General features: G+C 43.9%; 3 protein-coding genes, 1 long non-coding RNA gene and 1 other non-coding gene across 7 annotated transcripts; 2 read left to right on the forward strand and 3 right to left on the reverse strand.

Annotated features, from left to right (window-relative positions):
- Window positions 1-3077: 3077 nt before the first annotated feature.
- Window positions 3078-9233, reverse strand: LOC103631678 (uncharacterized). Of its 3 annotated transcripts, XR_555312.4 has the most exons (4): window positions 8958-9233; window positions 8612-8844; window positions 7319-7511; window positions 3078-7184 (listed from the first exon to the last, which is right to left on the reverse strand). It is a non-coding gene; the product is annotated as an uncharacterized lncRNA (long non-coding RNA). The 3 variants fall into 3 exon arrangements; XR_555311.4 differs by having other exon boundaries at window positions 3078-7511; XR_004852641.1 differs by lacking the exons at window positions 3078-7184; window positions 7319-7511 and having other exon boundaries at window positions 8435-8844.
- A 5195-nt stretch (window positions 9234-14428) lies between these two features.
- Window positions 14429-16178, forward strand: LOC100192647 (sterol methyl transferase 2). The gene has a single exon (NM_001137859.2). The coding sequence runs from the start codon at window positions 14753-14755 to the stop codon at window positions 15866-15868; it is 1116 nt and encodes a 371-aa protein (NP_001131331.2). The 5' UTR covers window positions 14429-14752; the 3' UTR covers window positions 15869-16178.
- Window positions 16179-21821: 5643 nt separating this feature from the next.
- Window positions 21822-23769, reverse strand: pht10 (phosphate transporter protein10). The gene has a single exon (NM_001157730.2). It carries the CDS (start codon window positions 23742-23744, stop codon window positions 21981-21983), a length of 1764 nt encoding a protein of 587 aa, NP_001151202.2. The 5' UTR covers window positions 23745-23769; the 3' UTR covers window positions 21822-21980.
- Window positions 23770-24026: 257 nt separating this feature from the next.
- On the forward strand, window positions 24027-24835 carry LOC100276150 (uncharacterized). Its single transcript, NM_001150006.2, has one exon. It carries the CDS (start codon window positions 24195-24197, stop codon window positions 24609-24611), a length of 417 nt encoding a protein of 138 aa, NP_001143478.2. The 5' UTR covers window positions 24027-24194; the 3' UTR covers window positions 24612-24835.
- Window positions 24836-28600: 3765 nt separating this feature from the next.
- On the reverse strand, window positions 28601-32100 carry LOC103644405 (uncharacterized). Its single transcript, XR_004852643.1, has 4 exons — window positions 29441-32100; window positions 29202-29300; window positions 29026-29104; window positions 28601-28862 (listed from the first exon to the last, which is right to left on the reverse strand). It is a non-coding gene; the product is annotated as an uncharacterized protein (transcript).
- Window positions 32101-61058: the final 28958 nt, after the last annotated feature.

Consider the following 61058-nt stretch of genomic DNA (forward strand, 5'->3'; position numbering starts at 1 on the left):
GATTTTGCTGCGATGGCGGTCAGCCAGGAACCCTGCATTGGAACTTCCTATAAACTGTAGCGGGTAGTCTGAAGCTAGTGGAACTTTGTAAAGGCCTCGTAGTGTTACCCTGCCTCGCTTCCTTGGTAGAGGTGTATGGAATTCATGACCCCTTGGCAGATGGGTAACACGGCTTGTGGGTAAAGATGCGCAACCTCTGCAGAGTGTAAAACTAGTATACTAGCCGTGCTCACGGTCAAGAGCGGCTCGGACCCTCACATGATTAATTATGGAACTTAAATTTAATTTGACATTTGCATCGCATTTGGGATTATTTTACTATTATTTTCTTTATTATTATTAAGGTTTGGTATTTACTTACACTTAGTAATTGCTAATAAAATTTTGACCAACTTATAAAAGCAATGCTCAGCCTCAGCCTTTATTTCCTTGATCAGCCTTACACTTCATGAACTCCCACCTTTGGTGAGTTCATGCCACATTATTCCCCACGACTTGTTGAGCTATGAACGTATGTGAGCTCACTCTTGCTGTCTCACACCCCCCCCCCACAGGAGAAGAACAGGTGTTTCAGGAGGAGCCTCAAAGCGAGGAGTTTGATCTGATCTAGGTGGCGTTTCTCAGTCGACATTGGCGCCGACGATCCTTAGTTCGTTTTATATTCATTATTTTATTTTGTAATAAGTCTTCCGCTATGTAATAAATACTCTGATGTTTTATGACATTTATCTCTATACACTCTGTTATTATATATGTTGTCTTCTTGGCGCATGTATGAGATGCACCCGACTTTGTCCTTTAAAACCGGGTGTTACACATATCCACGCTACAAGGACTCAATGGATATCTATCTCCCACAATTTCTGCCCTAGGAGTAGATGTACCATAGCTTTAGTTGTAGCTTTTGCGCATATGCACCTTCACCCCTATTTGACTCTATGTCGTCTAGATCTATCGTGGGTGGCCTGCCGACTCTAGGATCTTACCCCTCACCGGGGGCAACATCTAGTTGTTCACTCAAGACACTCTTTCTTGACTTGATCTATTAATTTTTAGGTGACTCTATGTTGTATGAGGACGCCCTGGGCAGTCTGCCGACTCGGAGCACTCTAAGATCTCTCCCTCAGGGGGACGAGATCTAGGTTATTATAAGGAGGAAGACAACCTCGCGCCATCATGAACCGTCCGGCCTAGAGTGTGGACTGTTCGAAACGACGTAGGGAAAGAGTCACTACTGCAGCGAGGTCGCGGAACATTCGCGCGCGAGCGCCGCAGAGGGCGTCGCCAGACACTACACTCTCAGTGCTTGGTGCGAGATCGGTGCCAACAGTAGGACTATAATAACGATGCGCATGGAACAAAAGCGCTAGGCGGGGGTTGTTTGTTCATCGTCGCCTCATCATATTAGACGTACGATAACAAGAGCGATAAAAAGGCAATCAGTGGGTGGTGGTGGTGGTGCCAGCGCGCGCCACCGATTACGTACGTCTACGGCTCCACGCTAGCAATATATATAGAGCTTGGCTTCGCTTCGCTTCGCTTCGAGTTCGTACCAGCAGCAGTACTAACATGGCGTACGTACGTGCATGGTACCCAGTTGCAGTTATACAAATACCGGTAGCATTATCGTTACGCGGCGCTTTTGCACAGTACGTACACACGATGGAGACGACGCGCGCAGGGGAATTTGTCTCTCTCATCTCGTCCCCCTTGTGATACACACCACACGCAACTCGATCGGCGCTGTCCCTGCGTGCAGTCCGAACTCGGCTCCCAACTCCCAAGTAGACGTATATACAAGAGCGCAGGGCACGGATCATGGCCGCCCAATCCCGTGCGAAAGCGACGTAGTACTCTGTGTGAGGGGAGCCATGGCGATGCGATGACCTGGCCCCGCGCCTGCCAGCGATGGCAGCGAGCAAGGGTACTAGCAGCAGGTCTCGCCGGCGCACAATGCGCGCGCGGGAACGAACAAGCTATGAATCGCACACGGGCAGGCACAGAACAGCACAGCGCGGCGCGGCGGGTTCGTTCACGGGAGCTCGTCCGGCATCCGCGCGCGACAGTCTTGAGGTGACAGGGGCTGCTGGCCGCCTGGACATCGGATCGGAGGGATGGATCCACAGCCACAGCTCCGCGCTCGCTCGGCACGGTGCCGCCCCGCAAACAGCGGCGGTGTCCGCGGGTGGACGCGCGCGCGCATCCCACTCCCACCTGCCTGCAGGCTGCACGTGCACTAAAAACTAAAAACTAGTTCCCTGTATCCAAACGGCCAGAACGCCATATGCATGCATACCTAGCCTCAAGGCATCTGCAACACAATTTAATATAGGGTATTTTGAAGGGTTTTTAAGGGATTATTTAAAAATATATAAGAGATATGTTCTACACGACTCTTTAAATATATATTGTCTTTTAACTTTATTTTTAATCCAAAGGCAGGATTGTATCGCATATATTTTAGTTGTCTCTTTTATATGAAAAAGAAAACGGATCCAACGTCTCTAGGTTGTGTATGCCGGACCGTCTGATAGAGATTAGAGAACAGATGTCTGCTTCTACCAATCACATCAGACGCGTCGGCGAGCCGTGCGCAGTTGCCCAACGCAAACTGCACACGACAAGTAACCATCAAGTACACTCGCTTATCATGGTGCAAAGCCTAATCATTCTAGCGCATGTACTTGACCGAGGTTAACAGGTCTTCGTCTCCAATACTGCATGTTCCAGATTTTAGATCATCTTTTCAGTTTTGCCCTAATTTGAGCCTGTCTAGTCTTGGTGAAGTTTAGATAAAAGACGTGTTTTGTCCTAATTTGGTGACGTATTTTTCGAAAGGAGAGAAAAAAAATACGTCAGTATATGTAGCATCAAACTAGTTTGGGGATACAAAAACTGACACTCTCTTTGTTCTAAATTATATACTTTTCACTTTTTCTAGATGCATAGTTTTAATATATATCCATATAAAAAAAACTATGTACCTCAAAAAGCTTTAGAGCATATTCAATGGACTAGCCAAACGACTCGGCAAGCCAAATTCTGGTTATTTAACAGCAAAATAACTGTAGCACAGACTAGCTATCCAACTCACCAAGCCATCCGACTCTCCAAATTAGCCTCCTTTCTAATCAAATTTGGCTAGCCACTCTGGCTAGCCAAGCTAACTTGTCTGTTGAAATGAAATGCTACATATAGAATATAATCTTTATGAAAAATTAAATAGAGAGTTAAATAGAAAGTAAAAAATAAAGAGTTCCTTGGAGATGCCGTAAGACCGTCTTCAATAGAGCGTGTAAAATATGGGACGTGAAACTATAGATAATAATGTTTGACCTGTTTGTAGAGAGAAATTTAAAATAGAAAATGAGATATGAGATATAACAGGGAACCCACTGGAGCGCTAGCGCTAGCGCTGATTGTTGTCCCAAGAAAACACTAAACAATAACTTGGGTTCGGATATATATAACACTGCACAATAATTTAGGTTCACGTATGCCCGAATATGAGAAAACCAACAAAATAGACAAGATTTTGCTGGTGAGAAAAAAAAAATATAATCAATCACACAGCTACCAAATATCAAACAGATAAATATAAGATAAACACGCATACATACCACGGACCGCACAACCAGTGAGAAAACCACCTATTTGCTATCAGTATATACCCAATTTGCATTCTTTACGGGTGCCACTCGTTTGACTGATGGGTATTTCAGCTATGTGTAGTTTGGAATAGTTCGTGTTCGGGTACCAGGTGTCGTGCCGGACCCTAGAAAAGGCTATGGTGCCATCCATCCATCCATCAGCGTCTACCGTCGCCGTTGCTTTTGAGCAACGCACTGAATGGATCCCAAGGCTCGATAGCCATGCCTACTACGAGTCCGAGGTAGCTAGGAATCCTACCAGGATACCGACATCGGAACAACTCAAAAGCGCTCCTGCTTTCAGAGACAGGCGTGGATTCTGCAGCCAACTCATTGCCTACGCAAGAATTCAACCCCCAACTGTCCTAGTATGAGACTCTTCTCCAGCCACATGTTCCTTTCAGTTTTATATTGGGCGGAATTTGATGCTGCAAAAGAATCCACGGTACTCTTGATGGACTTCACAACACAAAATATAACATCCTATCTCCATAAAAAGGGGGGGAAGAAAAACAACATAACATGCAAGCTACTTGCATATACAAGTAATAATAAAAACAACATAACATGCACGCTACTTGTGCCGTTGCCATGCCATGACATGCCATGTAGCAGCAGTCATAACATGTAGCTCGGTTCAGAACCCTATATATCATCAGGCAGACACGCCAAATATGCTACACGGCATCGCAAACAGTCCAAGTATCATCAAGCACTAGTTCCTCTCTTAATCACACAGTTCTCTAGCACAAACAGATGCGTACAACACTTGATGTATGTGTTTTAGATAATTAACAGATTTAAACGAATACTATTTTGATACGGAGTGAGTACAATCTTAGAGGATTATGCGACACGGTTTCAACTTACAATAGAAGTGTGCTACAATATCAAGTCATCAACAGTATTAAAAAACACACACAAACAACCCAGGATGAACTAGATGGTTATGTAATTAAATAAGAAGAAATAGGCATCCAAATCGAAGTGGGTGTGACAAAGACCTGGATGTGGATGTACAGTGTACACCCACGCCTCCCACACGGTCCCACCAACTGAGCCTAGCTCAATTTCTTCCTAGAGACACTAGTGGTTTAGACAGGCAACATAGAGCAATAATCATAGCAAACTTTTGTTTAAGAAACTGTGGCCTTCAGTTTGCTTATGTAACTCTACTTGGAAAAATCAATCCTGTAGAAACTACAGGCTAGGAGTGCCAGGCACAAAACAAGCCAAAACCTGGAGGCCAAATATTCAAACGTTCCAAGACTAATTGTGATCCAACACCACATCTAATTCTGTAAGAGGGCTGAACCAGATCTAGGAGCTAGCCCTTAACCATCCATATTCATAGAAAGAATTTCAATCGACCAAGTTACAGCAAATCCAAACCCCATGCTGCTTCAATACTCGATCCCAAAGCTTGGACAAAAGGTTTCTCTAAACTTGCTAGGACGATACCAGGTGTTTGGTGTGGCTTTCAAAACTTTTGGGGATAGAGAAATTTGTGTCAAAGGTTAATTTGGGCACAAACCAAACACACATGTGACAAGCTAGGCTGGAGAAATCTAATGAGTAAAAGTTCTTGCAAAGAAACTAGAGCCAGATTAATTCTGTGGAGACGTCAAGATAATTCACATCACCTAATACATCGATTCCCAGATCTATTTCTCCTATGGCGCGATTAATTAGTTGTAAGTTCAAACTACCAGCTAAACACTGAAAAGGTAATTCTACTGAAGGAAACCTGGTACCAAAAGCTATAAATCTAGACCTAATTGTAGTGAAGGAAGCTTGAATAAACACGTAAGTTTTGGATCAAAAGTTACACATCCAAGTGAACAACCTCACAGGAAACTAGAACAGAAATATGTATCATTGGTATCAATGACGACAATGAACTATAGACACCCACAGCAAGTAGATGGTTTTAAGCTCATCAGTTTTCAATATATTATGGTACAGTACAAACAAGATGCTGTTCTTATCCTATATTCAAGAACATCCCCGCACATTCACAATTAGGGAAAAATCATATAATCAAACTTCAAGAGTTATCCAGTTTATGTGCACTGTCTAAGATTCATGTTGTCAATTGACAAGCATTAAACATCACATCCAGGAAAAGAACATAACACTGATACAATAGGAAGTTTGTGAAATGAAGAGGCAGAGGCTGTAAAATTTCAACCGATAATAATGCATGCTCCAGAGGAGGACAATGTCATCTGATATAACAAACTGCAAGTCATGATGGAAGGAAGAACAAAGAAGAGATGGAAGGACTAAGGAGCAAGGAAGGGACTTGTGGTCCTACACCTACTACATACAGCCATACAAAACCTTATTCTAAAACAAAATATAGAACCTCTTAAGGGCTTGTTCGGTTGCGTCTAAATTGAAGGGAATTGGAGGGGACTAAATCCCTCTCTAGTCAAAATTGAATAGAAGATCCCCTTCGATCCAGACCCAAGCGAACAAGGCTAAGGCCTTGTTCGTTTACATCGGATTGCACCCGGAATCGTTCCGGCTAATCAAAGTTAATATAAATTAAAGAAGCAATCCGGCTCGGAATCGTTCCGACCCACCAATCCGACACAAACGAACAAGGCCTAAACAGGAAAGAAACCCATACGGTCAAAGCTAGACATATAACCTTGCAAATCACATGAATGTTATTCCTTGGAACTGATCACAAAAAATACTTGACCAAGTGTTGTACACGAGCCTTGTTATGTGTTAGACCAACGTATTTGCTAATTCATGACAAAACTTGATCAGCAAAAAACTCATACTAACAAAATTTATATCATTAAACTCTATCCTACAACTAGTGTGATACAATTAAATCATTTGCAAATTACTGAGAATCAGCCATGTCCTTTGGCCCTGTAAGGTAGTAATGTGAAAGTGTGATGCAACCAAGCGATTTAAACTCTAAAGGTCACTAGGGATCATTATTTTCCATACGAAAGAAGTCAATGAAGCAAACTAGTTGGCACATGACTAAGGTCAGTAGTGATTATTATTCAAACAACTTGTGCATCACACTCAAGAAAATGCCCTACACCTTTGTACATTTTAGGCCTTATTCGGTTGCATGAGGATTGAGGGGTTGAATCATTCAATTTTGAGTAGGAAGGGATTTAATCCCCTTCAATTCACCCCTAACCGAACAAGCCCTTAATGGTCTGAACAAGAATATCAGAAGATTTGGATAAACCACCTAATTGTTGAGGAAGTGTTAAACACCTCTGCACGCCTAAGAAGATGAACCGAACTTTCAACATATTGAACCTGTAAGTAGTAGTGTGAACGTGTGATACAACTAAGTGATCATTATTTTCCAGATGAAAGAAGCTAAATTAAGCAGACTAGTGGGCACATGATTCGTCAGCAGTGATCATTACTCAAACAGCTTGCGCTTCACGCTCAAGAAAATTCTCTGTGCCTTTGTACATTGTGTAATGATTTGACACAAGAACATCAGAAGAATTGGATGAGCCACCTAATTATTGAGAAAGCCCTGTACATCTTTGCATGCAAATAAGATGAACTAAACATGTCATATTTTGAATAAAGAGAATTGTCTCACTAACCCATGCACATTCTTTTAGTTTCGTTAACTAGTCAGATAAGAGCAACTCTAAAAGAAAATGCAGACTTACCCCAAAACAAATATCAGGAAAGAACTGTTTTTTCTTGCTCCAATAGTTCCCTTATCTTCTTCCTAAAAATTCCACATCCTGCATCGACGTCCTCCACTCCCGCATATTTGTGGGTGAGCGTTCCTCCCCAATATCTGTTTTATCGTGCTTGGGATGGTAAAACAGACGGCTTCAGCCCGGCGGCCGTTTCAACCTGGCATGCAGCACATGCAGATTGTTGCTGCTTCCCACGTCAAAAAACAAAAAAAAAAACAAAATACAAAGGTCCATCGTTGAAAACCCATACGCAGGTGCAAAGAGGCCTGCCTGGAAGATGTTTTTTTTAAAAAAAAATTTGAACCCGGTTTTTCAGTTTTTGTTTAAGGGAATTGTTGGGGTAGACACAATATGACAATAATTTACCTATAAAAGTTTTTAGCTGTCCTTAATAATCATTTTTTTGGTGGAAATAGTTTAGTATCCTTTTAGAGTTGCTCTAAACTACTTAGTTCTCAATTTCATACATAGAACACACAAAAGTTAAACTGACCACAGACCTGTACTGTCAGAGTGCATAACAACTAAGGGGGTGTTTGGTTGCTCCTGCTAAAGTTTAGCCCGGGTCACATCAAACGTTTGACTTTTAAATAGGAGTATGAAATATAGACCCAACCAACTGGACTAGATTCGTCTCGTCTTTTAATCTTCGGCTGACAAATTAGTTTTATAATCCGACTACATTTAATACCCGGAACGGAGGTTCAAACATTCGATGGGACAGGGGCTAAATTTTAGCGGGGTGTAACCAAACACCCCCTAATGATGACATGCAAGAAAAAAACATTGAAAAAGACGCCAATTTATCTGCAACCTTACCAAAGCAAAGCGTCCTGAGCCAAGGTATTTACTGCCATAATGAAATAAACCAGCCTGTACTCAAGAAAGACGCACAAATCGCATTATTGCAGAAAATGCGCAAGTAGCTCAACACGGTCATTGGCAAAAAAAAAAAGGCCTCTACCTGTGTTGGTTAGATGGTCCGAGTAGCACTTTTTAGGTGTTAAGTTTGACTTTCCGTATGAGCAAATTTTAGGCCACGCGAGAGAGTTCGACTCCTCGTGGGAGTGAATTTTAGGCTGGGGTTAAAAAACATTTTTCATTTGTCCCACGTCAAAGCACATGGCCTGGTTACAATACGTTCTTGATGTAATGTTTAAGGACTGTCTTACCACGGCCGGTTGAGTTTTTTTTTTACAACGCAGCCATTGCACTGATACTAATGTTGCCTGCACAGATACAAGTATAGTGAGTAACCTGGAGATTGTCTGGTGTCGCTTTATTCTCTTTTCTTCTGAAACTGAGGTGTCACTTCGTTTTCGAACAGCACTCCATTTCGTTCCTTTGTAACATGGTGGTTGTCTGGGGTAGACTTTCTCTGAAACTGAAATGCAGTTAACATGCTTTACATGTGTGCTGGTAACGTGTAGACATCTTTCCTGTTCCTGAATAATGCGACTGTGATGGCCTGGGGTATCGTCCTTGTAACCCTTAAACAAAGAGACGAAGTATACAGCAGATAATAAGATTCGAAGAAGCATCTGTTAATTGCAATGGCAGTATGGCAGCCACGGCCACAGGGAAGGAGGAGCGAGGATTTTACCTACAAACAGTGGGGTCCGCGTGACGCCAGTGCGTGGGCACAGAAACACCCGCTTACTGCAGAAGAACGGGACCACGGATGGTTAAAGCGGAGACAGCGAACTTCGGGAGACGGCCAGGGAAGGGTAAGGAAGTAGGGCCGGCGGCGGCGCCGGCGCGGCGGTGGGTTGCGTTTGCGTGCCTACAGAGATGGGCCATCGGGCAGCAAGGCCAGGAGGACAGGAAGAGGTGTGCGACGAGAGCGAAAGCGTAGGGCGGTGGCAATGGGCGCACGATTGGCCCGACGCCCGTGGGCCGGAGGCAAAAGACGAAAAAAAAAAAGCGTGTGAGGCCCAGCTTAGGGCTGGTTCGGTTAGCTCTCAATCCATGTGGATTGAGCGGGATTGGATAGGTTTGAATCCCAAACAAGTCAAATTTCTTCTCAATTTTTTATAATCTCATCCAATCCATGTGTATTGGGAATAACCGAACAATCCATTATCTGAAAAAAAATAGTGAGGTCGTCGACGCGCTGCGCGTCGGCAAACTTCGCAAGCGATAGCGCGAGTTCGTGCTGCTCCGCTCCACCCGTCTTCGGCCCCTGCTGCTCCGCTCGTGTCCCGCGGCCGGTTCGTGCTGCGGCTGCTCTTCTCAGCTAGCCCCTCCTCAGTTCTCACTTGTCGCCGTTTTGCGCCTGCGCAGCGCCCCCGACGGCCTGGCCGTTGCGCGTGTTGTCCGATTGATGGTGGTGTTCTCTGTTTTGCACTTCTGCTTCACTCGGAAGTCTTGGAAACAAGCAGACAAAGAAAAAAAAAGCTTGTTCAAAGAGGTATATTTTTACTTTTAAAATTTTTATAGTGTGTACTTATTGACGTTAGAGCATCTGCAAAAAGACATGTAAACCTATCAAAAATAAATATTAAAAGAGAAATCTGACTTTCCTTACTCCAACAACTCACTCATCCTCGGAGGCGGGCCTAGGGGTATTCATGAGTATTCATTGAATACTCAAGATTTTTGTAATCTATAGTAATTTACCAATAATATATTATATAAAATAGCGTTAGAGCATTAATTTCTTTAATCTTTTAATTTTTTGAATACTCAATCTCAAATGTCTCGTTCCGCTTCTGCTCATCCTCTCTAAAAAAAATTAGTGCTGCTATGCCAGCGCCGCGACATCCAAGGAAGTTGTCGTCACGGACTCACGGCGGCAACACAGGTAGCCCACTAAGCCCAGCGCGGCGGAAGCTATGGGCCCAGATGACACCTGCTTCTCCACTCAAGAAGACGGAGCGTGAGACATGCTGGTGGCGCGACACAGCCAAGCTCGCCACCCGTATCTAAGGAGAAAAACCACCGTGTCATTGTATGCCAATGTTGTGCCCACGGAATCACGGATCGATCGATTGTTGCAAATGACAACACATCTTGCTAGAAATTTGTGCTGGTCAGAACACCTAGATATAGGTCCGTTCTTTTTCCCCAATTCTTATTTTTTTATTCTTTGTTTAGGTGTACGATTGTAGTACATATCGTAATTCACTCCTAAAACTTTTTAGTCGGCTCCCAATAATCAGTTTTTGGAAAATATTTGACATCGTTTTGGAGTTGCTCTTAAGACTCTGATTCCACAATTGAAAACTCTAAAGTCTAATATATGGTTGATGAATCATAATTGTTAGATTTGAAAAAAAAATTATAGTCAAGGTTATAGTGGAAGTGAACCAACGTGAAGTAGAGGCAAATGAAGAGACAATGGTGAGGAAGTTAATGATCAAGAAATATGTATTTCATTATTGATTGTTTTTATTTTTTGCAAATTTTTAGTGCTACGTTATAGTTGATCAAAATTATGTAAGTTGATCCCTTCCTATGTATAAGGTACTTTGCTTTTATTGTCTACTAGTCGGTTGTCCGTGCGTTGCGACGGCTTACAACAATACCCACGTAAACTATCCACCAAAAAAATCAAGATTTTTTATTGATTCTTTCCGCTCTCCGTATAATATTTTTTTGATTTAACTAACTGATATTATTGTTTACTCCATGCAATATATCATGGTACAACACGACCAATAAAGTGAACGATTAGAAGAGAGTTCATAACGACTGACTGAACGAACAGAGATTATAAAATAACATAATTCTAACCATACAGAGACTAAATAAGAGAAAGCTTTTGAGCTCAAGTTTCTAAAATAAATCACATGAACTCAAACTTATAAAAAAGATGGATCAAAATATGGAGTGATTGCTAAAGTCAGGCATCAATAAAAACCGAATGTACTCCATATAAATTATGCTACTTCGTAGCAATTACTAACGTTTAAAACCAATAAATAACCTTTCATTTTTACTGTTAGTGTGACAAATCATTGTTGCTCCATCCAATTCATCAACCTCAAACACCATGGAGTCCATTGCGCCAATGTGGTCTCAGAAACAACCTAATGCTTGCAAGAGCCAAGAACGTCGTGTCGTGCTTGGGCTGTAGCCTCGGCCTGTAGTGCTCGCCCAGCCCGACACGATTATTTTTTTATTTTAAAAAAACGTATAAACATATATACAATTTATATTCAATATTAAAAACATTTGAGCATGATGTTCTACTGGTTAGATTACTTCACCCAGTGTTTCCCGCCCTTGTTTCATCAGGGCATAGGTTCAAACCCCACCTCATGCACCGTTTTTTAACATTTTATGCTGATTTAATCAAATGGGCCGACAGGCTGGCCCGTCACAATCAGTAGACCGACATGACGTGCATGGGCCAGAGTTGTGGCCCACGAGCGTCTGACCCATACTGGGCCGCCGTTTGGCCATATATAGGCGTGCAACGGATTAAATTGAAATAACTGTGAGGGTTATTTATAAAAAAATCCGATTTTTAACATTTTACGCTGATTTAATCAAATGGTTCGACAGACTGACCCATCACAGTCAGCAGACCGACATGTCGTGCATGGGCCAGAGTTGTGGCCCACGAGCGTATGGCCCATGCTGGGCCGCTGTTTAGCCATATATAGGCGTGCAACGGATTAATTTGAAATAACTGTGAGGGGTTATTTATAAAAAGATGACGTGTGACGATCGTTGAAACTGGTGCTTTAAGTATAGTATAAATATGGTACTTTTGTTTTCATTTACACTATGAATTTCCTTGTGCCACTGTTTGAGCCACACCTTGATTTTCTCCATCATATGCCACTGTCTTCACACACTTTCATTGCCAATCTTTACGTACCGACAGATTAAAACAAAACTACAACCTATATTTAGAGAGTTTTTGGAAACCTCACAATTTTAGACTCTCAAATTTAGTTAGCAATTTTATAAATATGTGCTTTATCTTCAAAAGACTAGCTAAATGACTCGTCAAACCAAAGCTTAACTTTTTAATAGCAAAATTACTTTCCAACAGACTAGCCATTCAACTCACTAAGTCATCCAGCTGTCCAAATTGGCTCCCTCACTAGCCAAATTTGAATAGCCACTCTGGCTAGCCAAATTAACTTGCATGTTGGAGAGTCTGTTAGAATGATATGTATATATAGAGTTTAATCTTTATGGAGAGGTAAACTGAGAGTCAAACAAAGAGTTAAAAATAAAAAGTTCCTTGAAGATGCTAGTAGAGAGCTAAAATTTATATAACTATTGGAGCTGCTTTTACAACACCAAGCTTTTGCTACCTCGAAGGTCTAATGACGCTTTAATGAACCAGCAATCAACAAGGCACAAAAGTACTACCTCCGTTATCGAATAGTTATCGTCCGCTAATTTATTTTTAAATTAAACGCGACTAATAAAATAAACGGAGGGAGTAAGTTACTCTTTTAGTAAGGACAAAATAAAAAAAATGGGAGAAGGAAAGTGGGTCTTGACATATTAAACCGAAAGAAGCCAGTGAGCCTGCGTTGTTGTATATATACCATAAAAGTTGAAGTCCTCCATTGATCTCACGAGGAAGGTTGCTAGGGAAAAAACAACTAGTATGGCTTACGATAATACGAATGGTATAGGCAATTATTAGACCACACCTTTAGAGCTGATTTGGTGACCCGGGAGTATCGGAGGGGATTGAGGAGAAAATTAGTTCATTTCCCCCTCAATTCCCTCTAATCCTCCCGGGATCCCCTTGTCACCAAATCAAACCTTAGGTCCGTTTGAATCCTAGAATCTCATATATAATCCACTTCAGCTTAGATAATATAGATTTTTTTTAGAATCTCCAGTCCTCCAAGCGGGACCTTAGCCCCTTCGGGTGAAAACGAGAATAAAATCAATTTCATTTGGTCTTAGCTCACACTGTGCCAATTGGCAGCTAGGTTTTGGCTAGAACAACACAACAACTGCATGTAACCTGGCTTGAGGGAAACAAACTGATTGTGTGCACATGGCGCATGTACTGGCTGGTAGCATAATTGATGTGAGTAAAAAAAAGCCTGATTGGCTGGCCTCCATGTAAGGTTGCCTGGCGCCAGCAGTGCTGCAACATGGATACTAGCAAGTATAAACACACCCCTCATATTTTTGCATCAATGTAGTTTGGATTTGTAGCTAGTGCGCATGAGCTCGCAACGTAAGATCGTCTGTAGCCCATAGTTTACCTAAAACTACCGTTTTGTACAGTTTTACATTGCAGACTGTACCGTTTACGTAGTAAAGTTTGAATATAGGTATGTGTATATATAAGCTGTTGTTAGATAGTCTAACACGTAAGCATCCAACTATCTTTTGTTTGTAGATGGCTATTTTACAGAGAAGTTATGATTATGGCTTGTAAATACTTGTTTACAACACTTGGAAGAGAAACCAAGTCATAACACAATTGGTCTTATAGATGATTATCCACGCTTATATTCATAGTTTATTAAAACTAGTTTTGCATTATAAGCTATACTGTTTACATAGTAAAATTTGAATATAATTATGTGTATATATAAGCTGCCTAATACGTAACTATCCAACTATGCGTTGTCTGTATATGGCTGGTTATAACTTGTAAATACTTGTATACAGCACTTGTTGCGTTCCTCTCGATCTTTGTCCAGTCGCCGCCTGCAACGAATTCGATCGTCTAGTCAAGGATGAGACGACCACTCACTCACCACCGCAGGACGCATGCGGTTTGTCAGCAACCTTTTTCTCTCAAAGAAACATTATCTGAAGCGACGCGAGCGGGAGGTGAAGAAAGAGATAGGCGAAGGCAACTGTGCGTGGAGTGGAGGCGGCGGCCGGCGGGGTCGACGAAAGGACCAAGGCCCACGTACGGCACACATGGCAGGCTGTCCATGCCAACCGGGTCTCATCAGACTGCCAGCGAGCTAGCCGAGCTGAGCCGAGCGCCCGCGTCGTGGCCCCGGCGCCCCGTGCCGAAAACAATCTGGCTGGCTGGAGCCCACCGCCCCCAAACTTTCCTCCCTCCTCGTTTCTTCCACCTCCCTCTCCATCGCACGCGCATCTTGGCACGGCACGGCCACGACCCTTCATCTCATAAAAAAATAACTCGGCAGCCGCAAACCCTGCGGGGTGCGGGCCGCGCGTCCCCTGACGCATCCGCACTGGTCTCGGCGCAGCCGTCCGATCAGATCGCAGGCTCTCAGCACCCCTCATCTGCGCCGCACTCAGCGCTATTACTTTACTAGTATACAGTAGTACCAAAAAAAAAAATCACCTTGCTCACGCGCGCTCTGCCCCGCTTGCTATATCCTCCTAGAGCCCAGCCAAATCCCCCGACGTCCTCCTGTTCATCTCCTCTTCTCCCTCTCCTCCTCCTCCTCCTCCTCGTCCCCCTTCCTCGGGTTGGAAATTGGAATGGAGGCGGCGACGATGGCGTGGACGGCGGCGGTGGTCGGGGCGGGGCTGGTGTACTGGTTCGTGTGGGTGATGGGCGCGGCGGAGGTGAAGGGCAAGCGGGCGGTGGATCTCAAGATGGGATCCATCACGCGGGACAAGGTGCAGGACAAGTACACCCAGTACTGGTCCTTCTTCCGCCGCCCCAAGGAGACGGCCACCACGGCGGCGTCGGCGGAGAAGGTGCCGGCCTTCGTGGACACCTTCTACAACCTGGTGACCGACATCTACGAGTGGGGCTGGGGCCAGTCGTTCCACTTCTCGCCGTCCCTGCCCGGCCGCTCCCACCGCGACGCCACGCGCGTCCACGAGGAGCGCGTGGCCGACCTCCTCGGCGCCCGGCCGGGCCACCGCCTCCTCGACGTGGGCTGCGGCGTCGGCGGGCCCATGCGCGCCATCGCCGCGCACTCGGGGTCCGACGTCGTCGGCATCACCATCAACGAGTACCAGGTGAAGCGCGCCCGCGCGCACAACCGCAAGGCCGGCCTCGACTCCCCCCGCTGCGAGGTCGTCTGCGGCAACTTCCTCTCCATGCCCTTCCCGGACGCGTCCTTCGACGGCGCCTACTCCATCGAGGCCACCTGCCACGCGCCCAGGCTGCAGGACGTCTACGGCGAGGTCTACCGCGTGCTCAAGCCGGGGCGCCTCTACGTCTCCTACGAGTGGGTCACCACCCCGCTGTACCACGCCGAGGACCCGGGCCACGTCGAGTGCGTCCACGGCATCGAGCGCGGCGACGCGCTCCCGGGGCTCCGCCGCCAGGACGAGATCGCGGCCATCGCCAAGGAGGCCGGCTTCGAGGTGCTCAAGGAGCAGGACCTGGCGCTGCCCCCCGCGCTGCCCTGGTGGACGCGCCTCAAGATGGGCCGCATCGCCTACTGGCGCAACTCCATCGTCGTCCGCGTGCTCACCCTGCTCCGGATCGCGCCCAAGGGCGTCTCCGAGGTGCACGAGATGCTGTACGAGACCGCGCAGCACCTCACCCGCGGCGGCGAGACCGGCATCTTCACGCCCATGCACATGGTGCTCCTCCGCAAGCCGCCCGCCGCCGCATCCACCGAGGAGGAGGCCAAATAGTGTTTTAAGAGAAATAACCTGGCAGAAGCAGCAGCAGAGGTAAGAAGAGCGAGCTACTCGGCGACTTGAACAAGTGAAAACTTCATCTGTTAGAGAAGAAGAAGATACTACTAGGAACCATGCTTGTCTCGTTTACTCTTTTTTTTTCCTTGTCCCCATTCTTCTTCGTAGCTTTCACTTTTATTTTTTTTTGTTTTTCTGGTGGACGGATTATTCCGTTGGGGACGAGGTCGGGATTTAAATTTGCTTGATCGTGGAGATCCATCTATAATCTATCATCATCATAAGCCATGTTTTGTCTGCTAAGAGTACATTGGAATTGAACTCTCTAACCTAATTGTTATTACCTGCTTGCTTTTATGCTTGGTGAGATCTGCTACCCTTGTTCCGTTTTCCACGGGCCGGCCCCGGTGAAAAAGGGGCGAAAAACTTTAGATTATCTGCAAGTTGCGAGTGGTGGTCCAGCTTGCAAGTTGCGAGAGAAAGAGCGGCGTGTCTGGGTGTCACGAGCTATCTCGTCCTCTATGGCAACTGGGGCCCGAGATCGGATCTGAAATGTTGTTTACATTTGGAGCAGTAGGTTGAGAGATAGGGATGGTTCCGTGGGACCATCTGTTAAGTGGGATGGGATGACACTCTTTTGCATCCAACGATCTTAATATTTTATCTATTGACGATCTCGAGCTTGAAGCCATCTGACCTGCGCGTGCGAGTTAAACCTTGATCAAGACCCTATATTTCCTAATAGAATAAATTTGTGTACGAGCCTTTACCTACTAAAATGCCACACTAATATTTCACCTAGAATTATTTTATTCCTGAAAACCAAACACAAAAGAAGGGGATGCGGACAAGCCGGGCACGTGAGCGCGTCACGGAGGCCGATGCGATGCGCGCCACCGTTTTCTTTTCTGCACCACGCAGGGTCGGAAAAAGCTGGCTTTGCTTTGCTTTGCTTTCCTTTCTCCGCGCGGTCGTGGATCGTGGCCCCTCCCGCGCGCGCCACTAGTCCGATCAGGCAGTAGGGACGGGTGGATACGAGGAGAGGAGCGGAGAAAATATCCGTTGGGGGCACGGGGCAGTGGGGACGGACGGGCGTGTAGGACTCTAGGTGCGGCGTGGCAATGGGTGCGGGTGGTGGGGCCTGTATCGCATCGTGTCAGCGGCGTGCAGGATCGGTCGCTGTCAGAGGAAGGGCGGTGGCATGTGCAGGGAGAGCAAAAAGAACGACGTTTGCAGGTTTATGTCGGGCTACTGGACCTATGCTACTACTTTCACGAGTTCGGATACTATTTCCAATTGAATTTGATGCTCCTCCTAATCTTGTCTCTCTCTTTTTTTTAGCACGGGTCTGTCTATACCGTTAGTGAAATGACTCTAAACCATTTTATATATCGATTTTTGTGTTTGATGAACATCAAAGTTATTCGGACCGAGTAGTTTATCTAAGTTTTAATTCACATCTTCATAAATTGAACAATTCAGTTTTCAAGTCATAATCAACTTAAATTAAACCAAAAAAGGATAAAACTTATAATAGATAAACCACCAATAGTTCTATAGTTTGGATAAACTTCTAAATACCCCTAAAAACTAGCAATATTTCAGTTTCAACATTTCACTCTTTTGGGACGATTTTGAGCTACAGCAGGAATATGAGTTGAAGAAAATTAAACAACAATGTTTTATCAATTAGACTAGTTAAAAAGTCACTAAATATATTTGTTTAAGTAATAGAAACACTCTAAGTACATCTAAACTCGTTTGAAGAAGATATGCCAAAGTTTGCCCAAGTTGTTCTATACAGAGGTGCACCGGACCGAGTGCGCAGAGGGTTCTGCAATCGCAAGGCGTCTGGAGCACTGAACCGGACCGGTGGGTCGTCAAACCGAAGTTCCAGAGAGTTTTTTTTGGGGCTAATTATAGGTTGGTGGGTCAGACCTGTCCGATGAGTTACCAGACTGTTTAACAGGTTCAACAGTCAACTGCTTCTCTAATGGCTCTGCTGATGTGGTGATGGTCTGATGCACATGTCAGCAACAAACTGATAGGGATCCGGTGCGCGTCCGGATCGACACTATTCACGGTCTGGTGTGACACATAAACGTGCGAATTTCTTCACTTAGCTCCATCGACTATGTGGGGTGGTTGCTATAAATACTCCCAACTAGCATATTGAAGACACAAGTCACTGGTGCGGCAGCTAATAGCTCACTTCTTAAATCTTCTATCTTTTTGGGGCTCTTTTGGTCTTGTGTCTTAGACTTGAGCTTATTATTTGTAAGTCTTGTAGGAGTATTTTACGTATTCTTTTGAGGTGTTGTATCCTTAGACTCTAAGTTCAATGCACTTCACATTCTATGAACTGCTCAATGGTTTTGGTGACCGTTTGAGAGAGGAAAATGGTTGAAATAGATACGTCCTTTATGGAATCCTCAACGAAGAGTAAGTTCTTTGGAACCGAAACTCACGAAACAAATCACCCGCATTTTTTTTGTGTTTAATCCTCGCTTGCGACTTACTTCTTTCTCTCTCCTCCTCTCTCTCCGGTTCTTTATGGAATCCTCAACGAAGAGTAAGTTCTTTGGAACCGAAACTCACGAAACAAATCACCCGCATTTTTTGTTGTGTTTAATCCTCGCTTGCGACTTACTTCTTTCTCTCTCCTCCTCTCTCTCCGGTTCTCTTGCTTGCACTTGATCCCGTACCAATTAAGTTGCTCCAAAAGTAATCTGGAATCATTTGAGTACCTCGTGCAAGAAGAACTATCTCTCCATAAAACAACTATTTATTCTCCATATGCTGTAATGGTAGCCATAAACGGAGGAAAAAGTACACCGGTAAATTACCTGCAAAGGAGAAGTAAGTTTACCATTAAAAACCAAATCATTTGTACATAGCGAAAGCGACCACATCAAGGCAACTTGTGGAGCACTACTAAACCCGCGCTCTTGGCAACTACTCCTGTATATTGGTACTATATATGAAGCAGGAGTAATGAGCTTGTTCGCTGCGGCTTGCTGCGGCTGCAATCCGGCTGCGGCTGCGGCTTCTACAGTATTTTTCTCTCTATGGATTGCAGCTGCAGCAGTCCAAACAGCTGCAACAGTGTCGGCTTGTAGCCAGCCGAACACTGTTAACAAAGGCTTGGCTACTAGTAGTAGTATAATGCGACGGGGCGATCTGGATCTCAGTCGTCCAGGCATATGCATATGCATCCGTACCAGGTCGGGGGTACAGGGATGTACGTGACGTGAGGCACGGCTAGCTAGCTCCTGCGGTGGCGCGCATCGTCAGACGGCGAGGGCATCAGTCAGATCACATCTGATGTTTAGTGAAGCACTCGAACATCCTCTATACAATTAGTATGCTCCGGCTGCCTGCCTGTCGAAAGCTGGTGTTTTTTTTTTTTTTTTTTGCGTGCACTGACTGACTGCAGACTGGAGAGGCCGGGGGGGAAGGGACATCTGTGTTTCGTTTGCCTGTATGTGGTGGAATATGATCGATCTTCCCGGTTTGGATTTGCAGCTCAGGTCGGACCGCGCATCGGATGCAGTTGCAGATGGCTGATGGATGGTCCTCCAGCCTGCTGCTCTGCACTGGATCTATTCTCGCCCGCCCGCCTGCCTTGCCTTTTCTTTTCTTTTCATTCATTCATTTAGTAGTACTAGTACCTCGTCCTTCTCCCGTCCTGCGCTGCCTCTCTCTCCTCCGATTTAATAAGTGCTGCCAATGGGTGGCTTCGACTAGCTGGCGCCCAACCATCGTCGTGCCAGCTTCCGTTTGATGCCATGCCATGCATCGGCTTACAACTGGAGTTCCAGACATGGCATGCGTAAAACTTGGCTCATCACTTCCGTCTCCACTCCTATCCACACCGCCCAAATACATCTAACGTATCTGAACACCCATTTCACATACGATCGAAATCTCCAGCAAACGTACCGATCCCAACTGGGATTTCAAATATCGCTTACCACAGGATGCATCCGTGCATGCCTTCGTCTCTCGTGGACGTGGACTCGTGGTGGTGGTCCGGTCCCACTCCCACAGTGCTCCCGGCTTTTTCTTTTCTTCGTGTGCCTCATCAACCGGCCGCCGGTGCTCGACCGGTCGACGACGTAGACAGTCGTCGTTGATACAGCTGAAGCCTCAAGTATGTCTGCTATGCAGTTTTGCTCCGTCGGTCTCCGTCACCCGCGGAAACCGTAGTGTGATTTGGACGAGACTTGCCATCGAAAGATATAACACTTGATTCAATGCACCAAAACTAATAACCATCCTTTATGTGATATGAAAACTTTATAACCATTCTTTTCGGTGCCACTGCCTCTATCTTTTTTTTTTCATCCCACATTTTTATGACATTGTCTTCGTTAAGTTGTTATAGAAGCTAGTAATTAGCTCTCTCTCTCTCTATATATATATAACTTAATAATATTAAAGAGCTATAGTTTCTAACTCAGTTTCTCTGTCTGGACTGGTCCATTCAACGTAGCCCAACTGCACGGCCCACTAGCAAACACCGGCTCAGCCAGTCAGCCTATCCGCTTCCGCGCACACCCCGCCTCCTCGCACTTATCGCACATCCACCAATATTCTACTCACTCTGTTACAAATTAAAATTCGTTTTAGTTAATTACTAATACTCACTCTGTTACAAATTAAAATTCGTTTTAGTTAATTACTAAATTCATACTATATGTTTAGATTCATTATCATATAGAACATAGACATAAAATGTAAGAGCAAAAATGAATAACATTTTGATACGGAGGGAGTAGTAGGCATGGCCATTTTATTCATAAAATATCAAATATAAAATATTAAAGCTTCGTATCTCATCAATAAAAAAAACATAAACCTCATTATTTTATTTTCTTATATTAAAAGAACACCTGAGCCCACTTAAAACATACACCTCATTTGATTATTTATTTTAATTTTTCCGTCAACAACATACCACCCGTTTTTTTAAATCTATACCACTATATAATCCACCATTTTAAACTTTATAAAATTCACCCAACCAAATCACTCAAAGAGATGGCAATGCAGAATTCACCGTCAGTGAATGGCACCCCGTTCTCGTCCCAGCAATTCCCTATGTCCGTCCCGTGAACGTTCATAGGCAGGTTTTTTTCTCCCATCTCTGTCCCCATCGGGGAATTTATCCACACGGCGAATCTGTCACCGTAAGAAAATACTATATTTTGGGTCAAATTTAAGCTTATTATATCAAATCAATATAAATTAAATGAGAAAGATTGAAAATTACAAAAGACATCTACATCAAAGTTTAGTTTTCTATTTTATAATAAGCTATGCATTAAATTAAATGAGAACACTAGTTTAATCGGTGCAGGTTGGTTCAACCGCTACCAAGGGTGGTTGAACCACTCTGAACTGGTTCAACTACTATGAGAGTACTAAATCAAGATTCAATGCGAAGATTAGAGAGATTCACCCAACCAAATCACCCACACGCATAACCTCCACTAAATCCACCAAACAAATTATACTCAGACTTAACACACTATCAAAACCAACGATTTGGATCGCTAAATAATTTCTCTTTCTTACTCAAATTTAGTAGACAGTAATTCCTCATCCCTCATTTCTTGCCTCACTAGCGTCGCCGTGATTGTCCACACCTCCTCGAAATCATAGCTTTATGATGAGCTATATCAGGTCGCGCCGTGGTGACTGAACGCTCCTCCGAGGGCTAACATTTTAGTGATATTGTCGCTACTTGGGCTCAACAATGAGCTGACATTGCCGTTCTTTGGGCTCACTGACTTTGTGTTGCTCTTCATCGAAAGCATGTGCGGCCAGGCCAAGCCGGTCCATGACGCGTACATTGCATGTTGAGCCTAATTGTCCTCACACTTTGGGTGTGTTTTTTCTGATTTGTTTTGCTATAGTTTTGGAAAATAAATTTTGCATGACGAATGACAAGTAACAAATCTTAATACATTATACATTGGATGACCCTATCTTATCTGACACTATGAATATAATTCTAGCTAGGTGACTATTCCTAACAAATCTTAATACTGCGCGCGCGCAAACGCATCCAGGTGCCAGAGAGGACGAATGGGCGGCCCTTCTCTTACGGCTCGGCGGCGCCCGGCTCCGTCTCGCGCGACATCTCCTCGAGCGACTTGCCCTTGGGCTCCGGCACCAGGAACGTGAGCAGGAACCCCAGGAAGCTGCACCCGGCCAGCAGCAGCAGCGAGTTGCGCACGCCGATGCCCGGCGCGTACCCGTGCGCCGTCTTGGCCGGGTCCTGGCTCTGCGCCAGGTACAGGAACCCGAAGGACCCGATGATGGCGCCCACCTTGCCCGACGCCGCCGAGATGCCGTGGCACGTCGCGCGGAGCCGCGCCGGGTAGATTTCCGCAGGCACGATGAAGGTCGTGGCGTTGGGCCCGAAGTTGGCGAAGAAGAAGGTGAGCGCGTACATCACCACGAACCCCGTCTGGTTGCCCGGGCGCGTCCACTGGCGGTACGGGACGGCCAGCCCCAGCATGAAGGCCGTCATCATGAGGAAGCCCACCGCCTGGATCGCGAACCGCCCCACGATGTCGATGAACGCCACAGTGAACCAGTACCCGGGCACCGTGCCGCACAGCGCGATCAGCGTCTGCGCGCGCGCGATGTGGAACAGCTCGTCCAGCGCGCTTATCGTCTCCGCCGCCGGGATCCACCCCACCGCACTGAAGATGTCCTTCTGGAACAGGTTCTGCGAGTAGTAGGCGATGTCTAGGAGGAGCCACGTCGACGCCGTGCCCACAAGGTGGAGCCCGTGCCGGTGCGCAAACTCGCGGGAGAAGAGCCCGAACGGCGGCCCCGTCGTCGCTTCTTCCTGTTCGCCGCGCAACCGCGCCTCTGTACCCGTCGTCGCTTCTTCCTCTGCCCCCGGCTGCTCCTTATTGCCGATGTCGACCTGGAGCACCCTGGACATGTCCGCCGCGGCGCGCTCCGCGTTCCTGGCTACTAGCGCCGTGTACCGCGCCGTCTCGGGCATCTTCATGCGCGAGTAGAAGGTGAGCGCCGCGGGCACGGCGCCGAACATGAGAATGATGCGCCACACCAGGTCTGCCTCGGCCGGCGTGGACGCCGCGGGGTCGACGTCGTAGGGGGGCGCCGGGAAACGGCTCCGGAACAGCGCGGTGACGCCTATGGCGACGGCGCCGCCGGCCAGGATGCCGAACCCCTGCATGGCGAAGACGGCGGCGACAAACGCGCCCCGCGTCCGTTTGTTGGCGTACTCCGACATGATGGTCGCCGATAGCGGGTAGTCGCCGCCAATGCCGAACCCGAGCCAGAAGCGGAAGAAGCAGAGCGTGGCCATGACGCAGGCCGGCGAGCGCCCGAACGAGAGGCCTGACGCGACGGAGCAGACGACCATCGTCAGGAGCGTCATCCCGTACACGCTCTTCCGGCCCACCCTGTCGCCGAGCCAGCCGAAGAAGAGCTGCCCTGACAGCGTTCCCACGAACGCCACGCCGTTGACGGCCGCGGACACGTGCGGCGGCAGGCTGCCCGGCCTGGGCGAGCCGTCGACGGTGTAGTAGATGCGGCCGATGAGCTTGGTGACGAGGGAGATGCAGAAGAGGTCGTACGCGTCGGTGAAGAAGCCCATCCCCGCCACGACGATCGCCGTGAAGTGGTACCGCTGCGTCTTGGCGCCGTCCAGTGCCGAGAGCACCTGCATGTTCTGCCCGCCCGCCATTGCCATTGGCCGCGCCCCGGGCGATCGATCGCTGCTGCTCCAACCCGGCCAAATATAGTGGATGCGGAGGAGGCAGGAGTGCGCCGCCAATGTATAGTGAGGAGGAAGTGAGGATATTCTCGGCGCCGAGTCGTCCATTCCATGGAAGGCAACTTCTTCGGCCACAAAATCTCCCTGCTCAACGGCTTGCATCCGTGTTCCATCTTCCATGCAAAGCTTTGACGGGCTCTACCGTGCTAGATGGTTAGTTCCGTTCCATGCGGCGCGGGGAAGTCCGAGCTCGCCAATAGAGGCTCAATGGGCCTCGTTTTGGTTACACGTAACAAGGGCCCCTTGCGACAGCAACGAGCAGGCCAAGAAAGACCGGCCCAATATAAACTTTGACCTTTGACCTCTGACCGAGCACCACCACGAAGAGAGAGAAACTTCTCTTCCAGAAGGGGGCAAAGCTCGCGGCCTCGCGCCGGTCGTTCCGGTCCAACGCGGCGACGCCCAAGGCTGCCGTCCCTGGGCTTCCTCCTCCCCCTCACCCCTTCCCCTCGCCAAACCACAGGAAGAAGCGAGCAGGGCACCGAGTTTTCTCGAGCGATGGCATCGGCGCCTGCCGATTCCTACGGGTGCGCGGCGTGCGGCGCGCCCCTGAACCTGTCGGCGGCGCACCTGTACCCGGCGGACTTCTACTTCGAGGCCGGGAACAAGGGCACGCTGTCCTTCTCGTGGGTGGACGAGTCGCGCCTGCGGTTCGCGCCCGAGGACCGCATCCGCCCCTTCTTCGAGACCCGCAACTACTGGGGCATCCAGCGGAAGCGCACGCGCATCAGCTGCGACGCCTGCGGCCACCTGCTTGGCCACGTCTACGACGACGGTCCGCCGGCCATGCAGGGCACCGGCCAGTTCGGGATGGGGCCCAGCCAGGTCATCCCGCGCCGCCCCAGGTACCGCTTCAAGATCAAGGCCATCGCCGCCAGCTCCTCGGCACCTGCCGCCGCCGCCTATGAAAAGTGATGCTCCATAGATTTCTTCATCTGGTTGCGTGTCCTGTGTGCTGTCGGTGCTGTGGTTCGTGACTTCCTGTAAATTACGTAGCTTCCTGCAATTCGCGTCCTGCGTTGTTTTCTTTAGAAACAGTGTGTTTGAAATGGCATGCGACTGAAACTATGATTGAAATGGCATGCGACTTCTAATATACACACAAGACAGAAGATATAAATAAAAAACTATGATTGAAATGGCATGCGACTGAAACTATGGCAATCTCGAAGGCGGCGATGAAACCTTTTGGATGGTACACAGGAATTTTAACAGCATGTATAACTCAATTAAATGGGTTGTCTTGATGAGTATCTAGGAGACATGTTTTTCACGAAGAGTTTGTTTCTATCTAACTCTCTATACATATTATATTTTGACTGTATTTATAATTTATGGACTCATGGTTGTATGTGTCTCTTATCTTAGGAAGCCGAACGGGTGGATTGTACATGTCCGTCCTAAGACATAGATGAAAAGAAAACATTAGCCTATCTGTCATGGTATTTTCCTCTAATATTTCATAGGAATTTCAAAGGAACTCATAAGATTCAAGCCTCCTTTGGAGTGTAGTAAATTTTACTGTTCCTTGAACTAATTTATGTGAAATTCATGTATGGTTACTGTGTTCTAAAGGAGGCATCAATCCTTTATTCCATAGGAAAAGCTTCCTATTGGAATTCAAATCCTCTAAAATTTCTCCTCGACTCCAAAGAGTGTCTACTTTAGGCTATGTTTGAGACTGCTTTAGCTCTAAAAACTAGTAAAATTGGTGGAACAGGCTATTAAAAGCTTTAAAAATCGTAAAGTTGAAGTTATGAACTTTGGAGAACATTTAGATAAATTATTTTGTTTATTATTTAGATAAAATATAATTTTTAAAACTATTTAAATTTATATTGTAAACTACAACTTTACATTGATGAAAATGTCAGGTGGCAACACATCTTGCCCACGTTGAACTCCCGTCCACCAAATCAAAGATAACTCACGCCAATCATGCACATATGATCATCACAATCACTGCATTGCAGGGCAGAGTTGATTCTTAAATTTAAAAGGACTTTAGTGCTGATTTGGTGACTAAAAAATTGGAGCGGATCCGTAGAGAGGAATCACCTAGCAATGGGATTTCTTCACATAGATTTTCTCTAAATCACTAATCACCAAACCAGCCCTTAGAGAGGAAGAAACCATCAAATGAGACAGAATTATAGATGAGGTTTGGCAGATTTGGATGAACAATGAGAATGGCGGTTATCCGGAAGCTAAAGAAATCGGAAAAATACGCTACGACAATTAGGGAACTGATGAGTGAATAGAAAATCTCTGAAAAAACAGGATGCCCTCTGAAACTGAAAGTTTTCATTTATTTGGCTAGTTGCGCAGAACAGATTGTAGACACGTGTGCCTCTTGTAGTAGGGAGGAAAGGTCGAAAAGAAAATGTGATTTGCTGTATCTGCAATACTCCATAGACAGTTGGTCATATCCTCAATTCTGCTCTTGTTAGATCACTTGGGAGTACATCAACGAGTTACGAGACTTTGGATTGGGATGAAGTCCCAGAGTTTTTTCAGGATTATTGTACAGGCTTGGTTTGCTTGGGGTGTACTGACCAAGGGTCTATTCGTTTTGTTCTCAATCCATGTGAATTGGGTAAGATTGGATTAGTTTCAATCCTAAATAAATCAAAATCTTTCATAATTTTTTTCTAATCTCATTCAATCCACATGGGATAGAAATAACCGAACAAGACCTAATGATGATGATCTGAAACCCTTCCTTCTAGAAATGGTCACTTGGGCATTGTGGACAACAAGGAACAAAATGGCTATGGAAAATGACTTCCCCTCAAAGCTCCCGTTTTATTAAACTAGGAGAGTGCCCGTGCGTTGCAACGGGAACGTATAAAACCACGATAAACTATGTGGCAAATCGAGAAGTTTTACATATAACGGTGTTCTCGATTTGTATATCAGTTATGCTTCCTGTGGAGCAAGGAAGCGAATGCAAGCCAGCGTTTTGTATTAGTGCATTCTGTTCAGTTCTTACTTGATCATCCCGTGTTCTCGCGTGTGCCATGGCCGAGTGACAAGCTCAACACTGGTATTGTTGTCTTGTCTCAAATGAAGTCTGGTTCCACAAGTTAACCGGAAATCTTCATGGGTGATAGTTGTGTCAGATTCTTCCGCGCATAGGGCAAGTAATACAAGTGATAACTGTGTCAGTTTACCCCCATTTTCTTGGGCATCACTTGTCTCAAATGAAGTCCATTGGAGGTTCGCAATTTATGTTCCGTGGCATCGCACGGGCACCTACCTAGTTACAACTGAGGTGTTGTTTGGTTCGCGTATTTTCATCCGTCATCGGTTCACAGCGGGACCCAATCACCTTGCTTCTCGTTTGGTTCGGTTCGAACGACATCAATTCACGCGCTATCAGATACAGACCTTCAGAATGATGATACCGCTCTCATCCTGGCGTCTTCCCATCGCATATGCACCCGCTTACTGTCCCATCTCTACCAGAAGCAACCACGCGCAATTACCAAACAAAACCTGGTACCCGTTGAGCCGGAACAGCTAGCGGGGTTTTGCATTTACATTAACATTACCGCTCCTCACAAGGAACCAAACAGCACCTGAATGCAAGATGCCAGCCACATAACCCGCCTACTAACACGTCCATCCCCACGTCTGGGTTGTGCGGCCGGCCCACTACTGAAACTAAACATGGCTTCCAGAGTTGTTTTCCCAAACAGAAGCATCGATTTTGCTCTGTGGCTTCTTGGTTTGCTTCGTTGTAGTTCGGCCGAAATCAGGGGTCTGAATTCTGAAATCGATGGGAGCAACACCAGCTTAGAGACTTCGAGTTCATACAGGTACCCAGCAATCTCTGCTCTTAATTAGCCCTACTACACAAAAGGAACAAATAGTTCTACATGCCGAATTCCGCTGAAAAAGAAAAGGAATATAGTTCGTGCAGCCATAGATATGTCAAGTACTTCTGCTGAAACTTGAGCACCCTTTAACGCCGGAGCCTCGACGATCCTTGTTCTGAAACCGAAGCCCCCTGCGACGTCCACATCAGAACCCCCACAGTTGCAGTTCAGATCTCCGGAACATCTAGTACATAGCGAAATTAACACACGTAGAAGGAGGAGATGAAAGAAAGATAAAATTCAGGGTCTAAATGGTTACTTGTCAAACGAGCCGCTTGACCGGGCGCAATGACGGCCCAGGATGCGCTGCAGCTGCCAGACCAATTCAGGCAGGACGTGTTTAGATTACAAGGATTAGCCACTAAAGTTTAGTTCATTTGTCGCCAATAGTTCATTTGTCGCCAAACAAGCAGAGTGACTAAACTTTAGCTTCCCTAACAATTAGTCCACAAATATGAGCTAATTAGGACTAAACACACAAACAACCTATTAGTCCATAGTGTCTAAACGCCCCGTGACTAATAGCTAATGGGCTAACATTAGCCAGACTAAAGTTTAGTCCAACTAAACTTTAGCTCTACCGAATCCAAACAGGGCCTCAGAAGGCCGAGTCGACTTGCTCGTCCGCAGGATCTTGTTATCAGAAGGGCGGGTCGACTTGCTCGTCCGCTGGATCTTGTTATGGAATGAAATCAATGACCAATTAGTTCTGGGAGGTGGTTGCCAGCGCTTTCGGTTTTGCTGTCCTTCAGGGATGATCCGAGCCTAGTTTCCTCTTTACCCACAAAATTTGTACTGGTGGTTAGTGCGCCCTGGGCAGCCCATGTGACTACAATTGTACTGGTGGTTAACAAAGAAGGGATTAGAACATTTACGACGGTAAATAAGGTATTGGGCAAAATTACAGTGGCATACAAATAATTTTCTCTATTATATAAACTTGAAATTTACCTTCAATAGTGTTTCACATGTGTGCAGCAAGTAGTTGAGAAAGCATGGTACAGATTTCTCTCTAATTGTTCAATTATCTTGTAGATAGAACCTGCTTCAGCCTTATCTATTTCCCTCATTAAGGTAATATATGTATTAGGTACAACAAATGGACTCGATGATCATTTTGACCAGAGTTTTTTTTCAGAGACATTTAATCTTTAGACAAGGATACTTCCTGATGAAAGAAATGAAGATGCTTTATCCGATAACTGTAGTATTTCACTTCTCATCTTATTTATCTCTTCCACATCTCTAGAAGCACCACATTTTTGGCATGTATAAGCCTTTTTACCTATAGTGTCAGATAAACACAACATATAAGATTAAGATTAATAACCGATCAAACAAAATGAGGGCTCCAATTTCAACATAATATATATTTGGTTGATCCACCAACTTTCAACTATTTCACCACAACCATTCAATAAGTACTTTTCGTCTTATTGGCAACCAACCTGAGTTGGGCAGCAGAAAGCCATCACATGTTTGGTTCTTGCACCTGAACCCCTCAAGTAGCGCATCATCATCAAAACCCTGCATTGAGAAATTGTATAAAAGATACAGTTTGATGGTCAAGGATTGGTCAATTTATCATGAAGGAGGTTTAAAAAATAATGGATAGGAAATAAACCTTTACACAGCGTGGACATGTGTAGGTGAAGAAGTACTGTTTCAGATAATTGTTTCTCTTCTTGGTGACTGCCGCAGTCTCAATGTAGCTTATAGATACCTGACAAGTGACAACAGACAATCAGATACACGAACAATATTAACCAGAAAGATAACAATGGAAAAGGAGAAAGATATAATGAAAGTGTGACATGCAATTGAAGGATTATATGATCAGGATGCAAGGTATAGATTCCTTACCTCTTCATCTTTGTCTATCGGTTGCAATGCACGAACATATGTTGTCCTACCATCAAATATCAAAACTGCATTTGGTACACAACTGAATATACCCAAAAAATGGATGAATAGAGAAGGTGATGATATATTAATTGCTCTAATCTGGTAAAGATAATAGATAAACGAATATATAGCTAGTAGTTTAGCATACGACCTGTGGTTAATAATGGATATGATAGGGTACAGTCTAGTCCCAAGAGGCCTAAGTTCAGGGTCACATATATGGTATGTGCATTGCAGGCAAACTGCATATATGTGAGAATCAATAATTCATGCTTAATTCATCGACACACGTCATTGGGCCTGCCAATTAATCCTAACAGCTATTCTGAAGTAATATATGGACTGACTTAAAAAAAGCACTATATGATCCACAGTGGCAATATCTCCACCATTTCGAAAATATGCAGCATTGGCAATATTTCCCCACAATTTTGAAACTGTAACTGTCTAGAGAAAAGCTGGAAAAAGTGGTAATAATTTTTTCATCTCAGTGGCCTAAAGGATCACCACTCACCTGGATATGAAAGTAAATCTAACGACACATATTTCATAAGCATTGTTGTACAGAAGGGGTGATACATACAGAATATGACCATGATTTAGGATGAGCAACAACATACTTACTAAAAAGCACTTTGATAGAATAGTCCCAACAACTGTTTGAATATTAGGATGATTATAAATTGGTACAACCTTTTCATATTTTTCTGAAGTTTCTTGCTTTTAGCTTCTTGGGGTACGCTATACAAACATACTACTATACTCAAATAAAGCTACAAGGTGTCAGTGGACACTTGCACTCTCCAGTCTATATTTTCCAAGGTGTTAGGACTAAAACAGCCATATCCAAATAGGTTCTCAACACCTTTTGGATTATTAATCTTGTATACAGTGCTTTAGATTCTAACCAATATATGCTCAATTATGATACCTGAAACCAGCTGTGTTCAATGGCATAGAAGGGATTAGAACATTTACGACGGTAAATAAGGTATTGGGCAAAATTACAGTGGCATACAAATAATTTTCTCTATTATATAAACTTGAAATTTACCTTCAATATTGTTTCAAGTTTGGATGGTTTGCAGCCTGAGCTCTGAAACAAACTAATATATATCCTGACAGTTGGCTGGGACTGGGGTCTACGGTCGCTTGATCAGGTCTAACATTGTCCATGTTGACCTTTGGATACGCTCGAAGCCTCGAACCCCGTTCCGATTGGGGCGACCTGATCAAACGCGACGCGAGGCGTGCTAGCTACGCTCTTGCCTCTTTTAAACCTCAAGACTTTGGTTCAGGAACGAAAAAAGGATTGAGATTTAAAATAACAGATACGCTGGTTGTTCTTAGACTTGCGTTCATGTGCTACTACTTAGGTCAGAAACATGTCGACGGTGAACTATGCCCCTCCTTTTTCTCGAACCCCAACTCATTTCCTCCTCGTCTTCGAGTTTATCATCTGGGAGGCGAAGAGATTTGATTGATGACTTTTTAATTAACTAACATATCGGCCTCCTAGTCTCTTCCTCCTGCCTTTATTTTGTCTGATCTCAAGAGCCAAATGTTGCTTTGTCTCTGATTAACATTACGAGTGATGCATGGTAGCAGCAGCAGGCCACGCTGAAGCTGAACCTCATCTGCTGGGGCACGGGCAAGGAGCAGATGGCAGTAGTGTACTGACGCTAGTTCATGGAAAAAAGGTAGAACGATCTGAAGCAGGAGTTAGAAGAAAAGCCAAGGAATTGCTATTCACCGACCTGCTCCCTGCATGAATTCACTACACGCAAGCACAAATATGAATGGGATGAGACATAAGGACAAGGAAACTGGTTTAAGCTATACACTACCACCAATTACATTTTAGTAGAAACACATCATGGGTTGAGAAGACAGACACTCACCATGGCACGACGCTTGGGGGCAAACCCTAGGAAGCCATCGACCTCAATGTCCGCCCTGCTTCCTCAGGTACGAAGCTCATAATGCCCACCATACGCCGACGCTCATGTCTACCATCAGTCCATGACCATGGGGTAAGTGTAAGCAATTATTCAGATTCCTTGTGCTAAGCGAGAACCCTGTGACCAATAGGGTAATGCGAAAGAAAGACAATTGACACAAGCAAGATACTGGAGAACAATGACTCTAAGTAGGAGCATGGCTGTAATACACAAGATCAATGGAAATAGAGATCACACCAGTCATTATGGGTGTGGAAAAAAGCAAGATGTCAACTAAAGTAGGCCTATAGAGTATCAAATATGGAATTAACTAACCTCAATATAAGAGAACAGTATCTCGAACACTTTGGTTCAAATCATTTATTAATTGCAGGACCTGCACAAGACAAAAATTCTTAGAGCTTCTAGATATATCACCCTCGTCACAGCCAAAGGATCCACGCAATACTGCAGATGTTGTTTGCTTCTTCTGTGAAGGTTGATGACTTGGGGGACAATCACAAGCTTCTGCTCGCACAGAGTGCATTGCGAAGTTCAGAAATATTGATGGATCAGATCCTTTAGGCTGGTTACCTTGTCTTCTGAATATCTTTTCACCTTCATCAACATCAGGCCTACAACACGAATACACGATTAAACATTCATGTGTATTAACTATACTCAGCATGATGATGATTATGCAACCAGCTACATACCCTCTGTTTAGAATGAGTGTATCTCATATACGGTTTACAGCAATAGATACTTGTGCCTTGGAGTATGGAATTTTTAAAATCTGCTTCATGATATCAGGTGGGGCAATCACATCTATTTCATCACCATATTCTGCCAAACCTAACACAGCTAATGCTTCACACTTCCTTGATAAGTTCTGGTTGATATGACCACTGTCATAAGAGTATGAACAGAGTCATAAAGGTGACAATAAAAAGTGAACTGTCACACACAATACCTACAGTAATTCATCAGTGCCGAACAGTTCGCAGAGAAAGTCAGCTACAAGCCAGTATTCCTCTTACGCTGATCAGATTGTAATTATCAAGGGTTAATAGAGATAACCTTCAGTACTCTTAGCATCACTGGAAAAAACCTTCTCTGGGATGTTTGGAATCATAGGGAGTGTGTTCAGATCAGTCTCTAATGGCAGCATTTGATACCTTGGAGCACCAATCCTACATCAAGAACAGAATTAAACAGCAATTCTCCAGAAGAGGCATTTGCATGCATATTTCAGTTCCAGCTACAGGATAGGGATCATAACGACTAAGTGTTGTTTTAATTTTTTTATCTTTCAATATGACTGTGTGCACATGCTTGATATTCATTGCAGTATGGGAGATAAAACCAAAAGAGGGTAAATGCCTAAATGGTATACAGTACCCATCAGCATACCACCACCAGAATATGTGTTCATTTCGTTTTATTTTTACATGATATAGCAACTGAATTTTGGTTGGTTGCATCCATCGATTAGACCAATCCTAGCCAATAGTAGGACATGACTTCTATTCATTTCACCATAGCAGTTTCATCACCATTTCCTATGATAACAATTTGTAAATCCAATAAGCAATTGGCAGTTTATCTGCAACTCAACTGAAGCGTACTATCCCCAGGGTCTTCCCTAATCCCTACCAAATAACAAACACAAATACTTCTAATTGCACAACATAGATGGTGTTCATTACCATGGAACTCCATCTCAAACTCCCAGCCTCAACCCTTAACAAAAGCCCTACAAGTCAATCGAGACGCTTTAAACCTTAGAAGCATCATCCCCTCCTAATTGAGAATAGGACAAACAATAGCCAGAGGGCTTAAACACGCGCAAGTAGGATATACGGAGAGGCGAGAGTGGGGAAGTGGGGCTTACGGGGACGGAGAAGGCAGGAGGACTGGGAGAGAGGCAGAGGAGTCAGACTCAGATGGGGACGGGAGGATGAGGCCGGTGGAGGGGGCTGTGAGGAGGCACCGGAGGGAGGCCACAGCTGCGGAGGTAGAGGTGCACAAGGAAGGCGGCTGCCATGGTGGTGGTCGTCGTTGGTGGTGGAGAGGAGATCTGAGCACCATGGTGTCGAAGAAGGCATGCAGACGGGCCCTTGAGCGGCGCGCCCGGGAGGCTGCGGACGGAGGAACGACGGGGGGAGACACAAGTGGTGAGGGGCCGTTAGCGGCTCGCGTGGAGGGGGGAGGTGGGGCGGCGGCGGCTCACGCGGGGCGGGGGGACGAACGTGGGCGTGAGTGTGCGGACGGTGTAGATTCATGAAGCGAGCGGACGGTACAGATTCACCGAAGGCAGAACCAGGAGAGGCAGCCTACCCCTTACAACCTTAATAGTAGTAAAGATTTCCCAAGGGGGCACACTTTGCAACCCGCCAGAATTGGATTCCACTACTGAAGTAGGCAAGACAACCTCTCTAGGTTGTTCTGTTGGTGGTTCAGCAAGAAAACCAAGTGCTGCTTGTTGTTCACGACTCCTCTCACAAATAGTAAAGGATATGATGATGGAGCGTGACTTGTGGCTATAGTTTTATAGAAGAGAAATTACATGGATGCAGCGGGAGTGAGATTTGCTCCCGCGTTTAGTAATAGGAACAAGCTTTACTCCTAGGTTCAATATATAAAAATGGAATAGAGGGAGCATGTGTTTCTAATTTTATTCTGAAAACATCACATGTCAACAAAGTTTCAATGAAGTGAAGCTTCTATGATACTACTGGTATGCTTTCAGGAATACATATAAATAAATAGTAGTATTGAGCCCTCTACTCCTACTGTTGATTTGTTCAAGAAATTTGAAGGTCCCAGTTCTTGTCGACATTGTTGTCATTTGTAAATTAAGCAGCACACACATGGATGTACATGAAGGAAGAAAGGAAGGAAGGAAGGGGATACCTTTATTGCTCTCCTCGCAGGGGGGTGCATTGCATCGAACAACACACATGTGGTTGTATTCCCTTTCTTTGTGTAGCAACATTCTTTCTATAGGAATACATGAAAGTGTTGTGAAGTCTACTATTTCTGATGTTAATGGTTGTTGCAAACTTACAATTAGTTATGAGCAATTTTTCAGGTGACTGCTCTACTCCTTGAAGTGGCATAACATATTGTTCAGTTCATGTAGTAATTTAGATATGAAATGGTGAAGCTATCTTAGCATAGAAGTTGCAGTGTGCTATAGCACTCTTATGAACTGTGATCTGCCATTACTATAGGATCATGTATAAGTAGATCAGATCAGGTACGCTGGTACAAACATGATCTGTGCAGCAAGCAAGAAGCAGAAATTGGTGCAAAACCTAAGCGCGAGCATTAGAACAACAGAGGCACCAAGACGATACGGGGCCGGGGGTGCTCACGTCACCAGTAGGGACTTGAGGTTGAAGGCGAGCACGGAGGCATGGTGGTGGATGCAGGCAGCCTCGTCAACGAGGAACTATGTTTTTTTATAAAGACACTCAAAAAAGTGTCTCAGCAGATATATCTCAAGGCAAACAAATAAATGTTGATGTCCCTACATCCCTCTCTCTCAGTATTAAGAGATTATTAAGAAAATGGAGATGTAGTTACAAGAACATTTACCATTTGAAAGAATAATTACCATTTGAAAGAGATTTATAAAGCAATATAGAATAAAAAACATACCTTCTCAAAGCAGCATATGCTTGAACCTTTTGAAGAGGAAAACTGGAGGAATAGAAGGCAATCAAGCAATCATATTTTAGCACTAAAAGGTTTAGGTGAGAGCAGTAAAGGGTACACTTCTCTCATAAGAGAGTCAATTATATACCACTGCACTTTTAGAACTAAAACATTTACCATCTCTTCTGCTATACTTGATCTTATACCACCACCCACCAGTATAAATGAAACACAAATCTACTGCATTCGGATCGCACCTTAGGTAGCCGCCTCGGTCCTGGACAAGCTGTTGGGCGCGTCTGGCTCACCAAAATCCGCATTTCAGGTGGCTGTCGTCGTGACGCAGCCGCCGGCTGCCAAGAACAGGGGGTGGCCGCTGGACAATATTGCAATCCTTTGAAATACATGATAACAAAGAATACAAATAATACTAAAATTAATTTGTTCACATGTAAACGGATAAAAATGATTTGATATCCGAACTCATTTTGACAGACCTCTATTTTGTATTTCCCGTTTAGAACTTCAATAGCTGCCAATGCTTGATTTTTTGTTTGATACTTTATGAAGGCATAACCAGCTGCAAAGAGCAAAGTTAATAGACAATAGACATTTGAGACAATGCATATCATTCTATTCATAAGGAAAGCAACTTCTCTGCAGGATATTACCTTTGTTTGTTGTGAACCTCTCAAAATTTGCAAAACCTTGACATTCCCATATTTGGAATATCATCATAACCCTACAAAGAACAATCTAAGTCAGACACCACAATGATAAAGATCATTTGTACTACAATATAGGCTCATACTGTGATACAAGTAAATGATACTTCTACTTAAAGCTTTGGGAGTTACAGAACATATAGTGGACAAAATATGACCCAAACTATTGTGCCGAGCTCAATAAATTGAAATTTGACCCAAAACTAAAACCACAATACTGATATAAATCATCTAAATTCCCTGTCATCCTAGTCTTCTGGCTGCAACCATAAACCGTGCTACATGAAGCACCTTTGTGAAAAGAGTTCAACCAAGATTTTAAAGTATTTAGCAAAGGCACGAAGAATTGTCTAAACATCAACTTCTTGCCTTCAGGGTCTTTGATTTTCTTTGGAGGAAGAATATCCCAATCATCGTAGATGTTGCCAGATTGCTTATGAAGTGTTGTATGTGGCATAAGGCCAGATGATCAGTGTTATCAAACTGACAAATGCTTATGAAGTAGTTGCAGGGACCACATTGATATTTATGAAATAGGAAATGGGCAGAAAGTGGAAGAAGATAAGCCGGTAAAGTCAAGTTGGCTGAAACAAATAGAAAACGAAGCTTATTACCTCTGAGGCTGTAATGTTGTCCTGTATGGTTCTCATGCATATCGATGAATTTGCTAGGAGTTTATGATGACAGGACCTTGCTTTTCGACCTAGGGAAGTACACATTTGGTGTGGCATCGTTAATAGAATGTATATCTTATATGCGAGTTGGTATATTTCAAGTGCCTGAATTTAGATAGACAATTATTAGTACACTTATAAGGTAAGAGAGTTTACTTCTTTCTGTACTCAAACAATAAAAAATAATATGGTGTCTAAACAAATTTAGACAATTGATTATTAGTATAATTAAAAGGACAACTTATAAGAGAGAATTTACATGGTTTACTGCAAACAATGACAAGATAACTATGGTGCCTAAACAAGAACAGTAAATCAGGCATACCTTATAAGTAATGCAACAATCGAATTACCGAAGAACAATACAGAGCAGAGTTCTAAAGCAGAAGAAGAAATTCATAACACTATTGAAAGTTCCCTATGCCCGGGAACAGGATCTGGATGTCGCCTAGAGGGGGGGGGGTGAATAGGCGAATAATAATTAATCACTTTATAACTGGAAATTCTTACTCTACTCGAAGACTGGATCGCAGTGGAATGAAAGACCCTTCGAGTAGGTTGCAACAGAATTGAAGTTCCTGTCTTAAAATACCCTGCACTTCAAAGACATCTTATACCACATATAAATATTGAAGTGCAAGTATAAACAACAAATAAGACAGAGAAACAGCACACAACACAGAGCAGAGCACACAGACACAGGGATTTATCCCGAGGTTCGGCCAAGCCTGAAATGCTTGCCTAATCCTCGTTGGAGTTAGCCACACCTGGGCTTGGAGTCTATTTCAACTCCTTCCTCCGTTTGCTCAGATCTGTCAGTATGACAGATAGAGCCTTCCACTATGTTGAGTTGGGTTACAACAAAGCCGCAGCTGCTTACAATCTTCTTGACAGCACTCCGGCAGAGTAACAATGCGCTCAAGACTTTGCTCTAGCTCTTTGCAGCACCTCTCCACTCTCTAAAGGCTTATAACTTTGCCTTCACACAAACTAGAGAGATTTACACAAGAGGGAGAGAGAGAATCGATCCGAGTGATGTATACAATTGTTGGCTGCACTTGTGTTCTTGTTTGAGGCGCCTAGGGGTCCCTTTTATAGCCCCAAATGGCCTAGGAGCCGTTAGAGCTTCATTTGGAAGCTCCCAGCCTTCCCTGGTTGCGGGTGCACCGGACTGTCCGGTGGCGCACCGGACAGTGAACAGTAACGGATCTGATTGACAGTTTCCTTCTCTAGAACAGCTAGCCGTTGGTGCACCGGACAGGTTACTATTCACTGTCCTGTGCACCGGACAGGTCACTATTCACTGTCCTGTGCACCGGACATAGCTACTATTCATTGTCCTGTGCACCGGACGCTGTGACTATTCACTGGTCTGTGCACCGACACAGTTACTATTCACTGTTCTGTGCACCGGACAGAGTTACTATTCACTGTCCTGTGCACCGGACAGCTACTATTCACTGTCCTGTGCACCAGCCAACAGCACACTAAGTGCTTTTTCCTCCGTTCTTTCTCCGTTTGACTTCAACTTTTGGGAGGATTTTCCTGAGACTTAAACAAACACATTTAGAGTATAATCCAATTGATTTAGTCCTAGAAACTTACATCTTTCTTGTTCTTCTCCTAGCTTTTCTGTTTCTCCTCCAGCAGAGCTCAGAATGGTACTTTCTCTACAGAAAGAGTTAGAGAGCAAACCAAAGCACCAAACTTGTAGTAAGAGGTGTATGCAAAATGGTTGAACACTCAAACCTTACATACTTAACCTTTTCCATCGTTTTACCCAATTTGGCTTGTTTGAGGTCGATGTTGGACTCTAAACCATCAAGTCAACTTGACTTGATCTAGATTGACATATCTGAGCCCCAACCCCCGTTCACTTCTCGAGCTTGATCTTGAGCCTTATGACTTACACCACATAATTGTAGATGTTACCTCATTGGTTGTAAGTCATGTTCTTATGTAGTGATCCTTGATGCACCATAACTCTTCTTAACTCGATCAACCTTGACTTTGCAAGTCTTCTTCTTCACCCCTGGCTTTGGGTTCCTGGTCTCCTTGACCTTCTCCCGTGCACTCGGTACCTCGAACCTCTTCTTGCCTCCATCCTTGGCTTGATCGATTGTCTCTGAGTTACGCACACCGAGTCTCACTTAAGCAATGTCCATCTTACTTGTGATGTCCATTATCTATAGATAATTCAGTCTTTGGACCATCACACTTGTTCACTTGTGTTGAACCCTGTTAGCTTTGCATTAAGCACCTGTTCAACACTTAGCACACTTGTTAGTCCTTTAATTGGGTTGTCATCCAAACCACCAAAACCCAGAAGAGAGCTTTCAATCTCCCCCTTTTTGGTGATTGATGGCAACACAATTAAAGCTTACACAACAATAAGATTTAAAGCACAAATTTTGAATTCTAAGTTTATAGAATGCTCCCCCTAAATATGTGCTTACATTAAAGTCTTAACTTTGGCCTTAAATGCCAACATGCACATACTTAGGCTAATTCGAAGCATTGCTACACCTTAGCACCTGTGGGATGCATTGTGTGAAGAATCAAACCGTGATGCGTATAACACACAAATGCACAGAATCAGAGTTAAACACCAATTAAATAAATATACCATAGGAATATCAACCTACCACTATTCACCATTAAGATACCGATTTTAAAGCGCCAGAACCACATGAATATCTATCACAGGATAAACACAGTAGATACCAATTGATTCATATCAACGGAAGCACTAATTTTGCATTATCACCATATAATACAACAAGAAGCATATGATAAGTATTATCAACAAACTAACATATTTTTCTTTAAGATCAAAGGAACTCAAGGAAACCCCTTTGAGTCCTTTAGCACACAAAAAAATAATCTTCACCCTTAAGATAAGCTTTCCTCTCAGGTCGAGGTTTTAGCACACAAAAAAATAATCTTCACCCTTAAGATAAGCTTTCCTCTCAGGTCGAGGTAAGCTTTAATGCACAAATTCTCCCCCTTTGACATCAAACACCAAAACCATATTCAAGCAAGAACATAGGATGATGTTAAGGGACAACAAGGTATTAAGCAGGGAAAATGCAACACACTAATATTACTCCCCCTTACACATTAAACATATGCAACACAAGCATTGGAGAAAAATTAAGGTACAAATACGCAAAAAGGTCAATACCTCCTTTTGTACCTTTACCATCTTATGGTGTACTTTCCATCTAAGTAGGCGGAGTTCCTTTTGTCATCAATTCAAGATTTCCATCTTGAAAGTTTTATCTCTAGGGAGCTCCTTTACACTTATGTCTGATCCTTTATCCTGACCTTTTCTTGTTGCTAAGATACAAAACTTAGAACAAGTTATAGTATTGTGGCACAAGATGAAGCTTCTATTCTAGTGATTACCAAAAGATACCAATTGAAGCACACTACCAAGGCTACCAATTGAAAAATCATCACTGTCATAGCTCCATGATATTTAAAGATAAGCATCTAGGATCACCAACTATTATAGAGCACGAGCAACCTTTAAATACGTAATTACTCACAACTTTAGATACCAATTACTCGACTTGTGGAGGTACCCAAGTCCTGATCGCTCCATTTCTTGCTCATCTTCCCTTTTCCACCTTGAGACTATATAGGATCACTCAAAAAACAGTTAGTCTCAAAAGACACAAGTTATGTGTGCTCCCCCTAAAGTTGTGCATCAAGTATTTGAATGACTTGCACCTTGCACATTCTAGCATCCTCAGAAGTAAAGGGGAAACATACCTTGGTCTAGGCATAATATATCAATTACATCACAAAAAGATACCAATTGAATAGATGAGATAATACAACTTATGACTAGTGGAAACAATGCATGCCTCATGATATATAACATTTAAAAACACCAAGGCACGCTTCACACATGATGATCATTGCAACACATATACCAATTGAAAAACGACAAGATCATGCATATAAAGCACAATGTCTAAGCACACCATGATTAAGAAGTATTTTCTTAGGTACACCAAAGGAAACAACATTTTAAAGCATAAAGCACCTAAGCCAAGATACTACCAATTGAAAGGCAAGAACATAGCTATGATCACAATCAACGGAACTTCAAGATATTCAATGAAATTGCATAGTTCCATTCTCCATACCTTTGCCTTTTACCTGAATGCCATGAGATTCATTCTTTTAGGTAGTGTGTAGTGAGAGCACCTGTTGTCACCAATTTAGGGCTCCTTTTGCTCATGCACCTCATAGCTCGAGAGGGTGCATTAGAGATACAACATGGATTTCTTGTTTTGGTATACACAGAGTACCAAGACAAAGTAATCATGTGAACATGGACTAAACAAAACTATCATGCTTGCACATAGGTTAATCATTAAAAAAACACATAGCATGACTTACAAAAAGATACATGTTTATCCACATACACCAAGAGAGTTAATCATGGTGGATATATCAAATGAAAAGCTACCCATTGAATGATTCAAGAGATATACCCTATAAAGCACACAGTTACGATTAAGCAAGCATGATTATGATCTTGGAAATCATGGATCATTAATTGAAAGATATTCAACACAAGCAATCTCAAAAGCATAACTACTCCAAGGATAGGTATAGCACGACAATCCAACTTAAAAGCAATGCTGATTAGAAATAATGCACTTAAGATACACGGGTACCGTCCTTTGGAGAGCAAGTTGCAGATTCTCATCAAAGTCCTTCGCTTGATTCACCAATAATGATCAAGGACATCTACAACTTATTTAACTCGAGATGAACATGGGATTAGTATTGCACAATAATTCAACCTTGGGTCAATAAATAGACATTAAAATTGATAGCTTAAGCATAGAGTTTGAATTAACCATCTTAAGCTCTCCCAGGGTCTCTAGTCCATCTCGAGGCACCTGCATGGTCTAGTTGGCACGGTTTGGTACCCATCTCGAGATGGGTCCATAACGTTCATCTAAAAGGGCCTTTGGTACCCAAATAGCAGTTGTGCTAGTTCTAGGTGATCTCATTACTGATCTAGCACAAGTGTATGATTTGGGTCTCCTAAGCGAATAAGATTGAGATAAATTTACTTGTTTAGGAACCCTACCCTTCTTACATACCTTAGGTAGATGACCATGCTCACCACACATGTAGCAGAAGCGTCGCTCAACCTGACTTGACACTTGTTGTTTGTCTTTTTGCTTAGTGAGGGTCATCTTGGAGGGTGCACGTCTTTGATTCTTCATGAGCGGACATGAAGTGATCATATGGTCCTTATCGTTGCATCCAAAGCATCTCCTCATTCCTTCATCCTTGTCTTTGTGTGGACAAGACGCAATGAAGTGACCTAATTCCTTGCACTTGAAGCACCTCCTTTTTCCTCTTCCCTTTTTGCTCTTGGATGACATAGAGAGATGATCAGTGCAAACAACATGACTAATTGAATTTTTACCTTTTTCCTTGTTCATGTTGATTTCTTCATTTATTGCTTTAGGAACATCCTTCTTATGGAGTTTAACACTTGCTGCGGTTTCTCCCGTCTCAAGCTTCTTCACCACGCGTCCGTGGATATCTTGAGGAGGTTGAGCAATGCGTCTTCTCCTTAGTTGCTTTGCTTTCTTGTTCCTTTCTTTTGATCCTGCAGCTTGATGCTCATTCAAAAATTTGCTTTCTTTTGAGCAACAGGGGTTAGCACATGGTGATATATTATCTAAATGTGCACATGTGCAAGAATGAGGTTCACATGAATTTAAGTTTGAAATTACAACCTCATGAGCAACATTAAGCATGATATGGTCATCAACTAATTCATTATGAGAATAAGATAGCATATCATATTTTTCACTTAGAGCAAGTTTTTCTAAATTTACCATTTCTACTTGACTCTTAAGCATAGAATTCTCAGTTTTAAGTTGAGCAACATCAGATAATACATCATGATTATTTCTTTGCTCAAATAAAATAGATTCATACCGTTGGACCAAATTATCATGAGAGCACTTTAGCTCCTCATGTTCTTTGGTCATCTTCTCCAGGCTGTCGTTGGTTTTGATGAGAGTCTCCTCTAGCCTGAGAAGCGTCTCGCCTTGTTCCTTGTTCCTCCTCAACAACTTAACCAAGAGCACTTTGTCTTCTTTGTTGAGATTGGTGTAGAACCGGCGAATCTCCTCTTCTTCCACATCACCGGTCTCATTTTCCCTGTCATTATTATTAGTGGAAGCAATACAGAAAAATGTACCTTGTGGTGATGAAGACTCATCCTCGCTATCATCCTCATATTCCTCCTCATTATCGCTTTCGTCTCCACTATCATTGTTAGCAATAAGACATTTATAACTAGTGGAAGACAAACCTGTCGGTGAGGTGGATTCATCGTTTGGTTGCCATCGTTTTTCTTCTCCCTTTGAAAGGTTAGTACCACAAGCAACATAGGGAGTAGAAGTAGTACAATTGGACTCAGAATATTTTATTTTAATTCTAGTCCATAGATCATGAGCATCAACAAATAAATCACTATCACTACTCATGATGGCAAAATAAGCACCTCTAGAAAGAGAGTCAACTAAGATGTTGCAAGCATGGTGATTAAGAGATAGACATCTTAGTTCAGTATTAGAAGGGTTTTTACTAATATTAGAGGGAAAAATACTTCTACTAAAGATCTGTCTCAAATCAGGATCAATATGCATGAAAGCATTATAAATAGAGACAGACCAAGATTTATAATTAGAACCATCGCCTAAAAGAAGTTCTAGAGTTACCTCTTGTGACGACATCGTCATCTCCGGATGGCTAAGCCCACACTGGAGAGGCCTAGCTCTGATACCAATTGAAAGTTCCCTATGCCCGGGAACAGGATCTGGATGTCGCCTAGAGGGGGGGGGTGAATAGGCGAATAATAATTAATCACTTTATAACTGGAAATTCTTACTCTACTCGAAGACTGGATCGCAGTGGAATGAAAGACCCTTCGAGTAGGTTGCAACAGAATTGAAGTTCCTGTCTTAAAATACCCTGCACTTCAAAGACAGCTTATACCACATATAAATATTGAAGTGCAAGTATAAACAACAAATAAGACAGAGAAACAGCACACAGCACAGAGCAGAGCACACAGACACAAGGATTTATCCCGAGGTTCGGCCAAGCCTGAAATGCTTGCCTAGTCCTCGTTGGAGTTAGCCACACCTGGGCTTGGAGTCTATTTCAACTCCTTCCTCCGTTTGCTCAGATCTGTCAGTATGACAGATAGAGCCTTCCACTATGTTGAGTTGGGTTACAACAAAGCCGCAGCTGCTTACAATCTTCTTGACAGCACTCCGGCAGAGTAACAATGCGCTCAAGACTTTGCTCTAGCTCTTTGCAGCACCTCTCCACTCTCTAAAGGCTTATAACTTTGCCTTCACACAAACTAGAGAGATTTACACAAGAGGGAGAGAGAGAATCGATCCGAGTGATGTATACAATTGTTGGCTGCACTTGTGTTCTTGTTTGAGGCGCCTAGGGGTCCCTTTTATAGCCCCAAATGGCCTAGGAGCCGTTAGAGCTTCATTTGGAAGCTCCCAGCCTTCCCTGGTTGCGGGTGCACCGGACTGTCCGGTGGCGCACCGGACAGTGAACAGTAACGGATCTGATTGACAGTTTCCTTCTCTGGAACAGCTAGCCGTTGGTGCACCGGACAGGTTACTATTCACTGTCCTGTGCACCGGACAGGTCACTATTCACTGTCCTCTGCACCGGACACAGCTACTATTCATTGTCCTGTGCACCGGACGCTGTGACTATTCACTGGTCTGTGCACCGGACACAGTTACTATTCACTGTTCTGTGCACCGGACAGAGTTACTATTCACTGTCCTGTGCACCAGCCAACAGCACACTAAGTGCTTTTTCCTCCGTTCTTTCTCCGTTTGACTTCAACTTTTGGGAGGATTTTCCTGAGACTTAAACAAACACATTTAGAGTATAATCCAATTGATTTAGTCCTAGAAACTTACATCTTTCTTGTTCTTCTCCTAGCTTTTCTGTTTCTCCTCCAGCAGAGCTCAGAATGGTACTTTCTCTACAGAAAGAGTTAGAGAGCAAACCAAAGCACCAAACTTGTAGTAAGAGGTGTATGCAAAATGGTTGAACACTCAAACCTTACATACTTAACCTTTTCCATCGTTTTACCCAATTTGGCTTGTTTGAGGTCGATGTTGGACTCTAAACCATCAAGTCAACTTGACTTGATCTAGATTGACATATCTGAGCCCCAACCCCCGTTCACTTCTCGAGCTTGATCTTGAGCCTTATGACTTACACCACATAATTGTAGATGTTACCTCATTGGTTGTAAGTCATGTTCTTATGTAGTGATCCTTGATGCACCATAACTCTTCTTAACTCGATCAACCTTGACTTTGCAAGTCTTCTTCTTCACCCCTGGCTTTGGGTTCCTGGTCTCCTTGACCTTCTCCCGTGCACTCGGTACCTCGAACCTCTTCTTGCCTCCATCCTTGGCTTGATCGATTGTCTCTGAGTTACGCACACCGAGTCTCACTTAAGCAATGTCCATCTTACTTGTGATGTCCATTATCTATAGATAATTCAGTCTTTGGACCATCACACTTGTTCACTTGTGTTGAACCCTGTTAGCTTTGCATTAAGCACCTGTTCAACACTTAGCACACTTGTTAGTCCTTTAATTGGGTTGTCATCCAAACCACCAAAACCCAGAAGAGAGCTTTCAATCTCCCCCTTTTTGGTGATTGATGGCAACACAATTAAAGCTTACACAACAATAAGATTTAAAGCACAAATTTTGAATTCTAAGTTTATAGAATGCTCCCCCTAAATATGTGCTTACATTAAAGTCTTAACTTTGGCCTTAAATGCCAACATGCACATACTTAGGCTAATTCGAAGCATTGCTACACCTTAGCACCTGTGGGATGCATTGTGTGAAGAATCAAACCGTGATGCGTATAACACACAAATGCACAGAATCAGAGTTAAACACCAATTAAATAAATATACCATAGGAATATCAACCTACCACTATTCACCATTAAGATACCGATTTTAAAGCGCCAGAACCACATGAATATCTATCACAGGATAAACACAGTAGATACCAATTGATTCATATCAACGGAAGCACTAATTTTGCATTATCACCATATAATACAACAAGAAGCATATGATAAGTATTATCAACAAACTAACATATTTTTCTTTAAGATCAAAGGAACTCAAGGAAACCCCTTTGAGTCCTTTAGCACACAAAAAAATAATCTTCACCCTTAAGATAAGCTTTCCTCTCAGGTCGAGGTTTTAGCACACAAAAAAATAATCTTCACCCTTAAGATAAGCTTTCCTCTCAGGTCGAGGTAAGCTTTAATGCACAAATTCTCCCCCTTTGACATCAAACACCAAAACCATATTCAAGCAAGAACATAGGATGATGTTAAGGGACAACAAGGTATTAAGCAGGGAAAATGCAACACACTAATATTACTCCCCCTTACACATTAAACATATGCAACACAAGCATTGGAGAAAAATTAAGGTACAAATACGCAAAAAGGTCAATACCTCCTTTTGTACCTTTACCATCTTATGGTGTACTTTCCATCTAAGTAGGCGGAGTTCCTTTTGTCATCAATTCAAGATTTCCATCTTGAAAGTTTTATCTCTAGGGAGCTCCTTTACACTTATGTCTGATCCTTTATCCTGGCCTTTTCTTGTTGCTAAGATACAAAACTTAGAACAAGTTATAGTATTGTGGCACAAGATGAAGCTTCTATTCTAGTGATTACCAAAAGATACCAATTGAAGCACACTACCAAGGCTACCAATTGAAAAATCATCACTGTCATAGCTCCATGATATTTAAAGATAAGCATCTAGGATCACCAACTATTATAGAGCACGAGCAACCTTTAAATACGTAATTACTCACAACTTTAGATACCAATTACTCGCCTTGTGGAGGTACCCAAGTCCTGATCGCTCCATTTCTTGCTCATCTTCCCTTTTCCACCTTGAGACTATATAGGATCACTCAAAAAACAGTTAGTCTCAAAAGACACAAGTTATGTGTGCTCCCCCTAAAGTTGTGCATCAAGTATTTGAATGACTTGCACCTTGCACATTCTAGCATCCTCAGAAGTAAAGGGGAAACATACCTTGGTCTAGGCATAATATATCAATTACATCACAAAAAGATACCAATTGAATAGATGAGATAATACAACTTATGACTAGTGGAAACAATGCATGCCTCATGATATATAACATTTAAAAACACCAAGGCACGCTTCACACATGATGATCATTGCAACACATATACCAATTGAAAAACGACAAGATCATGCATATAAAGCACAATGTCTAAGCACACCATGATTAAGAAGTATTTTCTTAGGTACACCAAAGGAAACAACATTTTAAAGCATAAAGCACCTAAGCCAAGATACTACCAATTGAAAGGCAAGAACATAGCTATGATCACAATCAACGGAACTTCAAAATATTCAATGAAATTGCATAGTTCCATTCTCCATACCTTTGCCTTTTACCTGAATGCCATGAGATTCATTCTTTTAGGTAGTGTGTAGTGAGAGCACCTGTTGTCACCAATTTAGGGCTCCTTTTGCTCATGCACCTCATAGCTCGAGAGGGTGCATTAGAGATACAACATGGATTTCTTGTTTTGGTATACACAGAGTACCAAGACAAAGTAATTGGTATACGTAATTACTCACAACTTTGGTATACGTAATTGGTATACGTAATTACTCACAACTTTGGTATACACAGTTACTATTCACTGTCCTGCGCACCGGACAAAGTTACTATTCACTGTCCTGTGCACCGGACAGCTACTATTCACTGTCCTGTGCACCAGCCAACAGCACACTAAGTGCTTTTTCCTCCGTTCTTTCTCCGTTTGACTTCAACTTTTGGGAGGATTTTCCTGAGACTTAAACAAACACATTTAGAGTATAATCCAATTGATTTAGTCCTAGAAACTTACATCTTTCTTGTTCTTCTCCTAGCTTTTCTGTTTCTCCTCCAGCAGAGCTCAGAATGGTACTTTCTCTACAGAAAGAGTTAGAGAGCAAACCAAAGCACCAAACTTGTAGTAAGAGGTGTATGCAAAATGGTTGAACACTCAAACCTTACATACTTAACCTTTTCCATCGTTTTACCCAATTTGGCTTGTTTGAGGTCGATGTTGGACTCTAAACCATCAAGTCAACTTGACTTGATCTAGATTGACATATCTGAGCCCCAACCCCCGTTCACTTCTCGAGCTTGATCTTGAGCCTTATGACTTACACCACATAATTGTAGATGTTACCTCATTGGTTGTAAGTCATGTTCTTATGTAGTGATCCTTGATGCACCATAACTCTTCTTAACTCGATCAACCTTGACTTTGCAAGTCCTCTTCTTCACCCCTGGCTTTGGGTTCCTGGTCTCCTTGACCTTCTCCCGTGCACTCGGTACCTCGAACCTCTTCTTGCCTCCATCCTTGGCTTGATCGATTGTCTCTGAGTTACGCACACCGAGTCTCACTTAAGCAATGTCCATCTTACTTGTGATGTCCATTATCTATACATAATTCAGTCTTTGGACCATCTGAGAGCACCTAGAGGGGGGGGGGTGAATAGGTGATCCTGTAAAACTTCAAAACTTAGGCCACAAAAACTTATTAAGTGTTAGCACAATTATGGCCAAGTGGCTAGAGAGGAGTCAAAACACAGTAACCACAAGAAATCAATCACAGAGATGACACGGTGGTTATCCCGTGGTTCGGCCAAGTACAAAACTTGCCTACTCCACGTTGTGGCGTCCCAACGGACGAGAGTTGCACTCAACTCCTCTCAAGTGATCCAATGATCAACTTGAATACCACGGTGTTCTTGCTTTTCTTTTCTCAATCCCGTTTGCGAGGAATCTCCACAACTTGGAGCCTCTCGCCCTTACAAAAAGATGTTCACAGAGAATCACGGAGCAAGGGAGGGATTAGCAACACACACACGACAAAAGATCACAGCAAATACGCACACACAAGACCCAGACTTGAGCTCAAGATACTAGCACACTAGAACGGAGCTCAAATCACTAGAATGTCGAACAAGTGCGCAAGATTGATGTGTGAGTGATCAAGAGTGCTCAAGGAATGCTTGGTTCTCCTCCTCCATGCGCCTAGGGGACCCTTTTATAGCCCCAAGGCAGCTAGGAGCCGTTGAGAACAAATATGGAAGGCCATCCCTGCCTTCTGTCATCGGGTGCACCGGACAGTCCGGTGCACACCGGACACTGTCCGGTGCCCGATTTATTTCCATAAACAGCGCAGTCGACCGTTGCAGACCGTTGGAGATCTGGGAGCCAATGGCGCACCGGACATGTCCGGTGCACACCGGACAGTCCGGTGCCTCCTTCCGACCGTTGGCCAGGCCACGTGTCCCGCGCAGATCGCGCGGCCGATCGTTGGCTCAGCCGACCGTTGGCTCACCGGACAGTCCGGTGCACACCGGACAGTCCGGTGAATTATAGCCGTACGCCGTCGGCAAATTCCCGAGAGCGGCCTCTTCGGCCGAGGCAGCCTGGCGCACCGGACACTGTCCGGTGCACCACCGGACAGTCCGGTGCCCCAGACCGAAACAGCCCCTTGGCTGTACACAGCCAACTCTTTTCTTTTCTTTTTCTTCCTGTTTCCAATACTTAGACAAGTATATTAGTACACAAAACCAATGTACTAAGGCTTAGAAACATACCTTTACTTGTGATTTGCACCTTGTTCATTCATGGGCATAGATTCACAATTAAGCACTTGTGTTTGCACTCAATCACCAAAATACTTAGAAATGGCCCAAGGGCACATTTCCCTTTCAATCTCCCCCTTTTTGGTGATTTATGCCAACACAACACAAAGCAACTAGAACAAGTGCAAAATCACTTCAAATAAACCTCAAATTTATTTTGATTCATTTTTGGCATATATGGATCATCCTTTGCCACCACTTGGTTTGTTTTTGTAAATCGAACTCAAATCTCTATCTCTAAGTCAAACACACATGTTGAAGCATAAAGAGAGTCATTCCAAAAGAGATTGATCAAGGATTTCAAAAACTCCCCCCTTTTCCCATAATTACTACTTCTCCCCACAAGAAGCCAACTTTTCACAAAAGAGACAATAAGAGTTTTGACAAAACAAAAACTCTACCCTACTACTATTTTCAAATCTCTCAAGTGGTAGCTGATCCATTTATTGCTTTAGCCTTTATTTTCTCCCCCTTTGGCATCAAGCACCAAAACGGGATCAATCTTGGCCCTCTAACCCCATTGCCTTTCCAAAGTCTTCAATTAAGATCAAATGGCAATAAGAGTTTATGAGATGAACTTGGAAATAGTTACCCTCTCATCGGAGTGCAGTGGAAGTCTTTCATGGTCCAAGTCCACCTTTTCCCTTTCAATTCTCCTTCGAGACTAAGTCAAACAAACTCAAGCATATGGTTAGTCTCAAAGGGTCAAGTTGTAACACATCTCCCCCTAAAACTGTGCATCACTTTGCAACGAACTTGTGAGGTTCAGGGAGTGTTTGTACAACTTGAGCACCACTATAAGCAACAAAATGCAGAATGAACATGATCAAAGTCATAAACACATGTATGCTACAATTCAATCCAAGTTCCGCGAATCTAAGACATTTAGCTCACTACGCAGCCTGCAAAAAGTCTTCTCATCTAGAGGTTTGGTAAAGAAATCGGCTAGCTGGTTCTCGGTGCTAACATGAAACACTTCGATATCCCCCTTTTGCTGGTGGTCTCTCAAAAAGTGATGCCGGATGTCTATGTGCTTTGTGCGGCTGTGTTCAACAGGATTTTCCGCCATGCGGATCGCACTCTCATTATCACATAGGAGTGGGACTTTGCTCAGATTGTAGCCAAAGTCCCGGAGGGTTTGCCTCATCCAAAGTAGTTGCGCGCAACACTGTCCTGCGGCAACATACTCGGCCTCAGCGGTGGATAGGGCAACAGAAGTTTGTTTCTTAGAATTCCATGACACCAGGGACCTTCCTAAGAATTGGCACGTCCCCGATGTACTCTTCCTATCGACCTTACATCCAGCATAGTCGGAGTCTGAGTATCCAACCAAGTCAAAGGTAGACCCCTTTGGATACCAGAGCCCGAAGCAAGGCGTAGCAACTAAATATCTAAGAATTCGCTTCACCGCCACTAAGTGACACTCCTTAGGATCGGATTGAAATCTAGCACACATGCATACGCTAAGCATAATATCCGGTCTACTAGCACATAAGTAAAGCAAAGAACCTATTATTGACCGGTATGCTTTTTGATCAACGGACTTACCTCCTTTGTTGAGGTCGATGTGTCCGTCGGTCCCCATCGGAGTCTTTGCGGGCTTGGCGTCCTTCATCCCAAACCGCTTTAGCAGATCTTGCGTGTACTTCGTTTGGGAGATGAAGGTGCCGTCCTTGAGTTGCTTCACTTGGAACCCAAGGAAGTAGTTCAACTCGCCCATCATCGACATCTCGAATTTCTGCGTCATCACCCTGCTAAACTCTTCACAAGACTTTTGGTTAGTAGAACCAAATATTATGTCATCGACATAAATTTGGCACACAAACAAATCACCATCACATGTCTTTGTAAAAAGAGTTGGATCGGCTTTCCCAACCTTGAAAGCATTAGCAATTAGAAAGTCTCTAAGGCATTCATACCATGCTCTTGGGGCTTGCTTAAGTCCATAGAGCGCCTTAGAGAGCTTACACACGTGGTCGGGGCACCGTTCATCCTCGAAGCCAGGGGGTTGCTCCACGTACACCTCCTCCTTGATTGGCCCGTTGAGGACAGCGCTCTTCACATCCATTTGGTACAACCTGAAAGAATGGTGAGCGGCATATGCTAGCAAGATACGAATGGACTCTAGCCTAGCCACAGGAGCGAAAGTCTCCTCAAAGTCCAAACCTGCGACTTGGGCATAACCTTTTGCCACAAGTCGAGCCTTGTTCCTCGTCACCACCCCGTGCTCGTCCTGTTTGTTGCGGAACACCCACTTGGTTCCCACAACATTTTGCTTCGGACGAGGCACCAGTGTCCAAACTTCATTGCGCTTGAAGTTGTTGAGTTCCTCCTGCATGGCCAACACCCAGTCCGGATCTAGCAAGGCCTCCTCTACCCTGAAAGGCTCAATAGAAGAGACAAAGGAGTAATGCTCACAAAAATTAACTAATCTAGACCGAGTAGTTACTCCCTTGCTAATGTCACCCAGAATTTGGTCGACGGGATGATCCCTTTGAATCATCGCTCGAACTTGGGTTGGAGGTGCCGGTTGCGCTTCTTCCTCCATCACATGATCAACTTGTGCTCCCCCTTGATCACACGCCTCCACTTGAGGTACCTGTTCGTCATCTTGGGTTGGGGGATGCATCATGGTTGAGGAAGAAGGTTGATCTTGCTCCAAGCATTCCTGTGGTCGCACATCACCAATTGCCATGGTGCGCATAGCGGCCGTTGGAACATCTTCTTCATCTACATCATCAAGATCAACAACTTGCTCTCTTGGAGAGCCATTAGTCTCATCAAATACAACGTCGCTAGAGACTTCAACCAAACCCGATGATTTGTTGAAGACTCTATACGCCTTTGTATTTGAGTCATAACCTAATAAAAACCCTTCTACAGCTTTGGGAGCAAACTTAGAATTTCTACCTTTCTTCACTAGAATGTAGCACTTGCTCCCAAATACACGAAAGTAAGATACATTGGGTTTGTTACCGGTTAGTAGCTCATACGACGTCTTCTTGAGGAGGTGATGAAGGTAGACCCTATTGATGGCGTGGCAAGCCGTATTCACGGCTTCCGTCCAAAAGTACTCGGGGGTCTTGAACTCTCCTAGCATCGTCCTCGCCATGTCGATGAGCGTCCTGTTCTTCCTCTCTACCACACCATTTTGCTGTGGTGTGTAGGGAGCGGAGAACTCGTGCTTGATCCCTTCCTCTTCAAGGAACTCCTCCACTTGAAGGTTCTTGAACTCGGACCCATTGTCGCTCCTTATCTTCTTCACCTTGAGCTCAAACTCATTTTGAGCTCTCCTGAGGAAGCGCTTGAGGGTCCCTTGGGTTTCAGACTTATCCTGCAAGAAGAACACCCAAGTGAAGCGGGAAAAGTCATCAACAATAACTAAACCATACTTCCTTCCCCCTATGCTTAGATAGGCGACGGGTCCGAAGAGATCCATGTGTAGCAGCTCCAGGGGTCTTGATGTGGTCATCACATTCTTGCTGTGATGCATTCCTCCCACCTGTTTACCTGCCTGACAAGCTGCACAAGGTCTATCTTTTTCGAATTGTACGTTAGTTAAACCTATCACGTGTTCTCCCTTTAGAAGCTTGTGAAGGTTCTTCATCCCCACATGTGCTAAGCGGCGATGCCACAGCCAGCCCATGCTAGTCTTAGCTATTAAGCATGCATCTAGACCGACTTCTTCTTTTGCAAAATCAACTAAATAAAGTTTGCCGTCTAATACACCCTTAAAAGCTAGTGAACCATCACTTCTTCTAAAGACAGACACATCTACATTTGTAAATAGACAGTTATATCCCATATTGCATAATTGACTAACAGATAGTAAATTATATCCTAGAGACTCTACTAAAAACACATTAGAGATAGAATGCTTATTAGAAATTGCAATTTTACCTAACCCTTTTACCTTGCCTTGATTCCCATCACCGAATATGATTGAATCTTGGGAATCCTTATTCTTGACGTAGGAGGTGAACATCTTCTTCTCCCCCATCATATGGTTTGTGCATCCGCTGTCAATAATCCAGCTTGAACCCCCGGATGCATAAACCTGCAAGGCAAATTTAGGCTTGGGTTTTAGGTACCCAACTCATGTTGGGTCCTACAAGGTTAGCACAAATATTCTTAGGGACCCAAATGCAAGTTTTGTCTCCCTTGCATCTTGCCCCTAACTTCCTAGCAATTACCTTTCTATCCTTTCTACAAATTGCAAAGGAAGCATTCAAAGCATGATATATTGTAGAAGGCTCATTAACTTTCCTAGGAATATTAACAACATTTCTCCTAGGCATATTATGAACAACATCCCTTCTACCAACATTTCTATCATGCACATATGAAGAACTAGAAGCAAACATAGCATGAGAAAAATCATCGTACTCAGTATGACTCCTACAAGCATTTCTAGTTTGTCTCCTATCATGATACAAAAAGGCATGGTTCTTTTTAGCACTAGTAGCCATAGGGGCCTTCCCTTTCTCCTTAGTGGGAATGGGAGCCTTATGGCTTGTTAAGTCCTTGGCTTCCCTCTTGAAGCCAAGCCCATCCTTAATTGAGGGGTGTCTACCAACCGTGTAGGCATCCCTAGCAAATTTTAGTTTATCAAAATTACTCTTGCTAGTCTTAAGTTGAGCATTAAGACTAGCTAATTCATCATTCAATTTTGAAATAGAAACTAAGTGTTCGCTACAAGCATTAATATCAATATCCTTACACCTAGTGCAAATTTCAACATATTCAACACAAGAGTTGGATTTATTTGCTTCTACTAGTTTAGCATTTAAATCATCGTTTATGCTCTTTAAGTTAGAAATAGAATCATGGCATGTTGACACTTCACAAGCAAGCATTTCATTCCTCTTAATTTCTAATGCAAGGGATTTTTGAGCCTCTACAAACTTATCATGTTCTTCATACAACAAATCCTCTTGCTTTTCTAAAAGTATATTCTTTTCATTCAAGGCATCAATTAATTCATTAATTTTGTCTATCTTAGATCTATCTAAGCCCTTGAACAAACATGAATAATCTACTTCATCCTCATCACTAGATTCGTCCTCACTTGAAGAAGCATAGGTAGAGTTGCGATTACATACCTTCTTCTCCCTTGCCATAAGGCATGTGTGACGCTCATTGGGGAAGAGGGTTGATTTGTTGAAGGCGGTGGCGGCGAGTCCTTCATTGTCGGAGTCGGAAGAGGAGCAATCCGAGTCCCACTCCTTGCCTAGATGCGTCTCGCCCTTTGCCTTCTTGTAATGCTTCTTCTTTTCCCTCTTGTTTCCCTTTTCCTGGTCACTATCATTATCGGGGCAGTTAGCGATAAAATGACCAATCTTACCGCACTTGAAGCATGAGCGCTTCCCCTTTGTCTTGGTCTTGCTTGGCTGCCCCTTGTGACCCTTTAGCACCGTCTTGAAGCGTTTGATGATGAGAGCCATCTCTTCATCATTAAGTCCGACCGCCTCAATTTGTGCCACCTTGCTAGGTAGCGCCTCCTTACTTCTTGATGCTTTGAGAGCAAAAGGTTGTGGTTCGTTGATCGGTCCATTCAAGGCGTCGTCCACGTATCTTGCCTCCTTGATCATCATTCGCCCGCTGACGAATTTTCCTAAGACTTCTTCGGGCGACATTTTGGTGTACCTGGGATTCTCACGAATATTATTCACCAAATGAGGATCAAGAACGGTAAAGGACCTTAGCATTAGTCGGACGACGTCGTGGTCCGTCCATCGCGTGCTTCCGTAGCTCCTTATTTTGTTGATAAGGGTCTTGAGCCGGTTGTATGTTTGAGTTGGCTCCTCGCCCCTTATCATCGCGAACCGTCCAAGCTCGCCCTCCACCAACTCCATTTTGGTGAGCAAGGTAGCGTCATTTCCCTCATGAGAGATCTTGAGGGTATCCCAGATTTGCTTGGCGTTATCCAAGCCACTCACTTTGTTATATTCATCCCTGCACAATGAAGCTAGAAGAACAGTAGTAGCTTGTGCATTCTTATGGATTTGCTCATTAATGAATATAGGACTATCCGAACTATTAAAGTGCATTCCACTATCTACAATCTCCCATATACTAGGATGGAGAGAAAATAGGTGACTACGCATTTTGTGGCTCCAAAATCCGTAGTCCTCCCCATCAAAGTGTGGGGGCTTGCCGAGTGGAATGGAAAGCAAATGTGAATTTGAGCTTTGCGGAATACGAGAGTAGTCAAAGGAAAAGTTAGGATTAACCGGTTTCCTTTGCTCGTAGTCGTTGTGGTCGTCGTCCTTTTGGGAAGAAGTAGACTCATCACTGTCGTCGTAGTAGACGATCTCCTTGATGCGCCTCGTCTTCTTCTTCTTCCCTTCCTTTCGTCTATGACCCGAGCCGGAGTCGGTAAGCTTGTCATCTTTGAGCTCATTGACGAAGGACTCCTTCTCCTTATCGTTGATCACGATTCCCTTCCCCTTAGGATCCATCTCTTCGGGCGGCTAGTCCCTTTCTTGAAGAGAACGCCTCTGATACCAATTGAGAGCACCTAGAGGGGGGGGTGAATAGGTGATCCTGTAAAACTTCAAAACTTAGGCCACAAAAACTTATTAAGTGTTAGCACAATTATGGCCAAGTGGCTAGAGAGGAGTCAAAACACAGTAACCACAAGAAATCAATCACAGAGATGACACGGTGGTTATCCCGTGGTTCGGCCAAGTACAAAACTTGCCTACTCCACGTTGTGGCGTCCCAACGGACGAGAGTTGCACTCAACTCCTCTCAAGTGATCCAATGATCAACTTGAATACCACGGTGTTCTTGCTTTTCTTTTCTCAATCCCGTTTGCGAGGAATCTCCACAACTTGGAGCCTCTCGCCCTTACAAAAAGATGTTCACAGAGAATCACGGAGCAAGGGAGGGATTAGCAACACACACACGACAAAAGATCACAGCAAATACGCACACACAAGACCCAGACTTGAGCTCAAGATACTAGCACACTAGAACGGAGCTCAAATCACTAGAATGTCGAACAAGTGCGCAAGATTGATGTGTGAGTGATCAAGAGTGCTCAAGGAATGCTTGGTTCTCCTCCTCCATGCGCCTAGGGGACCCTTTTATAGCCCCAAGGCAGCTAGGAGCCGTTGAGAACAAATCTGGAAGGCCATCCCTGCCTTCTGTCGTCGGGTGCACCGGACAGTCCGGTGCACACCGGACACTGTCCGGTGCCCGATTTATTTCCATAAACAGCGCAGTCGACCGTTGCAGACCGTTGGAGATCTGGGAGCCAATGGCGCACCGGACATGTCCGGTGCACACCGGACAGTCCGGTGCCTCCTTCCGACCGTTGGCCAGGCCACGTGTCCCGCGCAGATCGCGCGGCCGACCGTTGGCTCAGCCGACCGTTGGCTCACCGGACAGTCCGGTGCACACCGGACAGTCCGGTGAATTATAGCCGTACGCCGTCGGCAAATTCCCGAGAGCGGCCTCTTCGGCCGAGGCAGCCTGGCGCACCGGACACTGTCCGGTGCACCACCGGACAGTCCGGTGCCCCAGACCGAAACAGCCCCTTGGCTGTACACAGCCAACTCTTTTCTTTTCTTTTTCTTCCTGTTTCCAATACTTAGACAAGTATATTAGTACACAAAACCAATGTACTAAGGCTTAGAAACATACCTTTACTTGTGATTTGCACCTTGTTCATTCATGGGCATAGATTCACAATTAAGCACTTGTGTTTGCACTCAATCACCAAAATACTTAGAAATGGCCCAAGGGCACATTTCCCTTTCACCATCACACTTGTTCACTTGTGTTGAACCCTGTTAGCTTTGCATTAAGCACCTGTTCAACACTTAGCACACTTGTTAGTCCTTTAATTGGGTTGTCATCCAAACCACCAAAACCTAGAAGAGAGCTTTCAACTATAATCCTCAATGGAGCCACAGTTCCCTTTTCCCCCCACTCAGATAACAATCTTACAGCTCACAAATCCTCTCCACCATGTTAACCAGAGCATAGACTATGGAGAGGCGGTGTTGCTCTCCGTGCAAGCGCGAGAGGTGGTGTTGGTTGATGTCGCTGAAGCGGAGCTCGCGCGGGGGTGAATCTCGACGAGCACGTCCTCGCTGCCCATCGCCACCTCCCAGCCGCGGCTAGCTAGAGAGTAGAGAGGAAGGACACGGAGAGATCAAAGTAGTTGCTCTCCATGTGGCCTCGAGAGGTGGTGTTGGTTGAGGTGCGATGGTGGCGAGGCGCCATGGTTATTAAAGCGGTAAAACGTTAAAACGTTATGAACCAACTTTTCAACGTTTAAACGTTTAAGCGAACGTTGAAACGTCTTTTCAGACTTGACCAAGAATTTCAAATATAGAATAAGTTCATACATAAGTTGAGTTCACAAACCAAATAGCATTAGCATAAAAAGAAACAGATCAAGTTCAACAACACAAGTTCAACCACACTTTAGCTATTTGTTGCCATTGAAATTGAAATTCACTGCCACACTTTAGCTAAATGCCCCCAAAATCAGTAGAATGGCAGACAATGCCTAGCTTGTGGCTTCCTGCAACACACACAGTAGAATTGTATTATACATTTATACTGTTGCAGCCACACTGGGCAGCGGCAGCTGGAGCACTGCGAATTGGCTGGTGGCTGCTTCACTGCGCACTGGCTGGTTGCTGGCGGCTAGCTGGAGCACTACGCACTGGCTGGTGTCTGGCGGCTGGAGCACTGCGCACTGGCTGGGGGCAAGGGCAACGGCTGGAGCATTGCTGCACTGGGCGGCGGCGCCTGGACCTGAAGCAATGGCACCATGGCGCCTGTAGGTGGAGGGAAGAGGGAGGACCGGAGGAGGGAGGAGGGGGACCGGCCGCTTACCTGCAGAGCAGCGGTAGAGGACGACCGGCGTCTGGCGTCCCGCGGCTGGCTCTGGTGGCTGGCTGGCGGCTGGGCGTGATCCTTACAGGCAAGGCAGCTGGGCTGGCGTCTGAGTTGGTGGCTGGTTGGGTAAAGGCCCATTAAGGCCCACAAACATTTAGAACGTCCGCAGAACGGTTAAAACGTCCAAAACGTGCGTTCCGACGTTTAAACGTCGCTTAAACGTCCAAAACGGACGTTCTACACGATTTTTTTAAAACGTACGGACGTTTTAACTCCTAATCACGTTTTGGCGCTTAAACGACGCTTAATCGTCGTTTAAACGACGCTTTAATAACCATGAGATAGTCTAAAATTGTTGTAATATATTTTTCTTGAAACTCTAAACTTATATATTTTACCTATAAACTCTCAAATATTATTTGTCTAATCATTTTTGGGTAGTTTTATTTTTTTTATTTGAAAATAGGAAATACTCATTACGGTTTTAAACCACGAAAGGTATCTTTAAGGTTTTAAAAATTCAAATAAAGAAATTAATATATTGGTATATGAAAATCCAAAAATATTTAAAACTCATAAAAATATCACTAGATTATTTAGGAAAGATTTATTTTTAGGAAACTAGAAAAATTATCCAAAGAATTTTCAAACATTTAATATTAAATATGTAAATATGAAATTTGCTATTTTGCCACTCTCAGTTTTGGCTCTCTTTTATTATGTCATCTCGTGTCTATAACTGATGGGATCATCTGTGTCTATGATTTGTGAGACCGATGGCATATTGGTGAAGACTAAAAATAATAATGGCAAAATTGTTAATGGATCTATGTAAATGTATTTTGAAACTTCTCGTAACAAAAAAAAAGTCGAAGATGATGTGGAACCAACATGAACACATAACCTGAGCTCATTCAACATCAATGTATGTTATATTTATGTTGATTGCATTTATTTTTCAGAATAAAAAAGTTTTTTTAAAATATGTTTATACATCAACTATATTATTTTAAATAATTTTACTCTTCTAGTTAAAACTATTGTTTTAAGTCTCTAGAGTTGTTTATATGCATTCAACATATTCTAGCTATCTCTAATTTATTTGCATTCAACATATTCTAGTTATCTCTAATTTCTCTAGAATTTAAGAAAGTCAAATGTATTTTATATGGTTTAATAATATTATAAAATATTTAATAATTTCTTTTTAAAACAAAAACTTATAAAATTATATATACTAGGACAGAGAGATAATTTTGAACAGTTTCAGAACCATCAAAACCCTATTCATTTTACCTCGTGGCGACCTAGTCAGGGAGACATGTTCGTTAAAAATGGAGGCTAAGATAACATGGTAATGGTAGCGTGGCAGCCCACACATGCATGTTGTTGAGGACTCGAGATTCCATATGACAACCACATAAGTTGTAGGCCATGACATATAATTGTCATCATGTTTCTAGTTGTAGACCCTTTTGACGTCCGGCTATGCATATAGGTTATTTGCTTCAACTACTAGCACTTTTAAATCATGCCTGCTTCTACTGTGCGTGCAGATGTGTGTTGCCTGTTGAGACATGATAGCCGCACGTTCATGACACTAGTACAGAGAAGATCTATACTGGCGGTCGTAAACCTATTTTTAGTGGCATTTATCGTAACCGCCAGTGCTAGGGGCCAGTAAAAATCATCATTTTTACAGGTGGGTAACTGAAGACCGCTAGTGAAAATTGATTTTCACTGGCGGTCGACGTAATAAAACCGCCAGTGAAAATCGATTTTCACTGGCTGTCGACGTAATAAAACCGCCAGTGCAAATCGTTTCCAGGAAACATAAAACAGATTTTAAAAATAGTAAAAAAAATTATTTCTATTAGGCCTACCCCACCCGCCCGTCTCCGTCGAAGTCGCAAGTCAAAATGCATCCCATTCTACACAATTTTCCAAATACTAGGATGGAGGAAAAATAGATGACTACGCATTTTATGGCTCCAAATGAGTAATTCTCTCCATCGAAGTGTGGAGGTTTTCCAAGTGAAATAGAAAGTAAATGTGCATTTGAATTGTATGGGATGCGAGAATAATCAAACGAGTAATTTTGGTTAACCGTTTTCCGTTTGGACGAGGAGTCGTCGTCGTCATCACTTGGTGAAGAAGAGGAGGCATCACTATTGTAGTAGATAATCTTATTGATATGTCTCTTCTTCTTCCCATCCCTCTTCTTATGACTCGAGCCTTAGTTAGTGGGTTTGTCGTCTCTTGGCTCGTTGAAGAGGGACTTCTTCTCCTTATCGTTGATCACCATCCCCTTGCCCTTAGGATCCATCTCTTTGGGCGGTTAGTCCCTTAGATGAAGAGTACGGCTCTGATACCAATTGAGAGCACCTAAGGGGAGTGAATAGGTGATCCTATGAAATTCAACACTAAATAGCCAACAATTGGTTATGAAATGTTAGTGCAATTAAAACCAAGTTGCTAAAGTGTGAACTTTAGAAACAATCACAAAGAAGATGGACACAAGACACAGTGATTTATCCCATGGTTCGGCCAAGTAACACTTGTGTACTTCCACGTTGTGGCATCCCAATGGACGAGGGTTGCACTCAACCCCTTTCAAGTGATCCAATGATCGACTTGAATACCACGATCTTTTTCTTTTAGAGTTCTTTTCCCGTTTGCGAGGAATCTCCACAAGTTGGAGCCTCTCGCCCTTACAGTATTGATCACAAGAGAAGCACAAGAGTAAGGGAGGGAAAACAACACACGCAAGACTCAATACGCAGCAAACACACACACACACACACAATCCAAGACTTGAGCTCAAAACACAGCACAGAGAGTTCACAACTCAAACGGAGCTCAAATCACTAACACAACGATCCAAATGC

This window comes from Zea mays, chromosome 1, assembly GCF_902167145.1.
Source record: "Zea mays cultivar B73 chromosome 1, Zm-B73-REFERENCE-NAM-5.0, whole genome shotgun sequence".
In the NCBI taxonomy this organism is placed as follows: Eukaryota; Viridiplantae; Streptophyta; class Magnoliopsida; order Poales; family Poaceae; genus Zea; species Zea mays.

Bases quoted from the DNA above. Each gene is read 5' to 3' on its own strand.
- LOC100192647 (NM_001137859.2), top strand. From the start codon at position 14,753: ATGGAGGCGGCGACGATGGCGTGGACGGCGGCGGTGGTCGGGGCGGGG.
- pht10 (NM_001157730.2), bottom strand. From the start codon at position 23,744: ATGGACGACTCGGCGCCGAGAATATCCTCACTTCCTCCTCACTATACA.
- LOC100276150 (NM_001150006.2), top strand. From the start codon at position 24,195: ATGGCATCGGCGCCTGCCGATTCCTACGGGTGCGCGGCGTGCGGCGCG.